Here is a 72,089-nt window from a genome sequence, read left to right on the forward strand (position 1 = left end):
CATACACACACACGACATTTCTCATCTTTGTTTTAGCCAGGAATCATCATCTGACAAAATTCTGGCCAGAGAGACCTAAGCAATTGCATGTGGGAAAGCTATGGGAAGAGTTCAGTTTCTTGAAATAGTACCTGCTCTGCTTGTCCAGGGGTAGGGGATTTTGTTCAATTTCCTGGGTCCACAGTACCCAGGAAATTCTATTTCCTCTTCTATTTGCTGGTTGTTGTTTTTTTTTTTTCTTCTTTCTGTCTAAGTGGATTGAAGCTTGGAGGTAGAACAGCTTACCCCCACCACCACCACCATGAGGCAAATAAGGATGGTGGCTACCAGCTAAAGATGGTAGTATGGAGAAGAAAGGAGCTTAGGATGTGGGGGACAGCATGATGTTGCTGCACCAGGCCTGGGTTGCCTGCCTCTGGTCTTTTTTTGTGAGAAAAATCAATCTTTGTTTGGTTATGCCACTAATTCAGATCACATTGACATGTAACCAAATCCAATCCTAGCAGATACAACCATAGACAATATATCATTCATCTTTTCTTGAATAAATCTTTGTTATCAAGCCTCTCTTCCTCAGTAGATTTCTCTCCTGGCCCAGAAAAATTCCTATTCATCATTTAGCATCCAACTCAAGTGGTACCACCTTAAAGATGCATTTCACAATTTCCATCCTAATTACTTAATATTCTACATCAGTCCCCCTACCTTTTGGGGGCATACCCTAAAATGAGCAGGCAATACTCAGGCATCGTTCTGTGAGACATGCCACTTCCCTTGTAGTACTGCCTGGAATATAAACCTTACTTGAAATTGTCAGTGAGTCCATCTGATTTCAGTGCTCTTCTCTCAACAAAATCTGAAAAAAACTTGTAACTGATAGCTTATAAGGTCAAAGAAAGAAAATAATTTTTTCAAAAAGTGCTTTTATACCAAGAAATTACTATAATATATACAGTTACAGGGAGCACAAACATATATATCGATTAATGCACATGAATATACACACATATGTACACATAGTATATGTGGTGTGTATGCATAAGTACATACAATATGCCACTCTGCACACAAGAAATATAAATTCTATATAAATAGAACAATAATTCTGAATTAATATAAGATATTTTAATTGAGGTATAGGTTAGTGTTTCTCAAACTTGTATATGAAAATTCCCTGGGGCTCTCCCTGAAGTATAGACTAGGAGCACCAGTGTGGGGCTTGTGAGTCTGCACTTCTAACAAATTTCCCAGATATTATAGATTGCTGCAGGTTCAGGTACCACCCCTTTAAGTAGCAAGGACAGAGGGAAGACTTAAGCTACTTGTATCTTAGGAGAAAGCCTCTATCTTAAAACAGGTATGGCCCTCTTTTGTTTCCTTTTTTTTTTTTTTTAGGATTATGCAATTTATGCACAGTCACAAATATTTGGTGAGGCCAGTTGGCTATGTGCTCTTTAAGCCCCTTTTTTCTTATACTGGAACATACAGCTGGGCTATTATTCCCAGCTTTCATTTGAGTTAGATATGGCTATATCACGAAGTCTAGTCAATGCGATGTGCTATATCCTACTTCCAGTTCTGGCTCTGACACACTTTCATATGTGATTCTACATGCTCTTTACCTTTCCACTGGCTTGATTCAGACAAACATGGTGACCTTGGAAGCCAGCTGGTGAAAATAGCAAAGACTAAAGATTGAAGGAGCTTGTGATCCTGTAATGCTTTTTGGAAGAGCCACCTGCTTGTCCTAGGATCACTCATTTTTGACCTTACATAATTGAGAAATAAAGTTGTAAGATTTTTGAGCAAAAAATTTTTGAGCAATCTTTTTGGGGGGTCTGTTTTTACAGTAAACTTCCTACCCTACTTAAAGCAGTAGTAACTTTGTAATCTGGTGGAAACATACCATGATATTAGTGCAAATTGATATTGTTTGGGACTGGCTAAGGTTTATAAATATAAATTACTGTTAAACTTGGCTTCTTTTTATTTATATACCTGTGGTCACAGGTGGACGATGAAGCTAATTGAATGTCATAAACACCATGCTTTTTTTTTTAATACATGTTTAAGTTTTCTCAGCTTCATCTCCTCACTTAAAACATTTTCTTTCTTTCTTTCTTTCTTTCTTTCTTTCTTTCTTTCTTTCTTTTTGAGAGAGAGGCAGAGACACAGGCAGAGGGAGAAGCAAACTCTATGCAGGGAGCCTGACATGGGATTCGATCCCGGGTCTCCAGGATCATATACTAGGCTGGAGGTGATGCTAAACCGCTGAGCCACCCGGGCTGTCCTAAAAACCATGTTCTAATTTGAATAGTAGCTGTTTCATTTAGAATTAAAAAAAAAAGACACATTATTTAGGATGTGTCCAGTTTCACCAGTGAAAGCACAGAAATTACATGAACAATTTTTTTTATAATAGTAACAAAATTATAAGCAAGTTCAATATATTAGGAAAATAATTAAAAATATATATGCCCTTAAAGCCATGAATAAACAGAACTGCTTTTTGAAACTCTGTTTCTAATGAGTAGTATTCAAAAGCACCATAGAAAAGGACCTAAAAATTCAAAATTCCCTTCATAGTAAGTAGTTCCTACAAAATCATTCCTAAATTTGAAGGTAGGAGAGATAAGGAATTTAGCAGAATATTTGGCAAGAAAGCATCAGAGATATAAAAAATGTGTGAGAAATATAAGGAAAATCAATAGGGTTCTATTAGAAGTCATTACTAATCCTTTGCATTTTTACTTGTATAATCAGTTGTTCATAATAAAAGCTGTTTATATTTCATAGGATTATAGCTATTGGCTATAACATATATTGTCCATCGCCTAAAATAAATGAAACTAAAGAGATTTCTGAGCCTTTTCATTCCAGAAATGAGACAGCAAATTGATTTCTATATAGCAGATTATTGTGTAAATAAATTACTAAATGGTCAGATGGGCTTTGCTTTCCATCTCTGAGCATGATTTGTGGACAAGCTGTTATTTGTAGGAAACTGTGATTAGTCTTCAAATGTGGAGAATGTAAATAAATGTATTTTCTTATACACATGTTTATGAAAGAAAGCAAGCAAATCTCCTTTAATGTGTTAAGCCAGAGTAGTAGCCTTCCAGATGACAGTTTATCAGCTGCTGTCAATTCACAGAATTAACAAGCAGGAATGTTTGCATAATGGCAATCAGAATGGAGTCTTCCCTTCACTTTTAAGTCAACTGTTCCAGCTTTGGCCTGCCCACAGGTTTCCCTACAGTCTCAAACAATGGGTAATAAATCAAGGGGGAATAAATCAAATACTGCTTAATTTGAGTTTTGGTTCTTTCTGGAAGATTTGAGCAAAATGTTACAAGGTCTAAGCAAAGTTTGCAAGGCAAAGAGTGCAGGCTGAATCTGGCCTGCAGATGTGCTCTGTAGTAGGCCTCAACAATGTCATCATTTTTCTCAGGAGATTAGAAAAAATGTCTGAACCAGGGCTTTTCTCAAAACATATGAAATTCTATCACCAATGGGCTGGGATCTTGTTTGGAGGGATCAAGTGAAGCTGAGGGGCGTTTGATAAGGACAGACTTTCTGTGTTCTTTTTCTGTTTTGCTCTCCCAAAGCCTGGATCATGTAAATGCCTGTCTGGCCCCTGTTGGCGTTTCTATTTGTAACTTCTATGTAGAGGAATGGGGGTGGGGTGATAGTGATACGTAGAAACAATAACAAAGAGCAAGTTTTCAAAACTCCATACTTAGATCTTTATTCAAAAAAAAAAAAAAAAGGAATTGATGGTGCTAGAACCACTTCAAAACAAATGCATTAGAATGGACTGGATCATTAGAGCAGCTGAACAAAAATACTTAAAAAAGAAACTTTTTAGTTTGCCGAGATTCCTTGACATACCTGTATTTTTTGGGTTTTCTTTTAAAACGAGCTAGATAAAATACTGAAACAAAGAAATAACAACTGTTAATTTATTATAAATGTACTTGCTTTTCTTTCTATACACACTATGTGTGGAGGTCTTCCTGTCTTGTTCAATCAATAATATACAAATTGAAAAAAGTATACCTCCATCTTTAATGAATTTGAAGTTTTCATGATGAATCTCTAAATTCTTTTTGTATGTGTGTGGTGGGGGCGGGGGGCACAGCAGCAGAGACACAGAGAGAGAATCTTAAACAGGCTCTACAGCCAGCACAGAGCCTGACACAGAGCTCATTCTCACAATCCTGAGATCATGATCTGAGCTGAAATCAGAAGTCAGACACTTAACCCACTGAGACAGCCAGGTGCCCCCTGTGATGAATCTTTAAATATTTATTAAAATATAGAAATCTTAAGAAGTGAATAACAGATTTATGATCTCTCTAAACTCTTTGTAATATCTTACAGTCAAAATAGCTCTGCCTTTAGATTTACATTTCACATATTTTGAATCATTTAAGCTGTCTTCTTCTATCTTTCTGTTTTTGTTAATGGCACTATGCCTAGTGCTTCTTAAAATGATAGTGTAGCAGCCCCAAGTGGAATAAAAATAAAGTCTTTCAAATGAAAGCTAAGGTGTGGATACAGAATACGTAGGTATTGCATATTTCATGTTCTTTTCTTAACTATGATAATCTAAGAACAACTGGGAATTCTTAAAGGAAATTTTCAACTACTAATGTTTGTCGGCTCTGCTCCTAGGCTCCCAGGGAAGCTGTGCTCTAACACTTACCAAGGTCAAAATTACTGCAAAATCTCAAAGCAAGGGGCTCTATTTCTGCCCCAAGCACACATTGTACATCTGCTTCATTAAAAAAATAAATTACCAAAAAGGACCATTCTGAAGATAGAGGATGAGAAAAAGTAAGAAACTTCTCTGGTTCCCATAAGATTAAAATCATACAGCCCTGCATGTAATAGAAACTTAAGGTTTGCTACTTTCTGAAATGTTCTTTGTCTAATAATTTGTAATTTTTTAATGTAAAAAATGTACAATACCTTACACCAAATGTTCCCTTTCTGGAGCACTTTCTTTCTTATGAAGATTGTGTATCCCAGGCTGTCCTAATCTGGGCTCAAATAAAACTCTCTTCCTTTTTTTTTTTTTTTTTTTGAAATTCTGAAAGGTTTGTTCATTTTTTGTCAACAGAATCATGGCACCTTAAAAAAGCAACAATGGTTTTTTGTATGGCAGGACAAAAGAGATTAGCCTTTAAGTCACACTGTTAAATACAAAAAAGCAGGACAATATCATCTTTTATAAATTTCTTTGCTTTTTCTACTTAGTTTTTCCTTCTCTTTCGTCTTACCATTAGTGGATTTCAAAAGAAAAAACAGAACCCAAAACAGTGCAAAACAGCAACAACAACAACTTTCTCCAGTGTGGCTTATCCAGCCATAGACTCTTTGGGGTTCTAGTCAGGGCCTGCTTATGGCTGGTTTTCAGAGAAGATTTGATTTGATTAGAGGAAATTTCAGACTACTGTAGCCTTAAAAACGCCGCATCCGGAGAACAGCTGTTGCCAATAGAAGTAATGATTCTCTCCCATTTTTGAAGAAAGAGCTCTTAAATGAGCCACCCTCTTGACCCTTCAAAGTGTTTGCTCCTGTTGTTTGCTGTTTTGTTTCGAAATTGCCAATGTATGGATTATTTGTGTATTTATTTATAAACACTCTGCCATATTCCAAAAGATTTCAAGTGGTTAGACATGTAACTTTTAGCAAAACAAATCTTAAAGGAGGTGAAAAATTAGGCACCAAAAGTAGGAATATAAGAACAGAGAGCATATACAATATGCATATCAAAAGCTTTGATGGGCAGGCAAGAGGTGGGCTGCTCACTCTTCTCTACTACCCATGGGGATGTAGATAGCTGTGGAACTCACCACCCCTGTTCATTGCTACAGACAGAGGTACTACCAAGAGGGGCAGGAAATGGAACAAAACCTTAATGATTTAAATATTGCTACCTTTAAGGCGGAGGTTGAAAGGAAGGATTAAAAAGAGGCCCTGGTTTATTGCCACCTTTCAATTATTCTCCTTAACTCTGCAGCAACCCCCTGAAGTTTAAAAGGTGAATCAATACTGCTCAACACAGCTGCTCTAGAGTCCAGGACAGAGTCCTTTTCAGCCTGAATAAAGCCTAGCTTTGTGTTTCCTGCATCAAGTTTCTAGAGGATCCAAAATGAGGCCTTTTCCCTCTCTAGGGTGAGCTGCATTGCCGTGTGGGGTCTTCCCCCAAGGAGAAATGTGACACGAAATCTCACCCTATTAACATTAATACATTAATGACGTTAACTCGAAATGCTCAAATGCCACTGGATTGCTTCCAAGAACTAAAATGTTTTACAGAGTTCCTTTTTTACACCCCACATTCCTAGCTATTGTAGAGCTTGAAATGTGTTATATCTTATGTTGGTGATAAGCTGTTATCAAGACAAAGCTAAGCTGGTGAGATCTGAGTTGCCAGGTGTCAGGGTCACCCATTAGGACAGTAAGCCAAAAGGAAAGTAAGCATCGAGGTTTTGATCATTGTGGTAGCATAGGTAAGAAACTAACTAGAAGAAAGCTCTGTACTTCCTTTCCTTACCCACAATGTTCCCTTTTCCCCTGTGGAATGCTGCTGGGTGGGAGTCAGGTGGAGCAGGCAGGTGAGGGGATTGCCTCGTTGCCAGGGGAGTTCCATACAAGAGGCTCCCACTGCAGGTGATATATGGAAACCAGAAAAATCATCAAACAAATGGGGTAATGAGCTGCCATGATTACAGGAAAAGCTTAGAATGTCGCTAAAATTATCTAGGTGATAAAAATGTGTATAATGATGATAAATTTCTAAGAGGAAAGAACTATTTTTGAAAACAATGTTGCAACGAAGTGATCTAATAATAGGCTGACCTGAAGATCATCCTAGATCATCATTTCTGCATCCCATTTACTAAACCAACACCCACTGATACTGTTATTCGACTTTGTAGAAACATCTCAAAAAACGGAAGCTGAGGAATTGCTAAATATCACATCAAAAAGAGGAGTTTCACACAAAAGTGTGAATACTTGGAAGAACTAAGTGCTCTTCCTTCTGGCAAAAGCAAAGAGGAGTGCAAGGAGCTACAGTGTTGGGGCTTGCAGGGCACGTAGAGGTTGTTACCCCCAGGCAGCCTTTCACTTTGTGGATGAGTCCATTCAGGCCTGGAGGCGGTGACCTGCCCGAAGTGAAACAAGAAGGCAGAGACAACTCAGGGCCAGGCTGAGCTGTGTGGGGACTCCCAGCAGAGAGCTGTCCATCAACAAGCAAAATCCCTGGGAAAACAACTCAGGGTTTTAGAACTGCAGAATGTTGCACTTGGAAAGAACCAACTTAATTTTGTTATAGACCGCTGAGGTAATTAGAGGAAACTTAGGATATAGACCAAAAAATCCTTATTAAAAAGCACAAGGGTCGCCAAATAGACTCTTCATTGGCCTGTCCTGCTGTTTGTCCTGGCTCTCTCCTTCATGTTTATGCCTCTCCCACCTACAGGTTTTTCAGTAGGAGCCCTGAAACTTGCCCATTCAGGGCCTATGCAAGTTTTGGTCCTTTATCCTGAAATACACTCTCCTCCCTTTCTGGCTGATTCCAACTATAGCTTCATTCTAAGTGTTACTCTTCCAAAGAAACCTTTCCCAAATGACCTGTTTAGGTGGCCCTCCCTAGAAAGCCTGCTGCTTTGTTGTTGTTGTTGTTGTTTTTTAATTAATTAATTGCACGAGTGGAGGGAGGCGGGGAGAGGCAGATAGAGAAGGATAGAGAGACTCTCAGACTGCGCTGAGCATCCATGCTGATGCAGACTCGATCTCAAAATGCTGAGATCATGACCTGAGCCAAAATCAAGAGTCAGACACTTAATCTGCTAAGCTACCCAGGTGCCTCTAGAAAGCCTGTTTAAAGTTAGTATTGATATAAACAATTTAATATGTGTTGCAGTAGAGGCCAGTATATTCTTTGGGCTCACTTTGTATTAATCATTGTATTTTTTACTTAACTTTTACTTTTATCCAAGGACATAGTAAGAAAAGTCAGAAGGTTCCTCACAGTTTGATATGAAAAGTGGTACCTGCTACCCCTGTTCTCTGCCCCACCAACTGATTTCTGCTTCCTGGAGGAAACACTTTCAATTCTTTTAGTGTGTGTGTGTGTGTATGCACATGTGTGTGTGTTTGTGTGTTGGTGAGTGCATGTGTGTGCATGTGTATGTATTAGTATTAACTCCATATTGTTTGATAACATACTCATCCTGCTCTTTTTTTTTTATTTTGAAAAGTTAGTTATTGATTTCCTGCTATGGAAAATGAGGTCTATCTCTCTTCCATCTGTTTTTTCTCACATACTTCCTAGTGCATTTATATCATAATTTCTGGTTAGGTAAATATATGGTGTTTATATTATTTTGATTCCATTTAAGCTATTTATAGTTCAGCCGCAAGCTATATTATAACATTTCCTTTCTTAGACACTACATATTCCTTTATTCAATTTTATCTTTCTTACTGTTAGTAACTGTCTTGTTATCTCTTTGGCTTAATTTTTAATGTATCTATTGCTAATTTACCCCGAAATTCTCTTGTATATGTGTAAACTTCATTTCAGTATTTGTGAGCACATCAGGTGTTAATTTCATCTTCTTAAGACAGTTGTCCTTCCGCTCTAGCCTAAAACATTCATTTTCCAAGCTTGTCTGTCACTGTTGCCTGGACCTTTCTTGCACTGGAGCCCTGGAATGTCCTCTTGCTCTGCCCCACTGTGGGATCTCCTGTTTTGAGGTCCCTCTCTCAGAGGTCACAGATTGATCATTTTTGAAACATCAAGATGAAGTAATACCAGTGACAATAGCCACAGGACCTCAAAGGACTAAAGGCTCTTTCTTATGTTATATTAGACATTTAATCACATTTTGTGTTTTTAAGTTTGGTTTCTGATGCCATTTCATGTAAAATAAATTCTCCCTTTTAACATCTATGTGTGACTATTTTTGCTTTTAATATATTACCTTTCAAGAAGGTAGCAAGGGCAATTGAAGAAGTATTAAATATATACAACAGTTAAATCATGTAGAAAAAAGTGCTTTTTCACTTTGCATTTTTTGCTGCTTATATAAAGGCTTGAGTAAAATGGGGTGATGGGTTTGTAATGTGCTCAGGTGAAAAAAATATATTTTGTGATTTCTAAGACCAAGAAGATGAAATCCACAATGTTCAAATACAGACTTAAATGCTTGTAACCAGTAATCCCCAAAAGAATCCTAACCAAGATTTTTTGTGAAATTGACAAGCTGATTCTAAAATTTATATAAAAATGCAGAAGAAAAAAACTGGCAAAAGCAACCTTGGGTAAGAAGAACAAAAAGAGGGATGCCTGGGTGGCTCACTGGTTGAGTGCCTGCCTTCAGCTAAGGGCGTGATCCCAGAGTCTGGGATCGAGTCCCACATCGGGTTCCTTGTGGGGAGCCTGCTTTTCCCTCTGCCTGTGACTCTGCTTCTCTCTCTCTCTCTGTCTCTCATGAATAAATAAATCTTTAAAAAATAAAAAGAAGAACAAAAAGAGTGCAACTACCAGAAACCAATACCGATTATAAAAGTATAGTAATCAAAACAGTGTGGTATCTGTACCTAGATAGACAAATAGACAAATGGAACAGAATACAGACTTCAGAAACAAATCCACACATATATTGTCACCTGGTTTATGACAAGGTGATCCTACAGTAGAGTGGAAAAAGTTCTTTTCAACAAATAATGCTGGTATGGGGCACCCAGGTGGCTCAGTTAGGCATCCAAATCTTGATTTCGGCTCAGGTCATGATCTCAGGGTCATGAGATAGAACTCCGAATCAGGCTCTGTGCTCAGCAGAGAGCATGCTTGAAATTCTCCCTCTCCTTCTGCCCTCCCCCCTCTCAAATAAATAAATCTTTGAAAAAAAAATAGTTCTGGTATAACTGAATACGTACATGGGGAAAATGTATCTCTATGCTTACATCATACATCATACAAAAAAAATTTCAGTGGATTTAAAATCTATATGTGAGAATGAAACAGTAAAGCCTTAAAAAAACCCCATAGGGGAACATTTTCATGACTTTGGAGTAGGTAAAGTTTTTAAAAAATGTATGCACTGGACTGTATTAAAATTAAAGAATTTCTTTTCATCAAAATAAACCATCAAGAGAGTTTAAAGGCAAACCACACATAGAAAAGAGATATTTACAATACATATGCTTAAAAAACAAATCAATAAGAGACCCAAAAATTGGCAAAAAGATTTGAATAGGCATTTTACAAGAGAATATTCTAATCACCAATCCAACATGATAAGATTCTCAACATCATTAATCATTAGGGTAATTATTTTTTTTTAAATGAAGGTTTTATTTTGTTTTTATTTATTCATTCATGAGAGATACAGAGAGAGAGAGAGAGAGAGAGAGAGAGAGAGAGAGAGAGAGGCAGAGACACAGAGGGAGAAGCATGCTCCCTGCAAGGAGCCCGACATGGGACCCGATACCCACGGGATCATACCCTGAGCCAAAGGCGGACGCTCAACCACTGAGCCATTCCGGCATCCCTCATTAGGGTAATTAAATCATGTTTCTCTACAAACCCACCAGAATGGCTAAAAATAAAAGGCTTGCTGGTTAGTGAGAAACTATAACCTTTGTGCATTGTTGGTGGTAATGTATAATTGTGCAGTACCATAGAGAACAGGTGTTTTCTGTTGTTACTCAAAAAAATCAAACATAGGGATCCCTGGGTGGCGCAGCGGTTTGGCGCCTGCCTTTGGCCCGGGGCGTGATCCTGGAGACCCGGGATCGAATCCCATGTCGGGCTCCCGGTGCATGGAGCCTGCTTCTCCCTCTGCCTATGTCTCTGCTTCTCTCTCTCTCACTGTGTGCCTATCATAAATAAATAAAATTTAAAAAAAAAATCAAACATAGAATTACCATGTAATACAATTACATATGTGAGTATATAACCCAAAGAAGTGAAAGCAGGAGCTTAAGCAGATATTTGTATACAAATGTTCCTTGCAGCATTATTCACAAAAGCCAAAAGATGGAAACAACCCAAGTATCTATTGATGGATAAATGGAGGAACAAAGTATGATATAAACTTACAATGGACTATTATTCAGCCTTAAAAAAGAATAAGACTTATTACATGCAACAATACAGATGAAAGTTGAAGACAATATGGTGAGTGAAATAAGCCAGACACAAAAGGACAAATATATAATTACACTTCCATAAGGTACCTAGAGTTGTCAAATTCACAGAGAAGAGAAGTAGAAGGGTGGTTTCCAGGGCCTGGGGGTTACCACCATGGGAAATTACTATTTAATAGGTGCAGAGCTCTAGTTTGGCAGGATGGAAAAGTTCTGGAGATGGATGGTGATGATGGTTGCACACCAATGTGAGTGTGCTTAATGATAATGAACTGTAGACTTAAAAATGGCTCAAATGATACATGTTTTGAATATTTTACCACAATAAAAAAAGAAACTTGTTGAGGAGGATGTGAAACACCTGTCTTTTAGTTTTTGCTGATGGGTATGTAAAATGGTACAAGTGTTTTGGAAACTTTTGTTAGTGTTTACTAAAGCTAAATATATGCCTGTCCTTATTACCAAGGAATTTCACTCCTAGATGTATACATCCAATGGAAGTTAGTACATATCTCAAAAATATATGCAAGAATACTCAACAAAATTATTCTTATTAGAAAAAAACATGAAGTACCCCCAAATATCCATCAATAGTACAACAGATAGTAAATTAAGCTATCTTGATCAGGTCTGTTTACACAATTTACAGGGCAATTTTACAGTGCAAAATGAAAATGCAGGTTCCTTGTTAAGAAATTATTAAGAATTTCAAGATGTCAGCAGCAGAGCATTAAAGCAAACAGGAGCCTATGTGGCACTGCACATGTGACATTCCTATGAAGCCTGTCCTGATAATGGTACAATGGAATACTACACAGCAATAAAAGATAAACAACTTATTACTACTACATATAACAAATGGATGAATTTTGAAGACATACAATGAGCAAAACAGCCCAAGCACAAAAGAAAATATACTATATGATTTCATTTATATGAGGATTAAGAACAGAGAAAATAATATATGATGATAGAATTCAGAATTGTGGCCACTCTGGGGGCTATATTGAACGGGAAGAGGCATGAGAGAGCCTTCTAGAGTGGGGGAAATGTTCTGTATCTTGATATAGATTGTAGATACACAGATTTAAATGTGTATAAAAACATAAGTACCAATACTTGTCAGAGTGAATATAAAAGCACCACATGGTATCAGCTGCCCCTATGCTCAGCTCCCTTTCACCTAGCACAGATATGAATCTTGTGCTCTGACTCTTGTTTAGTTGAGTGGTGTTATAGGGTCATATAACTCAGATAATAATGGATAAAGATGCTTCATGCTCTTTGATTCATGGCAGACATTTCCATTGTCCACAACTAACACCTGCCATCCTGAGATGCTCCTCAGAGCCAGGAGTGCCAGTTCACACCCAACAGACACAGAAGTCTACCTGGGATACTTAGGTCATGAGCAAAAGTGCTACATATGACCAAAAAAACCCTATGTTATAGTGTACCATGATTGTACTTTGCCTTCGCTATTAAACATTATTTCAGATACTCTTTTCATTACAATGTAATTTTTAGATTTATCACATGAAAAATACATATTTAGAAGAGAAACAATTTTCATATTAAAAACAAAATAAAATTAGAACAAAATTACTCTAGTAATAGAGGTCATTAAGTAAACACGTATTCTTGACTGGTGAAAATTGGCTGAAGAAGCCCTTGAATATAAAATGGACCTATAGAGTTTGAATTCCTAGATTTCCTTTTTGAAGCAATGCATGTGCCAACTGCAAAGGGGGATAGGGGCACCAGACAAAGAATTTTCTGCCTCCCTATTCAACTTCTGAATGCCTGGAATTTTAATGAGGGATTGCTTTTTATGTGAAAAATATTTATCTGCTATGCATCAATCTCTCTGATAAATTGAAGCTATTATTTATATTTTAATTATCTTTACAAAAATTGTCTTTATTATCCTGGGATATTTTGATACTGTGTGGAAATTTAATATGAAAAGTATAAAACCTGTATTACCTGTTTTCTTGGGCAATGGGAAAATAAACTCATGAGGAGATGGATAATGGGAAAGAACAACTGGTAGGATTGATGGACTTTGATGATGAGCACCAGCAGGATTCTGCTGAGTACACAGGCCCACTGCCACAGAAATGTGAGTATGTTGGAGATTATTATCTTCAAGGAGCCCCTTCAACCAACAGAGTATGGGAGCTGGGAGAGGAATATTTCTTCCCATCCCTCCCTTCCCAGACAACTGAAAAAAATCTTCTGCACACTTCTCAGAAAGTGAGTAAGCCTCAGTTTCCCACAGAGATGACCTTTATAATACCTCCTCCTTGCATTGGTTTTACTTCCTTCCCTCTTTCACTCTCCTCAGTTCATCCCTGCTGCTCCCTGTAATTACATCCCAAATAAAGCACCTGCTTCGCTTTGGGCAGTATGGAGAGCAATGGGGCTAACACACAGGGACCCAAGCAAATTCCCTCCATCTAGGGCTCCAACTGTCCCCTAAAGAGCCCTCCGCTGGATTCTCTGTATTAAAGGGACCAGTAAGTGGAAAAGGTGAGAAGGAGCAGCCAGGAGTTCAAATGGGACAGGAGCAGAAATGGTGCCCATCATTGCAGCTACTTGCCATTGGCCCGAATTGAGTCACATGATTCCACTAACTATGGAGGAAGCTCCAAAAAGCACTCCTGTACCCAGGAAAATCAGGAGATTTGGTGAACACAGAGCATTGGCTCTGCCACAATTTTAAAATGAATTTTAAACTATTCATCTTTGGGAGTTTTAAACTATTGTTTTCAAGTTCTTTGCAGCAAAACTTATGGTTACTTATTTCAGAAAGATACATTTCATATTATTGCCACAAATAAATGTGACATGTGAAGTTCCTGTGAAAAGCCTCTGTTCAAAATTCTTTCCAACTTACTATTTAATGCTATTTCTAAAGTGCAGAGACAGATCTGCCCACTGTCCCTTCCCCAAATGGAGAACCAGAATTAAACTGGACACTAACACTGACAATTTCAAAGAATAAACTATAAGAAAAAAAGGTCCAGGACATTCTCTCACTTTAAAATCGAAGCAAGGATGCTGGATATGCTCTCTTAAGAGGAAGGTCCAAATCTTAGATGTATGAAAGAGAAATCTCACAAATATTTGTGAAGCCAAAGTTGTAATATTTTTTTAGAGGAAGTAAAATTACACATACTCCTCGGCTAGTCTCTAGGCTTCTTGAGATCATTACATATCTGCTTCATTACTTCTCTTTAAAGAAGCAAATTAGATCCAGCCTATAGAAAGACCTTACTCCTGATTCTGACAAGAACCAATTACAGGGGATGCCTTGGTGGCTCAGCAGTTGAGCTTCTGCCTTTGGCTCAGGGTGTGATCCTGAATCCTGGGATCGAATCCCACATCGGGCTCCCTGGATGGAGCCTGCTTCTCTTCCCTCTCCCTGTGTCTCACCTCTCTCTCCCTCTCTTTTTCTCTCTGTCTCGAATAAAGAAATAAAATCTTAAAAAAAAAAAAAAAAGAACTGATTACGGGTTTGCCCCAGAGAGGTACATTGAGATAAACTGCCAGAGTTAGGAGCAGAAAAGCCCAGGTTTTCTGGGCTCAATCCTCGATCTTGAAGGTTTTTAGAAATTAAGGTTGGCTAGGCCTAACCCTTGGTTACAGGTAGAAGATGACAGCTTTAACATTTTTGTTTGGATGAGCTCAGTGCAAATTTAACCTTAGTGTGTTCTTAACCATCTATATATTCATGCCCACTCATCTTATATCCCTGTGAATATGTTTTTTTCTCAATAGAACATAACCACTAATTATTAAGTACCTTCTATGTGGTTGCTGCTTATATTACCTTACTTAATCCTCAAATGAACTATGGAAAGCAGGTTTCATCAACTCCATTTTAGGGCCAAGGAAGCAGAGTCATTGAGTGATTGGAGCTATTGTTTGCTGGCCACTGCTTAATATGCATAGCCACTACTTTCACTTCTTTCATTTCCTGACTCTCCCCTGAGGATCCTATTTCCTCTGAAGTCATATCTCAATTCTCATATTTGTAAGTCTGGAGTAGGATTACCAGATAAAATACAGGACACCCAATTAGATTGCAATTTCAGGTAAACAATGAATATTTTTTTAAAGTATGCCCATGCAATATTTGCAGTAATATTTAGTAATAATAAAAAGTAATCCAAAACTTAAGTAGACTTCCTATATTTTTACTCATGGAATCTGATAGCCCTATGTGAGTTAAGTGTCTTTCTCATCTGTTGGTGTTCCTTCTGCAACATTTCTCCTTCCCTGGAACCTGTGGCAACTTTGAAACACATGTCTACATATCTTCAGACTCCTCTCTCTATTACCTTTCATAGTAGGAAGTTGTCTGTCATGCTCAGCGTCATTGTCAATTCATTGATCATTTTAGCATCTGGTTTACTTCCTTCCTCTGAATAATTATTTCCATTATTTTTTTCAAGATTCCATTACCCACATAGATGAGAATTCAACACCTTTGCTTCTGATTTCCTTTACCTTCTATTTTCAAACATTCCCCCCCCACCCCCATCCCAATTCAACAGGGGAATAGCATAGGGAATGTGGAAGGTTTTGTAGTGTTAAGTAGGGCTGGGAAGCCTCACTGAAGAGATGACTTTGAGCAAACACCCTGAAAGAAGTGAGAGACCCACCTCTATTGACACTTGAACAAAAGTGGTCCAGGAAAAGAAAATAGAAGTGCCAAGGTCCTGAGGTAGAAGCCCCCAAAGCTTGTTTCAGAAGGTTTCTTGAGAATAGGGAATATATCTTATAGTTCTTGGTGCTGTTGATGGTGCTGAATAACATCATGCCTGTAGGAATAATTCAGTAAATATGATGACTCATAGAGCACAATAAATTCTAGTTTAATAAATGAATGAGACGGGGTACTTCGACAGGTCATTTTTATGATCAGGTATTTTGTGATCATTGCCTGTCCTGTAAGAACTTGAGATTGAATGACAGGCTTCTGAACAATGTGTAAAATAAGACCATAATGTAAATAAGGAATTAATTTCATGTACAATTAGAAAAATGCATTTGAGATGTGAAGTTTGGAGGCACAATGAGAGTTTTATATGGGTTTTATATGCAGAATATTTCCCCAAGGGTTTCACATTAGTCTCATTTTAATCAGAAGGGTGTTTAAACACTTTGGATTTAGCACAGCATACTAATCTCTTATCGTGTCTCCTACAGGCCACATTTCTGTAGTTTTTCATGACGTTTTTATTCCTTTGCTTTCAACTCAGTAAGACTCTTGAAGAATGGAAGGAAAGACAGGGAAGATTGGATTTTATTTTTAGCAATTTATTTTTTAAAAGCTTTACTGAGAGCCTGCCCAGTAAGAAATGCCCCAAGTCGTATATATCCTAGTGCCAAGAACCGAGCTCAACACAGTAGATATTTTGCAGGTTTCTGTAGAGCGAATGAGTGAGTGAATGAATGAATGAATGAATGAAATTAATCGAGGAACATGGTTTCTCTGAGGTATCTGCTTTGAAGCCGGGAGTATCAGAGCCAAATTTCCAGCTTTGTTTAGTACTTTCTGGACTACCGTAGAGGGTGAGAACAACAAAAATAATCACAGAAACAAGGAACATCAACGACTAGGCTGATGCTCACCAACACCAACACGGCGGCTAATACTGTCCCCACTCGGCTTCCGTAGTCTTTAGTCCCTAACTGGCCTGCGCGACCAGGGCCGGTAGTGACGTCACGAGATTTGGAATTCGCGAGAGAACTCCGCGTCCCGGCGGAGAGAGATCCCCGCGCGCGGGATTTTCAAGCGTCGGACCCCGGGAGTTGGAGCTGGCATGAGCCTCTGGGTGGACAAATACCGGCCCTGCTCCTTGGGGCGGCTTGACTATCACAAGGAGCAGGCTGCCCAGCTGCGCAACCTGGTGAGTCCGCGGGCCGGGCCGGGGCGGGCGGGCGGGGAGGGGCGGGTAGGCCCCAGCTCTGTGGGGCTCGGAAGGGGCTGAGGGAAGGAGGGTGGGCGGCGGTTGTGCTGGTAAACGGGGAAGGCCTGCCTGAGAACTGTGCTCTGAGCTAAGACCTCAAGGGGGAAAGCCTTCAACAGGGAAAGAACAGCAAGAGCGAGTTCCTTGGCAGGAGTGTGCCCGGCCTGTAGAGGAACCTCAAGGAGGCCGGTGTAGCTGGGTAATAGTCGGCCAGCGGGAAGAGAGGTCGGAAATGGGGCGGGGGAGGCGGGTGTGTGCAGACCCAGGAGATCCTTGTAGGGTGACACAGGGAGCCTTTGGAAGGCTTTGAGCAGAGAGGTGACATCATCTAACTACCTTTTAACGGCTTACTTAAAATTTCTTGGTGATATTGCCCTTTTTTACAAAAAGGAAGGTACTTACTAATTTCGGAGGTCATTTCCAATCCTTTTTTTAAAAAAGTATTATTTATTTATTTATTCATGAGATTCACAGAGAGAGGCAGAGAGAAGCAGGCTTCCTGCAGGGAGCCCGATGTGGGATTCGACCCCGGGTCCCCAGGATCACGCCCTGGGCAAAAGCAGATGCTCGTCCGCTGAGCCGCCCAGTGTCCCGGTCATTTCTAATTCTAAAAGAGGTGGTGCTGAGTCGTCGAGTTTAAATTCCTTATGGAGGATTTTTTTTTCCCCCCTCCAACTTTATGTGTGTATTTTCGTGTTGTAGTTGGTAGAAATGCCTAGTGGCAGTGTTTTCTGAAAAGCAAACTGAATCTTTTAGGAGCTGGAGTGGGAAGAAGGGTCTAGAGAAAAATATAGTATCTGTGGAAGCTATTTATTCACTGCTTTTAAGAATCCGATAGTACCATATGCTGATGGAAGTGTTGCTGTTGCTCAGCTCTCCCGTTCTTCAAAACTCACCTTTTTTCAGAGTTACAGGTACAACTTGTTAAGTACTTTTAAAAAGTGAGAAATAATTAAAAAAGAAAAACAACTCCATCCGTATATGAAAGTCATTAGAAAAGTTGGTAGTGCTGTGAGATTGAGGGTTTTTTCCTTCTTTTTTAGTGGTATTCCATCAATACCACTAGAATAAATCTGTTACAGCTGTATATAATTTCTAGACAAATTGTGTTTTCTCAAAATAGCTTTCACTTTGATTTTCCTAGCCATAGGATACATTTTCTTTTCTGTGGCTCTCTTTTTGTTGTGCAGAGTTTGCAATAAATATTTTGAACAAAAATTGGGTGTTGTTTGTTAATTTGTTTTTAAAAAATGTTCACTTGTTTTACTGTTGAATCTACAACTTAGTGAAACTGTGAAACCTAGCATACCCTTCGTTTTGACTAGATCAAGTCTAAAAAGCAAAGGCAACGTATTTGTGAAGCACCTGCTGTTTTCTATGCATGGGTGAATAGTTCTTCTCCTTGAAACTTTTTCAGTGCCAGTTTACAAAGTATTAAAATGCACCGCAATAATCATTTCTGTTAAGATTTATTTCATTTTTAGTATAATGCTTATGTAGAAACTTATGCTTCACAAGGTTTTATGCCCTTGAGGTTAAGGTTTGTTTTCTCATCTAGAAACTTATGCTTCACAAGGTTTTATGCCCTTGAGGTTAAGGTTTGTTTTCTCATCATTTTTATAGCCTTTATAGCACTCATTGCCAAACCTGACTGATCATCAGTCATCTGGGAAGCTTTGTAAATGGACACAGTCGTCTTGTACTCTTTTGCAGTATTGTCAGTGCCTTCCTCCATCCCTTAGCTCTTGATTTTTAGGTGCATGTAGACTGACTTCTGTGTTTCTGGATCTGCACTTTCTGAAGGTTTTCTTTTGCTGACACCTCTAAGCAGACTTAAAATGCCTGGGAATTAATGCCCTCCCTTAATCCCAGCCACTTTCCCAAGCAGGCTTCATCAAAGGACTGATGAAAAATAATAGCATATCATACTCCAGTTTCCCCACCTTCTTGGGTAGGTTTTTTTGGGGGTTGTTTGTTTGCTTATTTTAATACTGGCTTCAAGAGTATCCCCAGCAGAATTAAACTCCAGATGCCTAGAATGATAAACGGCTAATACACTCATTGGCTGCCTTCCTCTCCTTTGCTTCCTCATTGCCTTACAAAGTTTTCCTTTACCTCTCAAACCAAATACACTCAGTTCTTATCAAACGGACTATAGAAGCCCAAACTAAGAAAGGCATCAATCTCAGTTTTTGAATCATAATCTCATGGATGGAGTCTAGTAATCAGTCTTTTATTTTAAAACGTTCTCTAGAAGATTGTGACAGACTCAGTTTGAAAGTTCTTGCATTCTAATTCTAGCACAGGGTGTTGTATCCTGTGTGTATTACACTAAGTATATGATTATATAAAATTAATGCCAGGGAATAAGCAACATTTCAGAGTTAATTTTAAAAGTTCTCTGTTTATATACACATTCATTCATACATATTTCTAATGAGTCTCATAAGTGGAGATATGAAATATTTGATACCTAAAAAGTAGTTTAATTCTACCTAGAGTCGTTTGGGAAAAAAAATGCCTCCTTGTTTATTGCAGGTGCAGTGTGGTGATTTTCCTCATCTCTTAGTGTATGGACCATCAGGGGCTGGAAAAAAGACAAGAATTATGTGTATTCTACGTGAACTTTATGGTGTTGGAGTGGAAAAATTAAGAATTGAACATCAGACCATCACAGTAAGCATTTTACTTTGAGGCCTCCCAAATATTTAAAGCAGGGATTTTCTGTCCTCATCATGTATATTCCTGTGGCCTCAGCCATCAATGTGTGTTTAAGTAAGAATTTCATGTATAACTCAGGTGCACAGGATTGAGAGCTACTGATGTATAGATCTAACTATTAAAACCAGATCAAAGTCAGTTGTGTTAGGAAATAAGAGTAACAAGAGATTTTGGGTGAAATATAGGTGGTGGGATTCATTTTAGATTATCAGTGAATCAGTACTACCTTGGCTGGAACTGGAACTCAGGTCTCTGAAGTTCATTGTCCAGAGAGCAATCATGGGATTTGAAAAGAAAAGGAATGATTTTGAGAAAAAGTTTAAAGGAATCAGGCAACTTGGAAGAGATTGGGCAGCTGACTAATTAGAAAAGGAAGCATGAACTCTGGGACGTTCAGATCATTCCCATGATCTTGCCTTTGGCTGAGTTTCCAGCCTCATGACATGCAGTGCATTTCCATACTCTCCTTACAGACAGTGTTGAAGATTTAGTTGAAATACTTCCTCTTGTTGTGCCCTCCAGTCCCATTAGCATTAATTTTTCCTTTTACCTCTCATATTTTTAGAGAACTTTGCCCTTGATGATAGTTTTTCTTTTTTTTTTTTTTTTTTTAGTTTTTCATTTTTTTATCTTGACAAAATTGTATTTGTTTGAAGTTATGTAGGGAACATGTCCTGTTCATTTTTGTATCCTTCATAGGCCATGGTGTAACATCTTATATGTGTATATATATATATAATACTATATTAGGCACTGAAATATATATAATATATATATATTAGGCACTGAAAAAAATGTATGCTGAATGACTGGATGGTAAGTAGTGATATTAATAGAATCTTTAGGAAAGATAAATGGATTTTAGGCTAATGTTGACGAGCTTATGTTTAGACACATTGAGTTTGAGGTGCTGGTGGTATACCCCGGTGAGAATTCTTACAAAGTATGCGAGAACAAATTTAACAAGAAAGGTGTGAGATCCGTAGGGAGAAAACTGTAATATTTTATAAAAGGACAAAAAACAAGAGCTGATCAAATAGAAAGTTGCAACAAGTTCTTAAAGGCTTACTACTTGAAAATATGTTCTACCCAAGTTATAGCATAAATTTAAATGAAATTACAATCAAAAATCCAAGTTTTTTTTAATTGTATGAAATGCTCTTAAAGTACATATGAGGGACGCTTGGGTGGCTTGGTGGTTGAGCGTCTGCCTATAGCTCGGGTTGTGGTCCCGGGGTCCTGGGGTCAGGTCCCGCGTCGGGCTTTCTGTGTGGAGCCTGCTTCTCCCTCTGCCTGTGACTCTGCCTCTCTCTCTCTCATGAGTAAATAAATAATATATTTTTTAAAAAAAGTACATATGAAAGAATACATTTCTGAAACTAAAGTAATTTTGAAAAAGATTTGTGAGGTGGGACTGGTGTTATGAGATATTAAATCCTATTGTAAGGCTCCTGTAATCAAAACAATGTTATATTGGCATGGGAAGAGTGAATTCAATCAGTGAAACTTATTAGAGAGCCCCCAAATCTGTTGGTATCTATTTCAAATAAGTATTAAGAGCATGAGTCAGAAAGATGTGCTAGCGTAACTAGTTACTCTGAAGAAAAGAAAGTCGAATCCCTATGATTCAATAATTGATAAAATTGAATTCCATATGAATTAAAGACTTAAGTGTTAAAATGAAAATACTAAATTTCTTAGATTATATGAACAGTCTATAGTAGTCAGGAATACCTTTTTTTTTGGAATACCTTTTATAAGAACATGTAAGTGATAAATATGTACTTGTATTATATGAAACTTACAAGTTTGTATGACAGAAGATAACATAAAATCAGCAGGAAAAAATAGCCGAAAAGTATGTGAAAGGAACGGGTTAGATAAAAGATTTTACAAATTGACAGTGGAGACAACTTAGAAAACTGAATGAAAGTCTCAAGAGAAATATAAGAAGCTAATAAACATATGTAAATACGTTTGACATTTGTGATAGTTGAAGAGAAGCAGTGAGTCTGATCAAATTGGTGGAAATTGAAGGCATGACATAAAACCTGCAGAAAGGGAATGTTGGGGAAGAGTGTTTCTTGCCAGTGGATAAATGAATTGTTATATATATATATATATATATATATATATATATATATATATATATAAATTTTTATTTTTGGAAAACAGGCTGGTTATACATATACATAAAAGTTTAGAAAACATTTCCTTCAATCCAGCAAATCCTTTATTGGGAATCTGTTACATAGAAATGAAGTCAGTACATTAGACATGTGGAAGGATGTTAATTGTGGGATTGTTAGAGGTGTCAAAAAGCAAGGAACAAAATGGCCCATCAGTATGACTGACTATGGGGACATCCAAGTGACAGGTTGATATGCAACTTTCCTATATTAGTGTTTGTGGGTAATTGCCGAGATATATTGTTAACTAGGAATAGTAAAACACAGAAAAATAGATATGATTGCCACTTGTTTTATAACTCTTTTTACAAGAAACATTGACACAATAGAAATATATTTAAATATACATGTGTGTGTGATGGTAAAGTCCATGCAGACTGTTTACAGTGATGAGGTGCTCATAATGGAATGGTTTGTAGATTCTGGTGGTAGAGGTAGAAAAATAATAAAAACAGGATGTGTGATATGACCCAATTTATATGGAAACATGTTTATTTGCACATAGAAAAGACAAGGGGGTTAATGAGGTCGAAATATTAGTGGTTATTACCTAAAATGTTTTTTATTAAGCATAAATTGTTTATTTTTTTAAAAACTATGAAATACAGAAAAGAGGAGAAATGGCCAATAAATCAGTGTTTAAAACATCTATCTTCTTTGTCCACAGACTCCGTCTAAGAAGAAAATTGAAATTAGCACGATTGCAAGCAATTATCACCTTGAAGTTAATCCCAGGTAAATTTCTACTATATAGAAATAAAGCCTTTTAAAAAAATTTTTTTAAGAGTAGCGCCCATTCTTGAAATAGAATCGTATATGGAGGCACGATATATATACACATAAAAGCAAAGCTACTCAGTGTGAAATAGGGAGCCTAGAACCTTTCCACTTCCCCTTTTCTCTTTGACCCCTGGATCAAATAATTTTAGTATTTAAATTTCCTTGCTCTATAGAGCTCAGTGTTTTATACAGAGTACATTTCATAGTCATTAAATTTTTGTTCTATTGACTGATTCAGAACTGATGGCAAAGTATGTCTAAAAAGCTTGTAATGTCTGGAGTGAGCATTTCAGAACGTGAATTTGGGTTACCAGATCTTTTTTTGCTACTCCTTTGTTTCAGTTTCTTGGTTAGAATGTGTGTAACAGTCCATCAATCAATGTGTATTTTTTTAAATCACAATTTAATAAAATTAGGATCATCTTTGGGGGCACACTGAAAATTTATACCAGGACAGTTATGTACTACTTAATAGTGTAGAAGTGATTGTTTTAAGAGCAAAGTTAGGTAAAGCTTCAGGCTTGTCTGGGGCCTGATATGTTCTTGAAAGGAATACAGAATCAAGGACATCTTCAGGCAAAGGCAGCCTCTTCTGGCGGTGATGCAGAGAGGAGGAGGAACTGAATGGATCAGGACAAATATAGTTACAAGCTAGTAAGTGTTCAGTAGCAGATGCTGTATGAGAAGCTTCACGTGGATTATTTAGTCCTTAAAACAACCCTAACAGACAGGTGTTAGCACTCTCCTCAGATATGTCTAAGAGAATTAAGATTGGTGGGATAAGGGGATCCCTGGGTGGCTCAGCGGTTTGGCGCCTGCCTTCAGCCCAGGGCATGATCCTGGAGTCCCAGGATCGAGTCCCGCATCGGGCTCCCTGCATGGAGCCTGCTTCTCCCTCTGCCTGTGTCTCTGCCTCCCTCTCTCTCTGTCTCTCATGAATAAATAAATAAAATCTTTAAAAAAAAAAAAAAAAAAAGATTGCTGGCAAAGGGTCTTACTAGAAAACTAGAAGAAAGTGTTAATTCCATAGATAGAAGGGAAATGTTTTGGATTCTTGACTAAGAAATGATCATAAAAGAGACTTTCCAGGTATATTGATCTAATAATAGTAAATTGAGAAAGACGTGATGGCTGTTGGGAAAATAAACTAAAAGATGATGGCTTTGCCCTGTTTCTCATTGTGAGTTCTCTGTGGCAAGAATAGTCAGAGGGTGAGCTGATTGTTTTTCAGGTGTTTGAAATTGACAGCCTAAGTTAACCGGGTGACTCATGTGATTTGTGAGGTGCATGACTTAAGTGCCACAGCAATAATGTGGGTATAAGTGACAGATGATGCTTATAATAAGTCCATAGCTTACACAGCTCTATCTTAAATTCCATTTGCTTATCCTGTCCTCTTGCTAAGACCCTGTATCAGCTCCATGCTAGTGTTGGGAACTGACTTGTTTAGGCTTGTTCTCTCAGACCTTTATGATTTGGGGGATGGAGAAGAGGAATGGAGATGAAATTTCTGTGTCAGTTATTTTTACATTTTGAGTAACTACAAATAAGAAACTTAAGGATTAGTTATTGCTCTTTTTAAGTTACAGTAAACTTAATATTAGAACAACTATTTTTAGTGATACTTATTAAATTATAATTGAACATCAGAATATTGTTTTTCTTACAGTAACAGATTAAGAATAAGGGTATAGTATCTTCTAAATATTTACATCAATATTTACCATTATTTTCATTTTATATAGTGATGCTGGAAATAGTGACCGAGTAGTAATTCAGGAGATGTTGAAAACAGTGGCACAATCACAGCAACTTGAAACAAACTCCCAAAGAGATTTTAAAGGTATGTGATAAACAGATTTCTTTTAAGTCAGACACTGAAATTGTATGCAGTGAGTATAAGAGAAAATACAGTGGAAAATGTAAATTCTATTTAGCAAGTATTTGTCAACTTCCTGTTCTATGCCAAGCACATTATGCTCCCTTATTTTTGGATATAAAAGTGAATAGGAGGCATGATCTTTGTGCTCATGGAAGTATATAGCCTAATGGAATTGAATTTTGATGGAAAGAAGACTGTACCACCTGTTTGTTATTTTAGAACTAAATGAATTCAAAACACTTTATTTAAAACAAGAAATAACATTTTAAAATAACTGTTCCTAGGACCAAAGTTCTATGTTCATTTTCAAATATTTAAATTAAAAAATCAGCTTTAATTTTGCCATCTAGACACAGTTACTGTTAACGTTTTTGTCACTACCTTCCAGTATTATTTATGTGCACATATGTGTACATTCTTGTAGAAGATTTTGTGATCAAAAAAAGCATTTAATGCTTTTGATAGATTTTGCCAAATTCTTTATCTGTAAGGTAGACTTAAGCTGCCACCAGAAGTATTTGGGAGTTCTCATTATTCCGTGACATTTATCACCACTGTAGTTACTTAATTTTAATCTTTGTCAGTTTGAGTGGAGAAAATAGTTTGTACTTTATTTAGTGTGGTAATTTTTTCTTTTTTCCTTGCTCATTTTACTGTTTTGTGAATTGCCTGTGTATATTTCATCCTATTTCTTGTCTTTCCTCCTTAGTTCACTGTATTTCAGAATATAATTTATTTATTTATTTATTTATTTGAGAGAGAGAGAGAGAGAGAGAGACAGTTTAGGGTGGGGCAGAGGGAGTGAATTTCCCAAGTCGACTCCTAGGTGAGCCTGGAGCCTCAGTGTGGAGCCTGACCTTAGGGCTCAGTCCCATGATCCTGAGATCATGACCTGAGCCGAAATCAAGAGTTGGCTGCTTAACTGATTGAGCCACTCAGGCACTGTTTTCTGTTTATTTTTTGCTACTGTAAATGGGGTTGTCTTATATTTTCTAATTTTTTTTTTTACATATGTGACATCTATTGATGTTTGTGTCTTAATTTTCTTACTATATTTTTACATTTTTCTATTGTTTGCCTTTCCATTGTTTCTTTTGAGTTTTCAGTTATACATATATATTTATGTCATCTATCAATAGAGATTTTTCCCCTTCTTTCTAATTTGTATGGCTTTAAGCACTTTCTCTAACCTAATTATATTTGCCAACACCTCTAATAATACAGTGTTTAATAGTACTAAAGATAGTGGACATCTTTGTCATGACTCAAAGGAGAGCTTTAGGGATTTCCCATTTATTTAGTTTTTGGCTTTGGCCTGAGGGTATCTATTTGATCATAAGAAGAAAGCAAACATCAATTCATACTTTTGAGTGTTTCTTTTTTTTCTTTTTTTTAAGATTTTATTTATTTATGATATACATAGAGAGAGAGGCAGAGACACAGGCAGAGGGAGAGGCAGGCTCCATGCAGGGAGCCCAACGTGGGACTCGATCCCGGGGCTCCAGGATCGCGCCCTGGGCCAAAGGCAGGCTCCAAACCCCTGAGCCACCCAGGGATCCCTGAGTGTTTCTAACATAAATGTTTGTTAAATGTTTTCAAATGCTGCTTCTGCATCCATGAGTGTGGTTTTATGATTTTTCTTAGCTGTTTTTCTTACCTAATTTTGTAGCTTATATTGGGTCTTCTAGTGAAACTGCTTTGTGTTTCTACAGCAAGCCTCACTTGGTCATGTGTTAATTTTTAAAATATGCTGCTATTTTCTGCCTACCAAAGAATTTCTTTTTTTGGGGGGTATCCATTGGTTTGTAGTACTTTGGGATCAGTCTCCTTGTTTCTATTTTTCCTGTTCCATTTGAATTTCTACTCATTGTGAAGGATTGTTTTGGAAAGGAGCTTCATTTTGTTATTTTCAGTTTACTGCTCTGTCACACATTGTTGCATCCAGGTTCCTTTGCTCTGACCTGTAAATTGAACCCCGTAGGTACCGTTATCAAATTGGCCCATTATACTTTACAGTGTGCTCCTGTGGTTAAACTTCATTTAACCTGCTGTTTCTTAGGTTTGTTTGATTGGAATTTTTAAAAATAAAAATAAATTATTCTCGCCATACCTGTGACTTTTATATGTCCTTGCTAAATGAAAGAGTAGTATTATATCAGACTTATTATTTAGGATTTCACTCTAAATAATGAAGAAGAGAAAGAGATATTCAAGTTAGTTTGTTTTGTTTCTCTTTGACTAGTGGTATTATTGACAGAGGTTGACAAACTCACCAAAGATGCTCAACATGCCTTGCGTAGAACCATGGAAAAGTATATGTCCACTTGCAGATTGATCTTGTGTTGCAATTCTACATCTAAAGTAATACCACCTATTCGTAGTAGGTGCCTGGCAGTTCGTGTGCCTGCTCCCAGCATCGAGGATGTAAGTCAAATGAAACTTTTCAGAAATATTTCAGGTTCTGTGAGCAGTGTGTGCATTTCCCTGTCCTGTTTGTTTTGTAAAAACATAGTGAAGTATTTAGTAATTTAGGAACATATATGGCCTGGGGCCCAACCAGTAGTGGGTGGATAAACCAATATATATGGTAGTAAATGCCAGTTACCACTATATAGAAGGTGTGATGGTAAGCTCTGTTAAGAATAATACTGTGTATATGCCATCAGTATTTAGCAAGTTCTTCTCTTTAAGTCATTTTTTACCTTAAATAAGTAGATAATGAATTTTACTAAACTAGGTAAGGGGTAGTTATGTAATAAGGCTTTGACCTCAAGCTGATTGAATTGGTTTTGGAAAAGACTTGAGGCTGGAGGATACAGATTTTGCAAGGAGATAATGTGGCAATTCCTAGATCCTAGTTAGGGGACCAAAATTAGTCTGAAACAACATAATACATTTTTTCCCTTTATCCTTGTTAATACTTAGAAATAAAAATGCACATTTCTCAAATAAGCAGCTTTCCTGCCATGTATAGATTTTGGGTGATTTTATGCAAAGTAGGGATAATAATGTGACCTGTTAGTTGCACAGTGGCAAAGTACCTTCATTAAAACTATCACTTGTAAAAAAAAAGAAAAGTTATAAAAGTTCTTACATAGTTAAAAATAGTTTGATATAGTTAAAATCTAATATAGTTAAAAAGGCAGGACTACCCGGTTACAGCACTCCTATGGGCACTGTTGGCGTCTTGATGCATGCAAATAATGCTGCCTGAGTCATACAGAATTCAGCCTATGCAGCTCTACTTGGCAGTCCTTTGAGTGATGTCCTTGTAAAAGACCTGAGGCCCTGTGTGTTTTTCTCAACATTCCTCTAAGGTGGCTGGCAGACTTGTAATTTAAACCAGGTCTGTCTTCAGTTGCAGGGCCAGTTGCTGCCTCTTTCTAACAGCTAGACTAGACCTCTGGCTTTCTGCTAAAGGAACATGTGACTTAGAGTAGGGAGTGACAAATAAATACAATAACAAGGGTCTATAAAGATGTTTATCAACAATTACTTTCATGTGCTATTTGACAGATTGCCTAATTTTGTTAATAATGTTTTGTTTGTAGATTTGTCATGTATTATCTACTGTGTGCAAGAAGGAAGGTCTGAATCTTCCTTCACAACTGGCTCATAGACTTGCAGAGAAGTCCTGCAGGAATCTCCGAAAAGCCCTACTTATGTGTGAAGCCTGCAGAGTACAACAGTGAGTGAAAGGGACATTTACCACAGGAAACATTTTGGGACACAAGCACACTTTGATTTAATTTATTGTGTATTCTTTTTAATCATGTAGATATCCTTTTACTGCTGATCAAGAAATCCCTGAAACAGATTGGGAGGTGTATCTGAGGGAGACTGCCAATGCTATTGTCAGTCAGCAGACTCCACAAAGGTAAATAGTATCCAAGATGACCGTAAAAATTTCATCATGGAAATAGTACAGATGATCTGAATTTTGATTTAGCTGTTTTATACTACCAACCTGCCATTTAGAATTACAATTAAATCTTGTATCTGAATACTAAACTTTTGAAGAAAAGATAATGATTTAATATTAGAAATTTAGTGGTTCAGAATAATTGGTATGTAGTATAACTTTTACTAAGCTGTCGACAGGTAAATATAAAATTTATACATAAATTAAATCTTGGAAGTTTGAGTTTTTCTCTCAGAATCTCAGATGACTTAATATTAGTATGTAGCATAATGTTCTTAGTTTTCTAATATTGAAAAGAATAATAACTTTGTAATTGATGGATCACATCCTAGAAAAACACCAGCTTATGAATCAGACTTCTACTGATTTTTAGCTAAGATTCTTGAGGTAACTTCATATTAGAGTTTCAGTTTTTTCTCTTATGTTTTTTGATCTTAAAGAAGAAAACTTGGTGGTAGTAGTAGTAGAACTTTTGTAATTTTAAGAGAGCTAGGTAGGTACAGATGTTGTCGTATTTGGTAATTGCTAGTTGTGTTTTTAAGATTTTAGTTGATTATTGCTTTGCTTAATTCTTCTAGCTGCTGCTACTTCTTCAGTTGTCCAAACAAACTTGGGAGGCCTACAAATGAGTTTAAGAAGAGGTGCTGTTATTTCCTGTGTAGACTAATAGTTGTGGGAATGGATTCCATTGTGTTACATAAAAAGAATTTCAATTCCAGAAAGCTTTCAGGAAATACTGAGAGGGCTAGTGTCATTCTGATTGTTGGCCCACATACTACCAAATGATTGTTTCTTTTTTTTTTTTTTTCAAATGATTGTTTCTTATTCTTGACCCCTTAGTCTTGATTCTTGTTTGATTTGTTTTAGAAGAATCATAGTTTTCTAATTTGGATAGCAGCTAGTATTTAGTGTGCTATTAGTATGTTGGTTCTTAAACTGTGGTATCTCATTTAAAACAGTCCAGTGAAGAAAAGTATTATTAGTCTTCATTTTGTAGATAAGAAACTGCTGTTTTCAGAGATTGTTGCTTATTCATGGATACTCATTTAGAATCAGTTCTGTAATGCCATGTTTCTCTGACAGAAGAATTTGCGCTTATCACTTGTAATCCCCGAGAAATAATGACACAAACATAAAAAATATATAGTATATTCATTTTTAAGAAACTGAGTCATATTAGAAATGAACTCAGACTAAGCCAAGATGCATGTAACATGCATGAGATGAACACACCAGAGTTATAAGCACAGTTGTTTAGGCGAATATGTCCTGAATTAACTTTTCAGAAATAAACTATATGCATAATTATGAAAATTTCATATCATTTGTCATTTAGTGTCTGTTTTTAATAATCAGGGTTGCCTTTTTTTTTTTTTTTTTTTTTTTTTTTTTTTTGAGATCTACTACCATGTCTAAGAAGGATCAAGGGCTTTGAAGTCAGACTTGAATTAAAATTCTGACTCAATTGACTCAACTACATGGGTTTTAATGGACACAAACCTCTCTGAACTTCAGTTCTTTTCAGTAAAAGGGTGGTGTTGTGAGGTATAAACAGCATACTGCAGTGAGCCTCTTATAGAGGAAAGGGTTAAATAAATGCTTTGACAGACATTGGAAGGATATAGATTTGAGAGTAAGGCAGATCTGTTCTTAAATCATGGTTCTTCTCTAGTCAGCTTTGTGAGGTTACTTAAACTATCTGAGCCTTGGTTTTTTCATCTAAAAAGAATGGAGAAAATGTCCCCACTCAGAGCTAAGGTGAGACTAAGTTAAATTATTTGTTACAGTGTCTTGCCTATAGCAGGGGCTCAAAAGATGCTAGTTTCTTTTTCATTTTATTCGCTTTTATTGTCTGCATCTTCCTACTCTTAAGAGTCCCTGGAAAAGGGTTTGACTTCCACTTTTAAGGATGAATCACTTCTCTGATTGGTCTGAATATGGAACAACCGTGATATTATTTTAGTGAAGATTCAGAAAAATATTTTCAAGATAATTGTTTTATGTGTATTTATAACTTGTCACTTTCTTCTCTTGTTTTAAAATGTCATATGTATATTTTCCTCCTTTATCCTTTACCCCTTACCCTCCTGAAACTATTATGAAAAGGGCCTAGAATTAAGAACTCAGAGGTTGGAATGTTCATATATTCACTAGGCAGCCTGATTCTGTGCTTAACCAATAATCTCTTGAACTGCCCTTTATGTGACAGCATAGCTTTGTTTACCGGCCATACTGCCTTTTTACTTAGCAGTTGAGATAATAACCTATGTTACCTATCATGCTTCTGTTCTCTTTTCTTATAGTAATTAGTGATTGTTTCTTTTCATGACCATTTTCTGGATGTCTGAGGTATCTGGATCTGAAGGAAAAAATAAACATTACTTGATGGTTATTAGAATATGTTGAAATGCATAGTGTGGGTAAGATCAACCCTCACTATTCATAAAGTCTTAATTTTTATGTTACTTTCATGGCATTTTTATGTAACTAATAACTGAATATAAATGTCTGACTTGAAAAGTTCTGAACTTTTTTTGAAAAATAAACTGAAATTAGGAAAGGCTTAAATGTATGTCTTTTTAAGATTTCATTTATTTTTGAGAAAGAACATGCATGAGAGCGAGCATGGTAGGGGCGGGAGGGGCAGAGGGAGAAGCAGACTCCCCACTGAGCAGGGATCTTGATGCCGGGCTTGATCCCAGGACCCTGGGATCATGATGTGAGCCGAAGGCAATGCTTAACTGACTGAACCACCCAGATACCCTTAAATGTGTATCTTAAGTATATTAAGCCATTTAAGAAAATGTCTTGGATTGTTTAACTCAGAAAGTTAAAACAGCACAGTAGGTACTTGAAAAAATTATGTCTTATTTTCATTACAAAATATCTTGTTTTATATAGGCTCCTTGAAGTTCGTGGAAGACTTTATGAGCTTCTAACTCATTGTATTCCTCCTGAAATAATAATGAAGGTAATCTGATTTTAGATCTTGAACCATTTATAAACCATAAAATTCGGACTTTGGTTATGTGATCACAGGGATTTTTCAGTACTAAGATACATTGACATTTCTTTCTATCCAGCTCATTAATTCAACAAATATGAGCCTCTCCTGTGTGCCAAGACACCAGTTAGGGGAGTGTTGAAAAAGACCGGGGAGGGTCTGCTTTCAGACAGTTTACCTTTTAGCAGGGTAAAATGGGATATAAGAAGCAAAAGGGTTTCGGAATGTTCTATGTGCTAAAAGGAAGTACAAGATGAAATGATAGTAATGGAAGGTGGGCTGTGGAAGGAAGGTCAGTGATGGCTTCTATGAGGAAGGCATGTTTAAACAGTCTCGGAGGGTTAAAAGAAGAGAACCATGTAAATAGTTGGGGAACAAGTACATCCTGCATAGTTGGAAATCTTCATATAACTTAACTACCCCCCAATTTAACTACTAATAGTCTACTATTGATCAGAGGCCTTACAGATAAGCAGTTGATTAACACATTGTGTATATATATTACATACTGTATTGTTACAATACAGTAAGGTAGAGAAAAGAAAATTTGTTAAGGAAATCGTAAGGAAAATACAATAGTGTACTTAGCAAAAAAAAATCCACTTATAAGTGGACCCTCACAATCGAAACTTGTGTTGTTTAAGGGTCAGCTGTATTTCAGACAGCAATGTTTAGTGCACATGGGGAATGACATTAAAGAAGTTGGCAGAGTCTGGACTATGTAAACTATTGTGAGGCATGGCTTTAGTTTGGTCTTTCAGCTACCTAGCCAGCTGTGTTGATTGACTTAGATGTTAGAGGATGCAGGGTTTTTGTTTGTATTTATTAAAATTACATGGTAATACTTACATGAAAAAATTCAAATTATACCAAATTTAGAAGAAAAAGTGAAGGTCTCCTCTTCCATTTCCACTTTTAACAGGCCTGTATTCTAGTCACACACGTACAGCTGTGTGTGTGTAGTTTCACAAAACTTCACTATGTTCTGCCATGTGTTTTTTTTCTTTATTCAGCGGTGTAGAGTGGATGATACTTTGTGAGAGTATTGATTTATCCTTTCTAGTGGATGAATGGAATGACATTGTAGGACTATATCATCATTTTTTGAATATGACTGTTGGAACTTTTAGGTTGTCTACAGATTATTGTTATAACTAATAATGCTACAATAAGCATCTTTGTAATTATATCTCTGCACCTTCAATTTGGCATTAGGAATATGATTGATAACTACCACATTTTTACATTATAGACTGGGTATGCAATTTTTTTTTGTATGAAGACTACCATTCCATATCAAAGAATTTAAGATTTTGGAAAGCTTTTTTTTTTTTTTTTTTAATGTCTACTTTTTTAATTATTATCTTTTTTCAGGGCCTTCTTTCAGAACTTTTGCATAATTGTGATGGACAGCTGAAAGGGGAAGTGGCCCAGATGGCAGCTTACTATGAACATCGTCTACAGCTGGGTAGCAAAGCCATTTATCATTTGGAAGCATTTGTGGCCAAATTTATGGCACTTTATAAGAAGTTCATGGAGGATGGATTAGAAGGCATGATGTTTTGACATCTTGATGTCCATCTACCCTTAATTCTTCCTAATATTTCTCAGTATCAGCATTTACGTTCAGTTTATATTGGAAGAGCTGCAGGTAAAATAAACTAACTTTACTTAGTAATGTCTTGTGTTTTTTTTTTTTTTTTTTGTAGTAATTCTTCTGTGAATTATTATACTCAAGTTAATAATTGCTCCCTTATACTAGTGAAGTATATGGAAAGGACACAACTTAGAAACTATAGAATCCAGGGACATGATTTTACTGTACTTTTGAAATTTGTTATCCAAGTATTGCAGTGTTGGTCCTCCCATTTTCCATTTATTTTCTCATCTGCTAGAGGAAATTTAACCACATACAATAGCAGAGGTTATTTTCTGTCCTCCAAGGGACCATTTTCAGCCATAGGCATATAAATCTTTGCTTGGTAGGTCATTACCTTTAATCATATTTTCCCTCAATCAAGAATTGTATTTTTGCAGGAAATACAATGATTAGTTTTGAAATATAATAACATGAGTATGAAGAAAATTGTTGGTACCATTTCTGTTGAAACTACAGAAATCCAACTTTTATTTCAATGATTCAGATTTGGTATATGGTTGGCTACTGAGAAATATGTGTTTTCATCAAATGTTGAGATTTCTGAAGAACACGCATCATGTGGTTAACAGCAGAGGTATATTGGTATAGAAATTACTCTGAACAAGTGCATTTTTCTGTCATTGATCCTATCCTTTGGAACATTTTTACTTTAGAAATTTGGTTCATGGAACAAAGTTTGCTTGACAGATTTGTATGACAGGCTCTGAACAGTTTTTTTTTTTAATTTGGAGTAACAGAAACATTACTCAAAAACAAGCTAAACCAACAAGATGAAATAAAAGATTTTAAGTTTAAATAAGTTAAATTACCTCTGTAAGTGTATCAAGGGGACCTGTGCTAGCAGTTAGGGTTAGACAGGAAGTGTTTAATTGATGGACACAGCTACACACATAGAATATGTGTTTTTTAGGCTTATGGGAAACTCTCAAGGTCAAGAGAGATGAAGATTGCCTTTTTGTGTTTTTTTTGTTTAGGGATTAGGCCCCAGTTGGCAGCCCTAGTCAATAGAGGTTTACATGCTAGGAAGGATTTTGACATTGTAACAAAAGAACTGGGAAAGAGGTATGAGAGAGCTAAAACTATTTTAATTTGGAAAAAAGGAAACTAAAAATAGGGTGACTTTTCTAATGTTTAGAATGATGCACTTGGAGGCATGAGTGGTCTTAGAATTTGTATTTCTTGGAACACCTGGTTGAGTGTCTGCCTTCGTCTCAGGGCGTGATCCCAGGATCCAGGATCGAGTCCCACATCGGGCTCCCAGTGAGGAGACTGCTTCTTCCTCTGCCTATGTCTCTGCCTCAGTCTCTCTGGCTCTCATGAATAAATAAATCCATAAAAAAAAAAAAAAAAAAGAATTTGTATTTCTCTAGAGCAATGCTTCTCAGAGTAGAATTCCTGGACCACCACCAGTATCACCTGGGAATTGAGAAACACTCTCCATTTTCATTCCACATCTGAATTTAGCAGCTATGGGAATGGGCTTCAGCAATCTTTGTGTTGCACCACCACTTCAGGGAATTCTGATGTATGCTTAAGTTGAAAACTACTGATCTAAAGAATGTATAATTAGGATCAGTGAACATAGATAAAAAGAAACAGTTGCAGGTGAAGAATAACTTTCTAACAGCAGCTTTGTGATTGTATGGCAAGCTTGAGAGCTCTTTATAAGCAGAAAGTGGTCAATGGACAATTGATGGAGAATTCAGTGCTTCTATATGCTAGGTATTACACTGGGAACTTTGTATTATTATAATTTTACATCTCTAGGAGGTAGATATTTTATAAAAATAAAGAGGCTGAGATTTAGAGAAATGTATAATTTGTATAATAAAATAGCCATTTTAAGTCTGTGTTTGATTTTTGGCAAACATATTCAGAGTAGCCACCATCCTAATCAGGATACAGATTTCATCACCCTAAAAGTTTCTTCTGCATTCCTTTGCAGTCTACCTCTACCCTGACCCAAGTGATCACTGATGTGCTTGCTGTCATTATAGATTAGTTTTGCCTGTTCAAAAATTTAGAATCAAATACTGTATAATCTTTTTTGTCAAATTATATTGTCTCAGAAATATAATTGAAATATTTCTCAATTTCTCATATGTTTCACTAATTCCAAATTTTATTGATCAGCATATGTTTTTATGTTTTGAACCTATTTACTTATTGATAGACCTTTGGGTGTCCAGGTTTTGATTATTATAAGCAAACTTGCTCTGAATATTTCTGTAGAAGTCTTTGTGGACACACTTTTCATTGTCTTAAGTAAATTCGTAGGAGTGAAATGACTGGACATAAGATAAACGTAAGTTTAACTTTTAAGAAGTTGCCAAACAAGCTTCCCAATGAGGTTGTACTATTTTTGCATTCCTATCAACAAAATATGAGAGTTCTAGTTGTACCTATAAAATTGGTTTCATTGATTTTATGTACTGTTTTATATTTTATTGATTACCTTTTTATTTCTTACTAAATTCAGATCTTTGATTTTAGACCGTTTTTTCTAATATTTAAAATTAAAATTTTCATCTTCCATGGTGATTTAGCTTCCTTTATAAACTTTGATATCTTGTATTTTCATTTCCATTAGTTTAAATTATTTTTTAATTTCACCTGTGATTTTTTTTTTTTTCTTAGACTGAATTACTACTTGGAAATGTGTTAGTTTCCAAATAAGATTTTCCAGATACATTTTTAGATCTTCTTTATTCTTATTAATTACCCTATTATTTGCTGAAAGGGATATTGGAAGTTCCAACCATAATTATGGATTTACCTAATTCAGTTCTTTTGGGTTTTACTTCATGCATTTTTTAAGAAGATTTTATTTTGAGAGTGAGAGAATGAACGAGGGGGAGGAACAGAGGGAGAAGGAGAAGCAGACTTCCTGCTGAGCAAGGAGCCCGATGCAGGGGTCGTTCCAGGACCCTGGGATCATGACCTGAGCCGAAGACAGAGGCTTAAATTACTGAGCCACCCAGGTGCCCAATTGGCTCCATTATCTCCCACATTTTGAAGCTCATTATTAGGTGCAGAGATGTTTAGGATTATTATGTCTTGCTGATGAATAGACACCTTTGTCTATAAAATGTGTCTATTTCTGATATTTCTTGCACTAAATCTACTTTAGTATTATGATAGCCTCTCTGGCTTTCTTTTGATGAGAGTTTGCATGGTAGACATATATTTCTTATAGTTAAGTCTGCTGACCATGAACTCTCAGTTTTGTTTATTTGGAATGTATCTTTTTAAATCTTCATTTGTAGAATTCTTGGCTGATTTTACTTTTATTTTTTCCACACAGCACTTTAAATATTTCATCCTACTGCCTTCTATTATTTCTGCTGAGAAGTTAGCCAATAACCTTATCATTGTTCCCTTTTAAATATTCATCACTTCTTGATGTTTTCAGTATTTTCATTTTTTCTTTGGCTTTTTAGCACTGTAACCAAGATGTCTCTAATTGTAGTTCTCTTTGTGTTTATCTTGGACTTTAGTTTCTTGGACCAGACTATTAACAGCAGCAGCAGCAGCAGCAGTAGTAGTAGTAGTAGTACAGTATCAGTTTGGGGAATTTTTGACCATTCAAATCTTTTCTCTGATCTTTTCTCTCATCTCCTTGGAGAGTCTCATTACTTACATGCTGGAATGCTTGCTGTCCCAAAGATTTCTGATGCTTTGTTCATTTTTCTTCAGTCTTTTGTCTCTGCTCACTGGATTAGATAATTTCATTGATCTTTAAGTTCATAGATTCCTTGTTATGCAATTTCATGTCTGATATCTTAATTTATTTTTCATCTTAATGTTTGTGCATTTTAATTCTAGAGTTTCATTTTGTTCTTTTATATAGCTTTACTTTTTCCATTGTAATTCCCTCTTACCTCCTTGTTACCATGTTTTCCTTTAGTACTTTGAATATATTTATAACAGTTACTTTGAAGTCTTTGCTAAATCCAACATCTGATCCTACTTGGTATCATACTTCTCTCCCTCCCGTACCCCATGTGTGGTAATCTGTGGCTGAATATATTTGATAATATATTTTAGCAGCTTCATGGATTGTTTTTTTTTTTTTTTTTCCCGATTTTTTGTTTCTTTGTTTCATGGCTTACCTAGACTTATACTGTGTGGTCTATCTTCCTCATTGTGCAGCCTCATGTTTCTGCTCAGTTATTTTCATTTTAGCCTTGCATCATCTTTCTGTCTCCATAGTTTAGTGGCCAGTCATTTGGGCAGTTTGAACGCAGACATCTTAAAGTTGAGACTTGAAGTCAGTTGAGCTACATGTGGTTTGAGGAACACATTCAACATTGCAATCAGTTCTCAGTATCCTTTGTTTTCACTTCCCCAGTTGAGCAATCAGTTGGATATGTGTCAGTCAAGATTGTATCTTAGCTGCTATATGGCTCTTTCATTTCCAGGATCTCTCAATTTAATAACTTGATTGGTCTCTCAATGGTCATGAACTGGAATTGTAACCTTGGGCGAGCAAATTTACTGATTTTCTCCATCCTTTACCGAACTTGCAAACTTGGGCTAGCAAAGCTATAGATTTTCCCCATCCTTTTTGAACTATGTCTGCCACTTTAATCCAGCAAAGCCTTAGGATTTCCTCAGTTTACATCCAAAATTGAGTCCACTAACTCTGGCTGTAATCACCCTTGAACTTAAAAGGCCACAATTTTTTTTTTAAGGCCACAATTTTTACCAAGTGACAGGTGTGTTGTAGCAACACCAGATAGAGAAGGCCATAGAGTTGTTACCATTTTTATGTGAAGTTAAATATTATATATTTATTTTTTTTAAAAAATATTATATATATTTTTTCATGGTAAAGATTGCTTTACTAGTGGCAGTATTAAGTCAATAAATATTGAATTTATCGATTACTGGTCCATCGAGAGCTGAATGAAACAGAACCAACTGCCTGCTGAGATGAACTGAAGTTAATCCTGCTTCTTGGGAAAAGAAGCCACAGCTAGCTGATACGTGGCATATGCTGTTCCACCAACTGTAAGAATCATAGTGGTTCTATACAGGAGGGCATCAGCTACTCCACCCTTTAGATGCACTGGAATTCCATTATCCTCAGATAATTAATTTTATTTAATATTTAACTTTATATAAAATAAAGCAGTAAACATTTTTTCAGCAGTAAACATTTTTTAATTTGTCTAGTTCAGATCAGTTTTCAGCATCCAGATTGGTTGTTTCTGACAATTTTATCCACTTACTTTCAATACTTCTCTGCAGAGGGAGGTTTCCCAATTTCCCCTGTTTAACTTAGTATAAATGGCCTTTCACTGATAAATTTCTCCATTGCTTTTTGTAGATCTAAATTTCAATCTGATATAATTTTCTTTTAGTCTAAAATCTTTTTATTTTATTTTATTTTTTTTTTTTATCTTTTCTTGTAGGGTCGGTCTGCTGATGAGTTCTCTCAGGGTTTTGGTGGGTTTTTTTGGAGGGGAGGGGTTGATGGGGCCTAAAATGTCTTTATAATGCAGTTTTTCTTGAAAAGCATTTGTAATGGATATAGAATTATGGTTTAACAGGTGTTTTTCTGTCTGGGCTGTAAAGATACTGTTCTGTCTTTTGGTTTGTGGTGTTTCTGAACAGAGATCTACATCTGCTAATTTACATCTACTAATCTTTTTCCCTATGTGTTGTTTCTTTTATTTTACTTCCTATGGCTACTTGTGAGATTTACAACTTCATTTTATAACTTTTCCAGCAGTTTGATTAAGATGTGTCAGGGTCATCTGGGTGGCCCAGTTAATTAAACATATGACTCTTGACTTTGGCTCAGGTCATGATTTCAGGGCCATGGAATAGAGCCCTGTGTCGGACTCTGTGCTCATTACAGAGTCTGCTTGTCCCTCTCCCTCTGCTCTTCCTCTGCTTGCTCTCTCTCAAATAAATAAAATCTTTAAAATGTGTCTTGACAATATTTTTCTTAGTATTTTCCTGTTTATATTGCTTCACATTTGTTACGATTCTTGGATTTGTGGGTTTATGTATTTTATCAAGTTTGGAAGAATTTAGCTCTTTTCTTTAAATATTTTTCTTCCTAATCTTGAGACTCTAGTTTTCTATCTCTGACTTCCTGTTAGTATCCTATAGAATTTCTTTTTTTTCAGGCCTTTTCTCACTGTCCTTTCAGTTTGAATAGGTTCTGTTGCCTTCAAGTTCACTAATGTTTTGCACAGTTTAATCTGCTTTTAAGACCATGTAGTGAAGTTGTCATTTTAAATAATGAATTTCTCCACTCTGGAAGTTAAATTTCATTTGGTTTCTTTTTATATTTTACATTTCCATTGTGTTCATGATTTTTAAAAAAATTTCTTAAATATATATATATATATATTTTTTTACATAATTTATTAATTTTTTTTAATTTCTTATTTATTTATGATAGTCACAGAGAGAGAGAGAGAGAGGCAGAGACACAGGCGGAGGGAGAAGCAGGCTCCATGCACCGGGAGGCTGATGTGGGATTCGATCCCGGGTCTCCAGGATCGCGCCCTGGGCCAAAGGCATTCGCCAAACCGCTGCGCCACCCAGGGATCCCAATTTCTTAAATATATTAATAACCCTTTTGAAGTCTTTGATGATTTCATCATATCAGTCATTTCTAGATCTCTTTCTATTGACTGATACTTTTCCTGGTCATAGGTCATGTATCCTGCCTTTTTCTGCGTGTTAATTTTTATTGGACGCTGGCTATTTTGAATTTTACATTGTAATGTTACATTTTTGAATGTCTAAATTCTGTTGTCCTTAAAGGATTTTTTTTTTAAGATTTTATTTATTCATTTGAGAGAGTGAGAGCTCTAGTGGGCAGTGAGGCAGAGGCAGAGGGAGAGGGAGAAGCTGACTCCTCGCTGAGCAGGGAGCCTGATGCAGGACTCAATCCCAGGACCTGGAGATCATGACCTCAGCCTAAGACAGAAGTTTTAACTGACTGAGCCACCCAGGCACCTCTAAAGAGTTGTTTTTTTTTTTTTTTTTAAGATTTTATTTATTAGAGTATATAACATGAATGAATGTGGGGGAAGGGGAAGAGTGAGAGTGGAGGGAGAGAGAGAGAATCCCAAGTAGAGCACAGAGCCACAGGTGGACCTTGGTCTCATGACCTTGAGGTCATGACCTGATCCAAAACCAGGAGCCTGACACTGAACCAACTGAACCACCCAGGCGCCCCTAAACAGTTCTGAACTTTGTTTTAGCAGTGGTTACTTGAATAGCAGCTTGATCCCTTTTCCTCCTTGTTTTTCACCTTTTTTTAGAGTATTTTTTTTCCCTAGTTGAGCTTTACAACTGAGGCATGATTTTTGAAGTGTTCTGCTAAAAGTCCTGGAGATCATTAAGGTGTCTGTATCTTGGGTCACCCGAAATCAAATGTCTTCCAGCTCTGGATGAGCTCTGGTAATTTTTCAGCTTACAGTTTCCAGCAGATCTTTTCCCAGCAGTTTTTTGCTTGTGTGTTTTACTGTTGGTCTGGGTTTGTGGAGTCATACTCAATGCATATGTGGCTTAGTAATCAGCCAAAGATGCAAGGAAACCATTCTGCAGGATTTTGCATGCTTTTCTGTGTGACTCTTCTTCCGGATTGCTGCTGTGCATATGCAGCCACCTCAGCTTCTGAATTCTGCTCTTTCCTCTAGCTTATCATTATTACAGTTGTCTGCCTGGATTTGCTTTTCCTACCTGCAGGAAAGTGCTCAAACTCAGGGGTGATTTTAGTTTCCCTCATTGGTTTTTCTCTTATGCATCTCAGTCTTGCACTGCCTACTGTCCAGTGTCCATTATAGAGATGCTGTATATATTTTGTCTAGTTTTCTAGTTGTTTTCAATGGGAGGGCAAGTATAGGATCAGTTACTCCTTTATAATTGGTAGTGAAAGTCTTGAATTAAGGATTTTACTGAAAGTCCTGACGTCTGCATATGGATCTTATACAGTTCTTTAAAAATCTATAATTTATGTATTTTTCCCCAGGGTATTGAGATACAACACTGTATCAGTTGTATGTTGTGCATGTTGTTATGATACACATAATTGCCAAAGGATTATCACCAGAGCCTTAGCTAACACCTCTATCACATCATAAAATTACCATTTCATTTTTATGGTGAGAACATAAGATCTCAGCAACTTTCAAGTATATAATACAGTATTATTAATTATCATCACCATGCTGTACATTAGATCCCCAGAAGTTACTCATCTTAAAACCTGAAGTTGTACTCTGACCAATATCTTCTCATTTCCCCACTTGATAACCATAATTTTGCTATCTGGTTCTATGAGCTTGGATTTTTAAAATTCCCCATAAGTTATGTCATAAATTATGTATCTTTGTCTTTTTCACTAGCATAATGCCCTCAAGGCCCATCCATGTTGTCACGAATGGCAGTATTTCCTTCTCATGGCTGAATAATAATTCCAGTGAAAACAGTATATGTATATATATTTATACCACATTTTTATGCATTCATCTGTTGAGAGACACTTAGGTTACTTCCATGTCTTGGCTGTTCTGAATAATGCCACAGTGAACACGGGAGTGCATTTCCCATTTCCTTTCCTTTGAATATATACCCAAGTGAGATTGCTGGATCATATGGGTAGTTATCTTAATTTTTTGAGGAACCTTCATACTGTTTTCCATGGTGGCTGTACCAATTTACATTCCCACAAATAGTATGCAAAGGTTCTCCATATCCTTACCAGAATTATTTCTTGTCTTTTTGATAATAGCCATTCTAATAGGTATGAGATGATAGTTCATTATGGTTTGATTGGCATTTTCCTGATGAGTGGTGATACTGAGCATCTTTTCTTGTACCGGTTAGCTATCTGTATGTCTTCTCTAGAAAAATGTCTATTCAGATCTGCTTATTTTTTATTTGGATTGTGTTTTGCTTTTGAAATTATGTATTTTGGGTATTTGGATATATATTTTGGATATTGGATATTATCAGATTTATGGTCTGCAAATATTTTCTCTCATCCAGTAGATTGCCTTTTCATTGTATTGTTGATTTCCATGGCTGTGGAGAAGCTGTTTAGTTTGATATAGATCCACTTACTTGCTTTTGTTGCTTTTGCTTTTGTTATCAGACTCAAGATCTGTGTCAAGGAGCTTACTACCTATATTTTCTTCTAGGAGCTTTATGGTTTCTGGTCTTATGTTCAGATACTTAATCCATTTTGAGTTAATTTTTGTGTGTGGTATAAGATAGTGGTTGAATATGATTAGTTTTTCATGTGGCTGTCCAGTTTTCCCAACATCGTTTATTGAAGAGACTGTCCTTTGTCTTCACTCTTTTGTCATAAATTAATCGACCATATACACATGGGTTTATTTCTGAGCTCTTTATTCTGTTCCATAGACCTATGTGTTTGTTTTTATGCCGATACCATATTGTTTTATTTACTATAACTTTGTGGGGTTTTAAAATTTTTTTTTTATTTTTTTAAAGATTTTATTTATTCATGAGAATACACAGATAGGAGAGAGAGAGAGAGAGAGAGAGAGAGAGGGGCAGAGACACAAGCAGGCTCCATGCAGGGAGCCCGACGTGGGACTCTATCCAGGGTCTCCAGGATCAGGCCCTGGGCCAAAGGCGGCAATAAACTGCTGAGCCACTCGGGCTGCCCTATTTACTATAACTTTGTAATATGGTTTGAAACCAGGGAGCACAATGCTTCTGGCTTTCTTAAGATTTCCTTAGCTATTTGTGGTTATTTTGTGGTTCCATAAAAATTTTAGTACTTTATTTCTGTGAAAAATGCCACTGGAATTTTGATACCAATTGCATTGAATCTGTATATTTCTTTGGGTAATATGGATGTTTTAACAGTATTCTTCAAATTCATAAGCACAAATTATCTTTTGTATTTATCTTCTTCAATTTCTTTCATTAATGTAGTTTTCTATATACAGGTCTTTAACCTCTTGGTTAAATTTATTCCTGCTTGTTCTTTTTGATATAAAGGGATTGTTTTCTTTATTTCTCTTTCTGGTAGTTTGTTATTAATGTATAGAAATGCAACATTTTTGTGTATTGATTTTTGTATCCTGAAACTTCCCTGAGTTAGTTTTAATACTTTTTTGATGGAGTCCCTAGGGTTTTCTTTTTTTTTTTTTTTTTTTTAAATTTTTTATTTATTTATGATAGTCACAGAGAGAGAGAGAGAGAGGGAGAGACACAGGCAGAGGGAGAAGCAGGCTCCATGCACCGGGAGCCTGATGTGGGATTCGATCCCGGGTCTCCAGGATCGCGCCCTGGGCTAAAGGCAGGCGCCAAACCGCTGCGCCACCCAGGGATCCCCTTAGGGTTTTCTATATATAATATCAGCTAATCTGTAAACAGTGACAGTTTTGTTTTTTCCAGTTTGGATGCTTTTTATGTCTTTTTCTTGCCTGATCGCTCTGGCTAGGATTTCTAATACTATGTTGAATAGAAATGGTAAAAGTGGATATGCTTCTCTTGTTTCTGGTCTTAGAGGAAAGGTTTTCAGCTTTTTACTATTGATTATGACATTAGCCCTGGGCTTGTCATATATGGCCCTTATGTTGAGATACTTTCTCTCTCTACCCACTTTGTTGAGAGTTTTTATCCTAAGTCAGTGTGGAATTTTTTCAGATGTTTTTTTCTGAATCTGTTGAGATGATCATATGATTTTTATCCTTTATTTTAGTAAATGTGATGTATCACATTGACTGGTGTGCAGATTTTGTACCATCCCTTCATCCCTAGAATAAATCGTACTTGATTATGATGTATGATCCTTTTAATGCACTTTAAATTTGTTTTGTTAATAATTTATTGAGGATTTTTACATCTATGCTCATTAGGGATATTGGCCTGTAATTTTCTCTTCTTGTGGTATCCTTGTCTGGTTTTGAAATCAGAGTAATGCTGGCCTCATAGAATGAATTTGGAAGAGTTTCCTCATCTTCATTTTTTTGGAAGAATTTGAGAATTATTGGTATTCATTCTTTGAATGTTTGATATAATTCAGTGAAGCCTTCTGGTCCTGAATTTTATTTGTTTGTTAAGAGTTTTTAATTACCAATTAAATCTCCTTACTACTAATTGGTCTGTTCAGAGTCTTCATTTCATCGTGATTCAATCTTGGTAGATTGTATGATTCTAGGAATTTGTCCATTTTTTATAGGTTGCCTAAATTCTTCATTGGGTTAATCACAGATCTGTTTGTCTTTAGGTTTTGTTACTAGAAGATGATTGTGATCCTTTGGTGGAATCATGTTACCTTGATTTTCTAAGTACTTTGAAGTTTTGCATTACCTTTCTCCCTTCTGAAGTAGCAGTCACCTCCTCTGGGCTACACTAACTGCTTTTGGGGGAGAGATACATCCATCAGCCATGATATAGATTCTAAAGGTATCTCAGATCTCTTTTAGGTCCAACTGTTGCTTCTTGTCCCCCCGAATGGCGGAGTTCTTAAGCTTTAAGCTTTCTCTGCATCTTATAATGGAGTAGGCCAAATGCTGACAGTTTCTCTTTTGTTCCCCAAAGGTGGTGCTAAAGTTCACCTGCAGATTTGGCCAGCTTACTTGCATGTTCACTACTACTCTCTTCAAAGCTCACTCTAGCTGCTGCCCTTCGGAGCACAAACAGGTAGCTACAGTATATGGAGGTTTATACGTGAGATACAGAGTGCTAGGGGTTTCTGTGGACCATTTGGGGTGATCCACAGGTAAAATGTGCCCATAAGCTCACAGGCAGATGTTTGATGGAATCTGTGATGCAGTTAGGATCTGAGTCCCTTACTATCCTCCTGTAGTTATAGTTGCACCTCTCCTTGTCTCTTCCTGCCCCTCCACTCCAGTCATAAAGCTCCTGATTCTGTACTCTGATGAGGTAATAGAGAAAGGAGCTTTTTTGGCAGTATCAGGTACAGCTGGTGAAGTCACATGCTCACTCACACTCCTTTCCCACTGGGATAGATATCCTGAAGGAAGTCAAACTGTTACTGTTACCACTACAATGGCATTGAAACTCCTGTTTTTTTTTTTTTTTTTCCTCTAGTGGAGTGCTGGAACTTCTTGGAAACTTGGATTTCCACAAAGATTCTCTACTCTTTAAGTGATTCTGCTAAGTTAGTATTTTCCAGGGGACTGTTTGATTGGGGAGACCTTGGAGCCAGTTTGCAGGTCACTGCAGGTTCAACAACTGGGACCAAGGACTGTCTGTCAATCCATGCACAGGTGTGTGAGGCTCCTCTGCATCCCTTGACATATGCAGCTGAACCCCACAGCTTTCTCAAAGGCAGTTTTGCCATGGCTGCTGAAGTTTTGTTGTGGGTGAGTGACAACAGCAGAGGGATCTTATGCTGCAATGATGCTAGTATCACTCCTTTCATTTTATGTTTTTATAATATAAATTAAAATTTTGTTCCTAAGATTTGAAGTTGTACAACATACATCACAACAACAAAAAAGTCCTGCTGTGGTTTAAGTTCTGTTTTATATCAAGATATATTGAGCTGAGTAATAGGAATTTAAGTATTATTTCCAAATTATAGCACTCCAAATTGTAAAACACAGCTCTTAAAAATTAAAAAAAAGTCAACTCTTTGGCAGCAATTTTCCTTGTACCTAGTTTCAAGAAAAACATAATCGTTTCATATTTTTCAAATTGAACTAGATTTCACTAGCTATTTGCCCCAGTTTCTTTCCTGTTTATAATTCCTATGGAAATTTGGAACATTATCACAAGATGCTCTTTATCAGTTTGATTGTGATGTATAAGACTTAAAATAAATTACTTGCCACTCAGTAGCTTTGCAAAAATAGTGGTCCCTATAACCCTTAGCTAAAGTCTAAATTGCAGCCTAACACTAGGTATAAACACTGTATAGTACCTTTGTGGCTTGGTACCTTCTGTGCCTGTTGCAGCTCTTTTGATTAGCTGATTGCCTACTGAAGTTACCATTTCTTTAATATAGCAGCATAAGAAACCTGAGCAACTTCCTGAAAGAGCAGCTGTACAAAATAATCGCTAGTAGTAGGCATATAAAGAACTTCACATAGCCTTTCCAGAATAACACAAAGTACCATTGTGTGAGGCACTGTGCTAGGTTATTCATAGGGATCCTCTCATTTAGGTCTCCTAACAGTCTCAGTGCTAGGTATTGTTATCCTGTTTTGCAAGTGAGGAAATGACTTAGGCAGCTGAGCACAGGTTCCAGTCTAATAAATTCAAAGCCACCAAGAAACATTCAATATTGCCTAATGAATTTACATTTCTCTAATCAAGTTTCCACAGTGCCTCTTTCAAAACTTACCCCCTTATCAGCCAGCTAACAAAACCAAATATGTATTCATCCTATACTAATATACGTTCATTTGTATGCATTGTATATATTCTATACACATTCAAATTTTTGGATATAAAATGAAGTTGCTTATCTCCTTTAAGCCTAATCTTCGTCAATTTTAGCCTGTCTTTAAAAAACCTGACAATGTCCTCTGTCCTTTCACTCTCTTGTATTTTCAGTCCTCTCAAAAGAAGATACTAGCTTTGGTTTTGATTTTCCTAATATTGTAGTAAAATTTCCAATATACAGAAAACTGGAAAAAATTGACAGTAGTCATACCAATATTTTACAATGAAATTTAACTATATTTGCTTTATCATATATCTATCCCTCCACCCCTCTTATGGTTTTGCTGCATTTCAAAGCAAGTTATAGACATCAGTACATTTTCTCCCAAGCCTGTTAGCATGTGTGTGTGTGTGTGTGTGTGTGTGTGTGTGTATATATATATATATATATATATATATATATATATAATTAATAAGCTAGTTTAATAAAGGAAGAAAAATATATAACAGGCAAAAGCAAATAAAAGGATGGAAGAAAATTATTTGTATTATACAAAATGATTGTTTTCCTAGGAAAACTCTAAATAACAATTTCTTTAACAAATAAGTGAATTTAGGGATCCCTGGGTGGTGCAGCGGTTTGGCGCCTGCCTTTGGCCCAGGGCGCGATCCTGGAGACCCGGGATCGAATCCCACGTCGGGCTCCCAGTGCATGGAGCCTGCTTCTCCCTCTGCCTGTGTCTCTGCCTCTCTCTCTCACTGTGTGCCTATCATAAATAAATAAATAAATAAATTAAAAAAAAAAAAAAACCTTAAAAAAAAAAACAAATAAGTGAATTTAGTAAGATGACAAGACATAAAATTAATGTATAGAAATCAATTCATTTTTATTTAGTAGGAGTAAACTATTGGAAAATAAAGTTTAAATAATTGATTCAATTTATAATATATCAGAAAACCCCCAAATAATATGTAATAAGTTTAATAAACCATATTCAAGACCTATATATTGAAAATAAATTGTTAAGAGAAATTAAAGAACACCATATAAATGGAGGATTTTGTCTTGGATTTGAAGACCCCAATATCAAGATGTCAATTATTTCTAAAGTGATCTATGGTTTATGTTCATATGTTATACTACAACCTTGTGAAACTTATAGTACAATATTATTTTTGCTTTAAAAACACTTCCAAGTACATTCAAAAAATTAAAAATGGGCTGCCTGGGCGGCTCAATCAGTTAAGCATCTGATTCTTGATTTCAGGTCATGATCTCAGGGTTGTGAGACCAAGTTCCACATTGGACATGGTGCTGGGCATGTTTCATGCTTAAGATTCTCTTTCTCTCTTTCTGCCTCTCCCCAACCCCCTCCCTTTCTAAAAAAAAAAAATAATAATAATAGGAAAAATAGATTAAACATTTACTATTTACCTTTTCTGAAACTTTATTTTTTTTCTTGTTATCCAGGATTCAGTCCATTTTGCTTTTCATTGAGCCTGAATAATTTTATGTAGCATTTACTGTAGGCAGATTCTCTTAGCATTTATTTTGTCTTAATCTTTTGAATGACATTTTCACTAGATGTGAAATTCTAGATTGACAGATTTTTCTATCACTATAAAGTTGTTGCTCTGCTATTTGATGATGATGATGATGATGATGATGATGATGATGCTTCTTTTACTAGCTTATCATTCAGTTCGGGAGGTCAGAAGTCCAAAATAGGTTTCACTGGGATAAAATCAAGGTGTTTGCAGGGCTGTGTTCCTTCTGGAGGTTCTAGGAGAGAAACAATTCCTTGCTTTTTTGAATTGTTTGGCTCATGCCTTTTTCCTTCATCTTCAAAGCCAACAATTGTAGCTTTTCATCTTCAAATTTTTCTTTGCTTCCATCCTTACATTTTTTTCTCTCTGATCCTTACATTTTTTTTCTGATTATCTCTCTGGGGTTATTGAGATATAACTGACATATAACATTGTTAGTGTAGAAAATGATGACTAGATACACATATATATTGCTAATTGATTACCACAATAAAATTTGTTAATACATCTATCACCTACTTTTTCTTTTTTTTTTTTTGGTAGTAAGAACATTTAAGATCTACTCTCTTGGCAACTTCCAAGTGTATGATACATTGTTAACCATAATCACCATACTGTATATTAGATCCCTAGCGCTTACTAGGAGGTTTGTAACTGGAGGTTTGTAACTTTTGATCTTCATTATTTTTGTTAAGTCCTCAGTCATACATGTCCTTGTCCTCATATGTGGAATTTCAGTTTTCTTTGCCTGCTTTCAAGACTTTTCCTTTTAAAAATTTTTTATTATTTTTTAATTGTGGTAAAATATACATAAAATTTTCCATCTTAACCATTTTTAACTATACAGTTTAGTGGTGGTAAGTACATTCCACATTGTTGCAACCATCACCACCATCCATCTCCGGAACTCTTTTCATGCAGGAAAACAGGAACTCTGTACCCACAACAACTCCCCATTCCCCGTTCTTAGCCTCTCGCATCTACCATTCTACTTCCTGTGTTTATGAATTTGACTACTTTAGGTGCTTGATGTAAGTAGAGTCAGACAGTATTTGTCTTTTTGTGACTGACTGCTGGGCGTAATGTACTCAAATATTTTCTTAACTTTGGATTTCAGCATTTAACTATGATATGCTTGATGTTGTTTTCTTTGCAATCATCTTGCTTACTTTTCATTGTATTTCTTAAATCTGTAAATTTATGTTTTGTACCAAATTTTGGATAATTTTCAGCCATTATTTTATGAAAAAGTTTTTTCCCACTCATTTTCTTAAACCTCTCCTATCAGGAATCCAATTACACATATGTTTGACTTGTTGCTGTTGTCTTACAGATCCCTGTGTCTTCATTTTTAAAAACATTTTCATCTCTTTGTTTTTCAGATTGGATGATTTCTATAAAATCTTTCTTCAAGTTCTCCAGCTCCTTTGTCATTCATCTTCATTCTCCCATCAAGACCATCCAGTACATTTTAAGACACTGTGTATTTTATTTTTTAAAATTAATTAATTAATTAATTATTTTTATGATAATCACACAGAGAGTGAGAGAGAGGCAGAGACATAGGCAGAGGGAGAAGCAGGCTCCATGCACTAGGAGCCTGACGTGGGACTCGATCCCGGGTCTCCAGGATCGCGCCCTGGGCCAAAGGCAGGTGCCAAACCACTGTGCCACCCAGGGATCTTGGCACTGTATATTTTAGTTCTAGAATTTCTGTTTGTTCTTATTAACAATGTGTATTTCACTACTGGTATTTTCTCTTTTTACTCATTATAAGCGTATTTTCCTTTATATTCTAGAGCTGGGTATATATGCACTCCATAGAGTTCCTTTTCTGTGAATTATGTGTATTTCACTACTAGTATTTTCTCTTTTTACTCATAAGCGTATTTTCCTTTATATCCTAGAGCTGGATATATTCGTTCCATTGAGTTCCTATTCTGTGAATTTTGCAGTTTGGATCCTTAAGAGGCTGTTCTGTGTGGGCCTTCTTTTCTCTTGATAATAAGTTCTGTTTTCCTACTTCTTTGTATATTTAGTAATTCTGAATTGTACCAGAGGTTCTGAATGATTCAAGCATTAGTGAGAGTGTATAAACAGAATTGGAGCACAGGCTCTCTTGTTCTTTCTTTTCTGAGATTGTCTTTATACCCTAGTCTTCTAGTTCTTCAATCCAGTTAAACTAGGGTTTCTATTACATATTAGATCCCCACCTTAATGCAGACCAGGGCCTACTCTTAGTAAAAGCCCTAAAAAATGGGAAACTGCCAGTGCTTTACCCATATCCCAATTGTTGACTCCCTTCCAGTTTCTGCTTATTTTTCTTTGCCAGGCAACTGCTTTTTATATTTTGTTCAACATTTATCATTGTTATCTACTGAAAGGTTGATCTGATAGGAATAATCAGCCAATGAAAAGCAGAAATTCCTTCCCATTGTTTGTAAATATATTCTAGTGTCTCCTATTAAAAAAAAAAAAAAAGGTACTTAATATACCCCATCTTTCAGACATTTTTACTACTCTTTACCAAAACAATGTTTTCTGTTCTCATTGCCACAATTTTCTCACTTGTCAAACCATTTCAACCTATTTTTCCTCTCATAACTTCAAAAACCCATTTAGTCTAAAAACAGGTATGTGTATGTATCTCCATCCAGCGAATTTCTGCTCTATATCCCATGAACTCTTTTTATTTTACGTCAGCAATATTGTTACTCTTTTTTGAACTCCTCTTTTTTTATGGCTTCCCTGAGACAAATGCTCCCTTGTATTTTTTGCCTATTTCTTGGCTGCAGTTTACAGGCTATTCTTACTGAACTATCAAATGTAGAATATGGCTTTATCTTTCACTCTTTTGCTCATAAAACTTCCGTGAGTGACCTTATCCAAGCTTAGGGCTTGAAACACCACTTCTTAGCCAATGATTTCATCTATACAAGCTCAGACTTTTTCTGAATTTCAGACTTCTACATCCAAACTTCTGCATCTACTTATTCACAAATACTTGGGAAACATCTCAACTTTAACACGTCCCAGACGAGGATGCCTGGATGGCTCAGCAGTTAAGCTCTGCTTTCAGCTCAGGGCGTGATACTGGAGTTCAGGAATCAAGTCCCACATCAGGCTCCCTGAGAAGAGTCTGCTTCTCTCTGTGGGTCTTTTATGAGTAAATAAATGAAGTCTTAAAAAAATAATAATAATAACATGGTCCCAAATGAAGCTTTTGATCTTCCCAGCTCCCAACTCGATCTTTTCCAGTATTCCTTTGCTCAGAGTCATGTTTTCTGATTGTTTTCCTTGTTCGGCAAGTGTTGGAATTTCCTTTAGTTCCATCCAATTTTCTTTATTCAATAACCAGTTTAGTATCTGTGTCTGTGTTCCCTGAGACAACTCAGTTTGGGGTTTATAAATAATGCATCTGCTAATACTTCCCATGTTTAGGCATTTAATGTATTTCCTGATATAATCTTCACTAACTTTAGCTTATCAAAACAAACAAACAATTCTTCAGCTTTTCTGTTAAACCAACTACTCCTTTTAGCTTCTTGTTTGTATCAGGATACCACTTTTTTCCCAGGTACCTCATATAAAACTGTGGAATAAATTGACCTTTCCCTTTATTTTAAAACAGCCAGTTGTCAAGTTCCGGTCATTTTCTCTGATATGTGAGTGTTATTTTCATCCTTCTACACTTGCACCATTTGGTGTATGCAGTTGTACCTGCCACTAAGTTGAGGGTAACAGACCGTGTGGACTCATGGTTAGGCTAGTTGTGATGGCACAACAGATTTCTAGAAAGCATAGATATAATGTAAAACATAGTTATATGTTAAAAAATTATAATTCTTCATATTCAGCAATGTAAGTGACCTAACAATTAATTTCTATGCAAGAAAGAGATACATGTAAGTATAAATATTTAGATCCAGACCACTAAGTGGCAACTTCTATTCATTCATTAGTTCAGGAAAATATTTATTGAGCACCTTCTGTGTGCCATGGTATTTTCTTTAAGACAATGGGGATAAAGTAGGACAAATTAGATATGTCCCCTTGTGAAGTTTATATTATACTACAAAGAGATGAATAATAGATGATGGATAATATACTGTGTATCAGGTGTTCTGTGGATATGGGGGAGTGATTCGTTGTTTTACATAGGATGATCATGGACAAGCCTCTTTAATAAGGAAACTGAGCAAGGATAGGAGAATTCCAAGCAGAATAAACAGTGTATGCAAGATCCGATGCAGGAATGAATGTGCCGCTGGAGTGGGTAAGACATGTCAGAGACGTCTCTCTCTCTATGTGTCTCCCATGAATAAATAAAATCTTTAAAACAAAACAAAACAAAAAAACAGCTGGATCCTTGGAAAAATTAATAAAAATCCCTGATTTGCACTGTTTGCCAATTTCTCTGGTATAAATATTCCTGCCATGGCCAGTTTCATGCTACCAGTAGGAGATCAACTAGCTCTCTCTTTTTTTTTAAGATTTTATTTATTTATGCATGAGAGACACACACACACACACACACACACACACACACACACACACACAGGGAGAGAGAGTGAGAGAGAGGCAGAGACACAGGCAGAGAGAGAAGCAGACTCCATGCAGGAAGCCTGATGTGGGACTCGATCCCTGGTCTCCAGGATCAGGCCCTGGACTGAAGTCAGCGCTAAACCGCTGAGCCACCCGGGCTGCCCAGCTCTCAAAAATTCCTTAAAAATTAATAGATCTTGTGAGCTGGTATGTCTTCTCTGGTATACCAGTGGTGTAGTCTTATAAACCATAATGAAGTTTTCTCTATTTTTTCCTTCCTTCTTTCTCTTCCTTCCTTTTTTCTTCCCTCCCTCCCTCCGCCCTCCCTCTCTTCCTTCCTTTCCTCCTTTCCCTTCATTTCCCTTCCCTCCTCTCCCTCTTCCTCCTATCCCTTCCCTTCCCCTCTCCTTCCTTTCTTTCCTTTCTTTCAAGAAAGGAAGCCAGTGAAAGGTTTAAGAGGGATGACATGATAAGGTTTATGTTTTAACAATCAATTTAAGCTACTGGGGTGTTTATATGTTTTCATATAAACATTTGGCTGCAAATTTGGTTTACACAGTTTGGCTTACACATTGCTTTAAAATATTTTATTATCAATTTTTAATTTTTTTATTCTTTAAACTTTTTAAAAAAGATTTTATTTATTTATTCATGAGAGACACAGAGTGACAGAGACACAGGCAGAGCAAGAAGCAGGCTTTATGCAGGGAGCCCAACGTGGGACTCGATCCTGGGACTCTGGGATCACACCCCGAGCCGAAGGCAGACGCTCAACTGCTGAGCCACCCAGGCATCCCTTATTATCCATTTTTAAAATCTAAAAGTGTCCTATAAAGAATGAATTTCTCAGTTTTTTTTAAAGAAAATCAGAAGATTGGCATTCCTTCCTAGAATTTAGTTCATTGGAGCTGAGATATGCTAGTTTTGAGTCTCTTTAGAGTATTCGTTCTCCATTTTGGCACAGTTCTTATGTCTCTGAAGTTGAATTTTATGTCTCTGAAGTTGAATTTTAGTTGTCAGCCTTTGCTGGGTTGTTGTTGTTTTTAATTGCTGAGATGAGGAAAATGAACTATTTCTTGTCAAATAAAAGTGTCAAAATGAGAAGTAAAAGAGCTATATAATTTGAGAAAATTGAGCAAGCATATTTATTTGCAGATGTAAAGATTATTTCTGTGTATAATAAAGCAGGTCTTTTTTGAAGTACCATACTTATATCCTTACGAAATGAACCATGGTAGGAACTATGGCTAGGTACGGGCTAAGATAAATATTACTTCTGCAGTAGTTGATATTAATTTTGAAAAATTTCCTCCATGAAATAAATTCATGGATATAGAACTAATGTTTATTCTTTGCCTAATTTTCTTTGTGAAGACAAACCAAACCCTTCATGGAATGAGAAATTAACACCATGTACTAGACACACTCTTAACACTTGAACCATAGATAGTATAATGCTTTGTTGATAAGTTGAGTACATAATATAGGTGTATCTGTTTTTACACAGACATTAGGTGAAAATTATTTTCAATTGTTAAAAGAATCAACTATGTATATATAATCTAAGGGAAAATTTACTTCTGATTTTTCCACACCTCCTACCTCCTGCTTTGCAAAGATTGGATTCTTTAGTTGGTAACACATTATGTACACAGTGAATATTTTTGTGATAAATTATTCTTAGACCATTGCACACATTTATGTTCTGATGCACTTATTTCTACTACAGTTGGACTCTGGGAAATTATTTGGCAGGGAATAATCTGGCTTAATGATTGTATGGGAAATCCATTTCCAGACATCTAAATGACAGACTAACTATGAATACATTCCTAAATTGTCGAGCTGAAGACTAAATTCTAAAAAGTACTTTCTGATATCAAATTTTATGAAAGTGAATTAATGTTGATATTGTGAAACATTGATATTCCATGAGTAGGATATATTAAATCGCAGTTCAGTATAGTACTGAAAACTAAATATGAGAATATTACACCATCAAAATTGTACAAACATCTTGAGAAAAGTTACTGTTAGTATAAAAGCCAATAAGCAAGGATTGTAACTGTGTATGCAAATATTGTTAGCTGGGAATAATTCTTCCCCATTCTTGATGTTTGCTTCCTGGGAAGTGGGCTCTATTAATCTAACTCCAGGCCTCTCTTCATCCTTTATTTAATCTGTTCCTCGAGAGATGAAGTGTTTTGAGTGTTAGCATTGAGAAGAGTACATGAACCTACTTGACTTTGCTCCAACATTTTTCCTGTGGGGAATGAGCCTCTGTGTTCTAAGTTGTAAATCTTAACTAGTCAGGCTGCCTACATATGAAGAGGCCTACCCGAGTCCGGCACTGCCCCACCGAACAAACCATGTCCTGAAGTCTGCTCTCTGTCAGTACCATGTGATATTTTGACCTCTCCTACTTTTCTGTTTGGTTGTATTTCTCAACTTGTTCTAAACTGGGTATGATAAAAGTGCTATTTACTGGGGAGGGGCTCTCAGAGATTTGGTTTATTCACAAGGAACATTGAGAAATAAAAGAAATTTTCTCCCCTTGAGTGAGAAAATTTAGGGAAAAAATATTTGTGCTTGCTTGGTTTCAGAGTCTTATTTTAGGCTAAACATGTTTTTATACTTTTGCTCATGGCTTTGAACTTCTATAGTCTGGGAAAGAAGCTCTACTTGTCATGAGGTATTTTGAACTTGGCAGGTGACTGCAACTTATGACTTATGCAACTTACATGAGAAAATAAAACACAATGCGTTATCTGTGTGGGGGCTTCAGGTGGAGGCTGCTTTAGCTACTGCTCAGGCTAGCTTTTCTTCAGCTAAGGTGAAGATGCCAATGGAGAGAAGAGTTCTATAAGCATTTTAGACATTAGCTGACACAAGAATATTTGCTACTTTTAAACTGAAGCTGAATTCTGCATGTATCATAGAACACTACAGATGCCCTAGCTTTATGCAGTTAGTACCAAACCTAGTTAGGTAACCAAATAGGTATTCCAGGTTCTCTCCTCATTTAGGACTAAGGAGGGCACCGTGGAGAGACTGACCTTGACTTCATGCAGTATTCCTTCCTATTTTTATGACTCACTGTCCCATCATAGAACCTCACATTGGCTCTGATTATGCTGATATAAGTTGTAACTCTGGCTTCACCATAAACTTGTGTTAGATTTAATGAACAGGTAAGAGATGTGAGCCCTTATTAGAAAATGCCATCCTCTTAAGATAGAAAATCAACTAAATGACACTGTTATAAATGCAGAGTCTTAGAAGGAAACAAAAATGTTCTATGCTTGGAACTGTTTGCCTCTAATAGTCCCATTTGCTTAGGAAAACAAGGAGAAACTAGCTTGGTTTGAAAAGGGTACTTCAGTTTTACTATCAAACCCAGGAGCACATAAAGATTAAGAAAATAAAGGAACATAGGCTAATTAAACTGCAGGAAGAGATTTTTTATTTATTCATTCATTCAAGAGTAAAAGAGAAAAAGGGCACCCTGAATGACAAATACACAATTGAGGGGGAAAGGTACCCAGATTCTAATTGCCCTTAAGAAGGAAAGATCTTTTTGTTGTTAACAGATCAGAAATGGTGACTGGGTGGGGCTGGGTGGCTCAGTCAGTTAAGTGTCTGCCTTTGGCTCAAGTCATGATCCCAGATCCTGGGGGCCAGCCCCACATAGGGCTTCTTGCTCAGCTGGGAGTCTACCTCTCTCTTCCTCTTCTCCTCCCCCTTGCTCATGCTCTCACTCTCTGTTTCTCAAATAAATAAAATCTTTAAAAAACATGTGACTGGGATCCAAACAAATCTAACAGAGAGCAAGCTTGAGTGATTCCCCCTTAAGAAAGGCCACATCACTGAGAGATTATTTCTGAAAGCTACAGGCCCTCGTCAGAGCAATTGGAGAACCACTTCTTAAAGATTAGGACAGCTACTGGGGTAGCTTTTTGGTGACAAAGAAATCAGGGCAGAATTGAGAAAGGAAATGCATGTGAAATAGGCAGTGTTTTTTTTAATTCAAGTATAATAATCATAGAGTGTTATGTTAGTTTCAGGTGAACAATATAATGATTCAATAATTTTACACATTAATCACTACAATGGCAATGCCTTTTTCTCCATTTGGTATAGTTCACACAGAAGCTCACCTAAAAAATACTTTTGGGAGGGAACTTAATGACTTTAGCCAATAAATTAATGAAGTGAGGACCCTAAAGGAAAGTAGAGGAAAGATGTAAAGAAATCTAGATGTGGTAATCAGAGAACAAATCTAGGCTTTGGCTAAATGTCTGATGGAAGAACATCTCCAGGAAGGTGGGGATTATCCATATCATTGAGAGTAAAGTACACAAAATTTGAACAGTAAATCTAGAACTTGTTGATTTCTTCTCTATTATTATTATTATTAATGCAGAATAGTTATAAAAATAACCATCTGAGCTAGAAAGTAAAGATAAACAAAAAGAGACACTCAATTCCAGCAAGCAGTATTAGCTCTTAATGTAGATTAGGGAAGGAAAGGGGCCATTTTAAGAATTGGATTAAATTGTTAAGAAACTCAGCTTCCTGAAAGCTGTCAAGTAATAGCAGAGGGAAATTAAATACCAGTGGTATGTCCTAGTATTTCAGAAAAAGGCATAGCAGGAAAAAAAAAATAGCTTCTCAGACCCTGGGACATTTAACACTGCTTTTCCTCAGGGCACAAGCTTCAGAAGCTTCAAAGTCTCTTAGTGCAGGAATCTGTTGAGGATGATTCTTCAGCTAAAACAAATTGGGAATGAAGAACACTTCTATAGGGGGTGGGTCTTGCAGCCTGAGCAATCCCAAAGGTAGAGGCAGTGAAAGCCTCCATGACACAGTACAGAAAATACATGCTCCCAGGAGATGGTTCAGTTGTTACCAGACAGAGCCTGTCTTCAGGGTAGTGTTAGGGGCCCAAGGCTCCATGGGAAAGGAATTAAGAAACACTGGATATGCTGGGATAACACTGGGTGGGAAGAAAGCGCCTGAAGTGAGCCCCACTGGGGGGCCGCCTCCATTGCAGCTGTTTGCAAGAAGACAGAAATGGATCACATGATACTTTATGTGAGGATGCAGGAATCAGAGACGGATTTATTTTCTTCATGAAAATGTAAGTGTAAAGAAATGTAAATGAAAATGCTAAATGTGTAGCCTCAACTTCTTGTTGGAAGAATTTTCCTGGTTTGGCTTAAGTAAACAGGTCATGGAATCCAGACAGTTGGTCTGGAATGACACACTTCCTGCTGCGATTGAGGCCAAGAATATTTTCCTTTCCTCTCAGTTATCATTGAATTACTCTTGGGGTCGTGGCAGCCCTGGTTCTGGGAATGTAATTTTGCCTGTACTAACTGATTTAATGGCAGGAGAATAGCTTTCTATATTAGGTAGCTCTGGAAAAGGCCTGTGATAATTCTATGTGGACTGTTAACTCTTTGGAGTTTTGGAAGTGAGGCTTCTGAGAAACCAGGTCTTGAATTACTATAACTTCTGAGGCTTTTAAAGCTCTATAACCAGGGAGAGATTGCTGCAGTTGCTGAAGAGACCCTCTAAATGAGCCTGTGTAGAATAAGGAATTGAGGGATGAGTTTTGTTTTGCAGCTCAACTTTGTACTTTGAACTTTAACACACAGAACAAGAGAATTTGATTTTAGACTTTAGTTCTTTTGGATTTTAATGTCTTTAGCTTAAACTTGTAAAGGAATGTAATCTTGGGACTTTAATTCCTTTCTTGGAATTTAATAAAAGAAGGGAAATTGTGTTCAAATATGAAGCAACCCTTTAAAGATATTTTATTATTGAAGTATCTTTAAGATAGCATTCAATCTCAGCAGAACCTTTGTCATGCTACACTGGACAGCATGCCAGTGTATGTCGGACATAATTTTGGACAGAAAAGAGACTAGGAAATACATTTTCAGCTTTTGGCATGGAGAGGACTCAAAGTTTATATATATATATTTAAGGACTTTATTTATTTGAGAGAGAATGAGTACAAGTGGGTGGGCGTGAGAGGGAGAGGGAGAAGTAGTCCCATTAAGCTGGGATCCTGATGCAGAGCTCCATCCCAGGACCTGGAATCATGATCTGAACTGAAGGCAGACGCTTAACTGTGCCACCCAGGTGCCCCTCAAAGTTAATAAATTGAATGTTTTGTTCTGACCCATTGCAGATTATTCTGGGGTTATTTATTTATTTATTTATTTATTTATTTATTTATTTATTTATTTTCTAAGATCTTACTTATTCATGAGAGACATACAGAGAGAGGCAGAGACATAGGCAGAGGGAGAAGTAGGCTTCATGCAGGGAGCCTGATGTGGGACTCTCGATCCCAGGACTTTGGGATCATGCCTTGAGGCGAAGGCAGATGCTCAACCGCTGAGCCACCCAGGCATACCAAAATATTTAAACATTTAAAAGCTTCAGCTTTGCCACTGGACCCAGGAGGAAACCGGCCCCCCCAAAACAGAGATTGGTGTAGAATGTGGTCTCGTGAAGTTTGGGGGGGCAAAGTTCTCCTGAGGGAGAGAGCCACAACTCTTGCTAACCAAAGCTTTCACGCTTAAGTCCAGAGAGTGAAAAGCTGGGAGATGTGGGCAGGGTTCACCTCTTGCCCACTCCTGATGCTGTGTTCTTATGAAAGAAGCTCAATTTGTTACAACTCTGGGCTACCCTCTACCCTGATAATCACTCTGCCTCTGAGGAGATTCTTAGCCTCTGAGTCCAGTTAGTAGGGCTTGCTCAGCTCAGGTCCCAATTTCCTCTTTTCAGAAGTAAATATCCATTTCCCTCTGTTTGCACACATGGGACCCTTACCCTGTTCCAGTGCTACCTTGCTGGTCCAGTAAGTCTGCCCGATTCTGGAGTTCAGTGTTAGTGGATGTCAACATATAAGCCAAAACCCCCAACTTGACCTCTACTTGATATAAAAATGGTATTTTGGCTTATCTTTTCCCTTCTGTTTTGATATAAACCTTGGGCCTCTGCTGTTACAACCTAGTTTGATTAGTTTTTCAGTTCTTAATTTTCTAATTTGAAATGCCAGTCAATTCAACAAGTAGTTATTCAGCACCTACTATATGTCATTGTGCTGGGCCCTCCCTGGGAATACAGAATAAACAATATCTCATTAGATGGTAACTATTTACATGCTTATGTATAACATTAGAAAAATATGTACATTATAAAGATAACAAAAGGGAGGAAGTGATCAGCCTGCCTGATAATTTGAAGGTAGGCAGATTTCATGAAGAAGGAAATTTTTGAGCAAAATGGCAAAGCGGGGAAGCATTTTTTTAATGGAGAAAATAGTACATAATAAACACATGTGGTTATGACATTCATATCAGGATACTAAAAATAGTTGACAATTCCTGAGCATAATTTCTTTTTATTTGTTCCTTTTTTTAAAGCATAATTTTTATATTAGGAAGCAAGTAGAAAGGATCAGATCATACCATTCAGGAAACTTTTTTTTTTTAATTTTTTTTTTAAACTTTTATTTATGATAGTCACAGAGAGAGAGAGAGAGGCAGAGACATAGGCAGAGGGAGAAGCAGGCTCCATGCACCAGGAGCCTGATGTGGGATTCGATCCTGGGCCAAAGGCAGGCGCCAAACTGCTGCGCCACTCAGGGATCCCACCATTCAGGAAACTTAAGCATTATCTTACCAATGTAGAAAATGAACAGTCTCAACCTAAAGAGGCGTATGGTCAGGTTAACAAAATTAAGCAGTTGGACAAAATGACTTCTGCATTTCTTTTTTTTTTTTTTTTAAGATTTACTTATTTAATTATTTATTCATGATAGATGTAGAGGAAGAGAGAGAAGAAGCAGGCTCCATGCTGGGAGCCTGACGCGGTATTTGATCCCGGGACTCCAGGATCCATGCCCTGGGCCAAAGGCAGGCTCTAAACCGCTGAGCCACCCAGGCATCCCCTGAGCCACCCAGGGATCCCCGACTTCTGCATTTCTTTTGAGCTTTGCAGTTTTCTGATTATTGTTTTGGGCCTTTGACATATATTTAGAATATTTCTCAGTTATGCTAAATCAGCTCCTTACCACACTGTATTAGATAGGATTAGGCTTGGCTACATATAGGATATCCCTGATAAATAATAACATGACTAAAACATGAGATAAGTTTATTCCTTTCATATAAAATCAATTTGGTAAACTAGTCTGGTAATTTTTACAAAACCATTGGTAACCAAATCCTTCTTACTCTTCACTCTATAAACCTGAGAGTATGAATTTGTCTTCATGTTTCAGGAAGGCAGCTGGAGATCCAGGCATCATGCTTGCATTCTAGGATGGCAGCAGAAAGAAGGAAATTTAAAATTTCCTGCAGGTACCTCCTATACTTTACCTATATCTGGATGGCCCAGAATTTATTTTCCTGGTCACATCTGAAACTGGAGAAAAGCTGAGCATATCACTATATTGAATAAAATCCTTTTTTAAAAATCAGAGGAAAAATAGAAAATTAATATTGAGGTAGGAAGTTATCTATCTCTGTTCTAGTCATGGAAAAATGAAGTATGTATTTACTGACTCAAGTGAAAATAAAAGTTATAGGCTCTCGAATACAGAGGATGTATTTTTCACAGAATTTATTTTTCTAATTCTAGCTCTTAGTCCTGCCATTTCTCCCAAACTATAGCATTATGGTCCTTGAAACTCCATTTATAACACACATAACACACATCCTCAAATGCTAAGTGCATACTTGGTAATGTATGGCCCTATCATTCTTCTCTTTCTGACTCCTGACATTTTGGATAAGTTGTTTTCTTCCAAAGGATACTAGGATACTCTTTTTTTTTTTTTTTTAGGATACTCTTCTCGATTTTATGTATACTAATTATTTGGGGTTCTGTGTCACTGATGTTTTGCCTAGAAGGCTAGGTTGGGACCCCTCCCTTGTCAAAATGGCCACATTACTTTGTTATAATAACTTCTCTATTGTCAGTCTTCCGAACTAGAAGTCAGTGAAAACAGAGAGGATCTACATCTGTTTGTTCCATGCGCTAACCTTAATGTCTAGTATAGTGCCTAGGAAATAGGTGCTCAAAAAGTTGGTTGAAGGAGTAAATGAGTATAAAGGTGAATGACTACACCCAGATGAAAAGGCATTCAAGTTCTGATTGCTGCCAAGCAATGAGTGGTTAAGTATGGTGCTCAGTAGCAGAGGTGTCAGATTTGGGGTGTGCAAAAATGTAGTAATTTTTATCCAACTGAAATTAACATTGATGTTGAGTCCCTTGTTCTACTTGGATATTTAATCTTAGGCAATTCAAGATAGACTTCATCAAGTTACGGTTTTCTCAGTAATTCCAGGATTCACCCTTCTGATTTTGCATCTCAATTGTGAGGAAGTTAAAATACATCAAGGCAGGAGGAAGAGACTGCACCTGGGCTGCTCTCTGCCCCAGCTGGCATCTGCTGAGATGCACTATTCTAACTGATCCTTTGGTTCTGTGACTTTTCCAGTGTGGCATCTACTGAGGCATCTGGGTGGCCATTGGTGTTTAGTTGCTGTAGTCCCCTAGTACACCCATCAGCCATTGAGGAGTTCCAACCTAGGAGATGTGATTGAACGTGTGAGCTCTTACTTTTAACAACCCTGTGCCTCTCAAGGAGTCACAGGCAAAATTAAGCTATTTTTCTATTCCACATTGAGGCCAAAGGAAACTCTGTGGAGCTTTCCCAGACACCTGCATATAGACATTCCCAAAGCATTGTCTCTACCCACTGTTACCTTGCTGAGGTAGAGCCCTATGTAAGGTTTGCCTCTTGGCTATTCTCCAGTCAGGAAGTGGGGCACTGGTCTTCTCTTCACTCAGAGCCCAAACCTATCTAGGATCCTTTGCCCCTCACCCTCTCCCAAGAGTTTTGGCCCTGGTGATGATGGTCAGAGGGCAGGATCTCCTTTCAGAGACTTACACCATCTAACTTCACCGTTCTCCTCTCATATCTCAGACTTCTCTCTTGAAGTTTTTCTCTTCAAAATTGCTTTGGCCAATCTCACATGCTTTCAGGTTTATTGTATATGGTATAAATGTCACCAATAACATGATTTTATTTGATACTTGAAAGGCTTTTGAGGCTCAAAAATAATCTTTTGCTTCATCTTTGTTGCAAGTTTCGGAAGTCTACTTTAAAATTCAGAAGCTAAGTGTGAACTCTTTTCACTTACCCTTTGGTCCCTTCCCTGAGCAAAGCCTAAATGCCCAAAAGAGAGGTCATGGAGCAAAATGAGAATTTTGAGGGAAAAAACCCCCAGATGGCTTATTAACAGATTAACCCAACATATTTATAATAGGGATAGTCGAGAATCACTCTAAATGCCCCCAACTGGTAAAATAAATAATGTTATAATGGAGACGTATAAAATCATTGAATATTTTAAAGCTTTTTTAATAATATAAAAATCTTTGTTTTAATAAGTGTAAAGAATGGTTTATAAAAGTGACTATGTACAAAGATCAGAGCTTTATACAAATACTCAGAAAAGTAATGAGGAAAAATATCATAATTTTAGCAGTGATTGGTTAGCAGGACAATGGGTAATTTCTATTTTCTACATATCGTAATTTTTCCTTCTAGGGAACATGAATAAATTTATGTTTATATATATTATAGGTGATATATGTATTATATATATGTATGTATATAGTTCCAGTTTGAAATAAATAATAAAATTTCCTATAGACCAGCCAGGCAAATAGCATCCTTTATACAATGATGGATGAATAAGACTTCTATCTGAGGGTGTTATATGTATTTCTTAAAAAGGGAAGCAATCTAGGGGATAAGCCTGAAGTAGTGAAGCCCCCACAAGGATATCAAGGGAATAATATGCAGGTGGAGGCAGAAGTTCATGGCTTGCAGTTAGGGCGGGTTGCTGCCTTCAAATGCTTGCTCAGATGTGGGTAGATTTTGCTCTCTGTCACTGCACAAACATATTTAAAGACATATTCTACATTATAGAGCAAGAAATTGTGGTATATAGATACAATAGAATATTTTAAAAATTGTGATTATTAATTGTAAGAAGAGATCAGATCAAAAAACTCAGAAAAAAAATTGAAATTCTGCCATTTGTGACAACATGGATGGACCTCAAGGGCATTATGCTAAGAGAAATAAGTCAAACAGAGTGATTTCTCTTATATGTGCAATCTTTAAAAAAATTTTTTTCACCAAACCAAGCTCATAGATTCAAAGAACAGATTAGTAGTTGTCAGAAACAGGGGCTGGGAGGGGTGGGGCGAGAAATGAGTTAACTGTTTTTGTTTTTAGTTTAAATAATTTGAATTAAAAAAAAAAAAGGAACTCCAAATATTTGAATTAGTTATTGTATTTCTCCCTAATTGTCCCCACTCCAAACTAGACATTCTCAGTTGCTGCAAACATTCATCCTGTGACTTCCAGACTCCCTGTCCTTCTGGTTGCTGGTCTCTGCATGTGTTTCTGCTTATCCCTCAGTTTCTTAAAGTGACACCAGATTCCATATGTGTTCCAGGCGGCTCTGAGGAGAGAGAAACTCCTTGTTCTTTCCCTCTAGGCTAAAACAAGGAGAGAAGAAAGAAAAATGAGATGTGTTTTGTTTCCATCTGCAGCATGATTCCCTTATCATGATTAGAGGAAAATCATGGGGAGATTCCTTTGGCAATAACTATTTTATGTCCCTTTAAATAACTTCCTCCTGGTTAGTGATATTTCATTTTCATAAATCAGTCCTACCATGACTTCTTAAGGTAGCCAAATCTTTCTTTCCTCTCTAATTATATAGAAACATATTTGACTAGACCATGTAGTATTTTAAAATGTATTAATAGACCAACAAAACAGACCAGTTAAATTTAGGCTGCATGTTAATTTCAAGATTTGTTAGAGCAGTGATAATAAACTCGATTCTAATGTGGTATGGAATTGTTAATAAGAGTAAAGTCATATCTTTTTTTTAATGATTTTTTTTCTTAAGATTTTATTTATTTATTCATGAGAGACACACACACAGAGAGAGGCAGAGACAGGCAGAGGAAGAAGCAGGCCCCATGCAGGGAGCCCAATGCGGGATGCGATCCCCGGACTCCAGGATCATGCCCTGGGTCCAAGGCAGGCGCTAATCCTCTGAGCCACCCAGGGATCCCATCATCTCTTTTTTAACAAGCATACTAATTGTTGCTGATTGCAGGACAACTTTGCAAGGGGAAGAATTATGACATTTTCATGTTTGAAATAACATGTAGAATCATTGCAGTTCATTGCTATAGAGGCAGTTCATCTTGTAAAGAGACACAAAACTACCTAGGAGCTCCAAAAATGATTTTTCACTTAATAATCTCTTGCCAACTCCAACTGTGCCCTACAAAAGTACTGTGACCAATTACAATTGGTGACCTTTGCAGTAAAACTAACCCTGAAAATGTAAGAAATTGTTTTTATAAGTAGTAGAAATGCCTATTCTAGAGACTCTAAAAAACATTAAATTTTACTTTGAGTGTAGAAAGGTGCCTGATAAAATATGTTTCTTGCTATTTCATATATTATCATATGAAAAGGTACTCCACGGGGTTATTGGGAAAGTGCTATTAAACAGTGTTGTAGATTTATTTAGTTCTACAAGTCTCACCTCTAGATATTTTAAGATGAAATATTTGTCCTTTCAATTAATCAAAAATGTTGTTCCCTTCCAGTTAGGTAGGTCACTTGGATCTCTATTCAGTCAGCATTTTCTACAGTTGTTTGGCTGAATTTCCATTACTGAAGAATTAGGTCTGGTAATTAAATCCAATCTCAGCAAAATTTTCTCAGGCAGTTTATTTAGGTTCTATGCAAAATGGATTCCCTTAGGGAAAGAGAATTAACATGTTGTGAAGTATAATTTCAATGAAATCTATTTAACAGTTATTCTTGAAAGAAGAGCTTAGAGACTTCCCTTGACTTGACTTAGCTTTAATGTCTTTTTGCAATTTTTTCCATTTATAGTTCCCATCTTTTATAATTAGATGTGCTCCTGTATTTTCTGGTTTTCCACATCAATAAGCTACTTTTGTCAATGATTTTATTTAAATTAGTATGTCTCCCACTGATTCATATGTATACTCATGCACACATAGCAAAAACGCTTAAAAAATGAGACCAAACTATAAAAGGTTAAAAACGTACTTATGTATTGTATATTCATGTATTTTTACCACTCTGTATATATATATATATATATATATATATATACATATATATTTCAATGTGTGTGTATGTATATATCAATGCACTTATTTTGATATGCGTTTTCTATAGTTGTGTCTTAAATTTCTGAGTTTTTTAATCTGATCTCTTCTTACCAATAGCAGTTTAAATGTCCTGAAATTATTTGGGAAGTAGGAAAATTAGGATCCAGAAATATAATGAGGGTTGCTGTTTTGAAGTCACCTCTAAGATCATTTTATTTAGCCCATTCCTCAAATTTCTAGCTGCATGATTTCATCATAGAATGGAATTTATAAATTGCCTCCCAGTGCTGTCAGGTTCTATTATTTATAATAAAATCTTACTTGAGTTTTCAAGAAAGTTTAGAAAATGACTTCCTGGGGGTCCTTAAGGATAGTGTTTCCCACAGAGAACTTTGGTTTGTTTTTTTCAGTTAATTGATTTTGATTTTGTGTCTAGAAGTGTTTAGAATGATGTTCTATAGTCACAAACTCCTTTTACTGACAGATTATTTTTTTGTCACAGTATTTATAACTACACTGTTATGGACTGAATATTTGTGTCTTCCCAAAATTCATATGTTAAAACCTAACTCTTAGTGTGATAGTATTTGGAGGTGGGGTGGTGATTAGGTCATGAGGACAGATCCCTCAGGAATGAATTTATTACCTTTTAGAAGAGACCTCAGAGAGCTCCCTTGCCTATTTTGCATGTGAAGACACAGCAAGAAAACTGCCATCTATGAACCAGGAAGTAAGTCCACTAGACACCACATCTACTGGAAACTTCATCTTGGACTTCCCAGCCTTTAGAACTGTGGGAAATAAATTTCTCTTGTGTATAAGCCACCTAGTCTGTGAATTTCATTTTAGCAGCCCAAACGGATGGACTAAGACACACATTGATGATTTATGAATGAAAGGATAAATGTATATACACATGTGTATATATGTAATACACAAATGCAGATATGGATCTCGAACACAAAATCAGGTGGTTCAATGATCATTTTTATTGTTTTGTGAGTTTAATTTCTGTTCAGAGTCCTTACTCTGCTAAGTAGCAGATGTTACCTCTTCATCCATTTAGCACCCCTCCACCCACAGCCCAAGTCTGTGTTCATGGAAAGAGAGGGGGCTGAGAGAAGACAGAGTGGCTTTATGATATTCAGGCATTGAAAAGGACCATATGCTGTGTGGGTCTTTGTTCCTGACCCCTCTGACATCAGTTGAGATATGCTTATTCTTGTTGGTCTTAGGTTATTTTATCCAGGTAATTCCTGTGTCTTCCATTCCAAACATAGGAATGCTCTCAGTGCTGAGTCACTCTTCCGTGCTGTTTGCTGCTATGAAATGCTGTTAGGTGTAAAGAAATCATTCATTCTCTTGTTTGACAATATGCACCCAGGCAGGCCCTCTATGAGACCACATAAGGTTCTTGTTCTGGATTTCCCACTCTACTGCTATGTCTACTCTATTCTCCCATGTATGCTGAGGTTAGGGACACTGGGATCTTGCCAATTTTCAGGGTTCTCCTAGCATAAGGCACAGATTCCCTTTGCTCTGTTGTCTCTCAAACATGTATCCAGAGGTTTTTGTAATTTTCACCTCTCATTCCTGTTATTTCCCTGGGAAAGGAGATGGCTCAGCACAGGATACCTTCTCAAGGAAATCATTGTCACATTTTTTCCCTCTGGTTCTGTTGTATCTATCTTCCAGTTCTTGGTTTCTCTACCTAATCCAGCTGAGAAGGGATGGTTAGGAGTGGCAAGGTGAAGGGAATAGCATGACCAGAGATGATGAAGTGAATTCAAGAAGGTCGAGTATGAGAAATAATAGACACTTGAGATTACCTTGGGGAGTATGGTTGGAGGTCAAGGGGTAAACTGGAGATCTGCCTAGACAATGATGGTGCTGGAAAAAGAGTAAGTAGATTCTTAATAGCCTGACCTGTTTTGTACTACAGTTTTTTTCCTCAAGGCAATGGAACCCTTTTGAAGACTTTTTAGTAGAAAATGATATAATCAAAGAAATGATATAATTTAGCAGGAAATGATATAATCAAAGCAATGATATAATCAAAGATTCTAGAGACTATTAAGATATTTGAAAGGAACTGGCATAGATGACATGTGTGAATGAGGGAGAACAACTCAAATATGATTCCAAGACCCTAACTCAGGTGATGGTGAACTTGTTTGTAGGAAGAAGGGGAGTTCAGTCTTAAAGGTGTTATGTTGCAATGGCGATTTGAGGGTATCTGTCATGCAGCTGACAATGTGGGAATGGAGTTCAGAAGAGAGATAAAGGCATGTGGCTATGGATGAAAAAAAAATGGAATAATTGATTATGGTTGGAACTGTGACAAAAGAAGAGAGAATATAAAAGATAATCTTAGAGAAGTGAAGAATGGTCAGAAACTGAAAGAGAAAGGCAAAATTAGGAGAATGAAATGACATAGATGCATAGAAGGAGGAGAGTTTCCAAATATAAGAGTGATTACCAGCATCAAATGCTGTAGGAGAGTTTTCCAGGAATATGGTGCTTTTGCTGTCCAGAATAGTCCTCTCAATTCAGAACACCTGAAAAGCCTGTAAAAATATGCAAAAATATTTCTATAAACAGTTTAATTTCAGAGGGTTAGGCCACTCTATTTCACAGAACTTTTGCTTGAGGGAGTTGACGTGGAAGAAGTACTTACTCTTCCTGCACTCACTCATCCTAGTGATGTCTCTGGAATTGAAACCAGGGTGTGTGTTTAAAGATTTTATTTATTTATTTATTCATGGGAGACACAGGCAGAGGGAGAAGCAGGCTCCCTGCAGGGAGCCCATCCTGGGACTGGATCCCGGAACTCCAGGATCACGCCCTGGGCTGAAGTTGGTGCTAAACCGCTGAGCCACCCGGGCTGCCCAGGGTGTGTGATGTAGTGATGGAGGAGTGGATGCTTAGGAAATACAAAGGGAAATGTAGAAGGAAAAGATAACATAACAAAAGAGTTAAGTATCTTTGCTAATTCGTGTCAGCAAAATCTGCAGGGAAGTGACTTCTGAGGAAGCTGTATTAAGGAAGGAAGAACATAATTACAGATCAGATTCAATTTATCAATGCAGGCACAGACTCCAGAGATTCTGGATCCTGTGTGCTAGACCAAGCAACTGGAAGTAGTTCTCAATGTTGCCTTGGCTAGTTGAATGAAAACTGGGTTTCATGGGACACCTGAGTAGTTCAGTGGTTGAGCATCTGCCTTCAGCTTAGGTTGTGAGCCTGGTCCAGGGATTGAGTCCTGCATCAGACTCCCTGCGAAGAGCCTGCTTCTCCCTCTCTCCCTCCCTCGCTCCTTCTTCTCCCTGTCTATGTCTCTGCCTCTCTCTGTGTTTCTTCTAAATAAATAAATAAAATCTTTAAAAAAAACAACTGGGTTTCATAGAATTCTAGAGTAAAGAAACTTGATCTTTCAGAGATCAATGCATTACTCAATGCCTATGTCTACAAAAACAAGAGTCCTCGATTGCATTAATCGAGTGTGATTCCCATGGCTATGCCCTCCAAGAGGTCTCAGAATAAACTGTCTTCAACAAGGTCTCAAGTAATACAATGGTGAGCTGTGCACCTTTGAAAAGGAGTTCAGGCTGCAATAGCAGTGGGAAGTGCTGTAGGAAAATAGACTCGAACTCAGTGGGGACCTGGATGCCTAGTGCAAGTAATAGATAATGGCTGACTAGAAGACTGTGACCCATATGGATTTTGGAGGTAGATAATTGGTCATGGGATATCTAATTGGAAACTCTGTGGTTCTTTTTTTTTTTTTTTCCATTTTATCATTTTATTTTAATTTTATTTAAATTCAATTTGCCAATATATAGTATAACACCCAGTGCTTATCTCATCACATGCCCTCCTTAATGCCTGTCACCCAGTTACTCTATCCCCCCACCTACCTCCCCTTCTGCAACCCTTTGTTTGTTTCCCAGAGTAAGGAGTCTCTCATGGTTTGTCTTCCTCTAATATTTCCTCACTCAGTTTCCTCCTTTCCCTTAAGGTCTCTTTCACTATTTCTTATATTTCACATATAAGTGAAACCATATAATTGTCTTTCTCTGATTGACTTATTTCACTCAGCATTGTACCTTCTCTGTGGTACTTCTTGATGTATTTAAATAAAAAACAAAAACATCTCTGTGATGGAAAGAGGCCTGATGAAGTTTTATGATAGAGTAGTAGCTCCTTACCCAATTCCCAGCCCTGAGCCACATCACAGACCTGGAGCGCCTTGAATGAAGGTGGGTCTGGGGCCCCTCAGAAAGGAAATGCTAGAAAGTCATGAATGTGTACTTTATATATGCTTTAGGCACTAGTTGTTCCTTAAGGGCCCTAGAACTATTTACCTGGAGAAAGAGAAATACCCAGTTATTCCAGGGAAGATTTCACAATAGTTCCAGCTCAGGAACTAATTTCTGGTAACCCCAAATTCCACTGAAGTCTATCAGGAAGAATGAAGGTTTTAAAAATCCAGATAATAATCAGAATTTTGACCCAGATCTACCTGACCATGGGTCCAGTGGAGTTTTATAGAGGTTTATTTACCTAGTTCCTGTAAGTTTAGATGGATATATGTGTGTATATTAACATATGTAAATATAAATATACATATTACTTATAGTCAGAATAGGTATCCTGACCTATATTCTTCATTGGTTTTTCTGATTTGTAAAGAAAGGACTATATGCTAGGAAGGGCCAAGTGGAAGTTAAGCTACAGAAAACAAGGCAATGGTTGATGTTCATGGAATTCACTAAATTTCAGTCTTTATTACTAGAAACAGTTAGCTTTATGAAATGGTGCAATGGGCTATGCAATACTTATTTTAGTGCCAATGCCTAGTGAAGTTAGATACTGTCTTACAAAATTCAGAAAGTACTCTGAACCAACAATGAAATATGGTGCTCTTTCTCCTATAGCCAGAATGTGCATGTCCAAGAATAATGAACTGGAAATGGGGTGGATCCTCTACTTCACATGGCTAATGACCCACTTAAAAAACTTGTTTTCTGTCCTTGTCATTCTGGATTAGTGTAATAATTAGTTAATAATTAGTTATAATTATTATATATATTATATATAATTATAGTTATAATATTATAATAATAATTAGTTAATAATTAGTGTAATAATTAGTGTAATAATTTTAGTACCCCAAGAGACATACTTCTTCCTGAAGATAAAACAATAATTTTCAACTGGACCAGAAGCTAACATTGACCATTTCAGACCATTCATGCTTGTAGGAAAACAGAGGAAGAGAAGGATCATGGTGGTAACTGGGGTGATGGATTCTGACTATCAAGAAGAAACACAGCTTCATTTATTCAAAAGATACAGAAATGAGTACAGGTAATTCCCTGGGCAGCAACCTATTATTACTCTATCAAGCAAAATAAGTTACTGAAACACTACAGTAGCCCCTTTTAGGCTAACCCACAGGACTGAGAGCCCCTAAGTGGAAAAGAAGATTTGTCTTATTTGTATGGCTAACAGCCCCATACCAGTTATAATGTGGGCTGAAGATGGAGGGCAAACAAAATGTGCAAGAGAGGGAAAAATTATAACTTATCAACTACATCCCATAACCACCGTTTCCTTCTGTGCCATGTCATGTATAGATGTGTGTATTATCACTAATTTTCTTTTTCTTTCCTATACCATTTGTAAATAAGTTTTGCTGATTACATTTCAGGTCATATGCTGCAGAATATTAAGTAAGCATTTAACAGAAATGGAGGAAAGAATATTACTCAGAAATCTTAGATTTCAATCTAGAGACAGTAACTAGCAGGGCTGAGGGTTGCCTTCCTTTGTTGAGAGGGGATGAAAATGTCTTGATTGTTTGAGGAACATTATGAAGCAGTAGTATTTTTGAATGAGGACAATACAAAGAAATCAGGTAAGAAGAGTACTATACTGTGGTGGATATCTGCTTTGCTTGGCTACCCAGCATCCCAACACCCTTCTATTAGTGGGAAATCCTCCAAGATGTGAACCTTGGTGGAAGGGAAGCCTCACTTCCTATTATAG

At 36.8% G+C, this 72,089-nt stretch overlaps 1 protein-coding gene across 2 annotated transcripts; it reads left to right on the plus strand.

Annotated features, from left to right (window-relative positions):
• Positions 1 to 16,911: 16,911 nt before the first annotated feature.
• RFC3 (replication factor C subunit 3) lies at positions 16,912 to 33,326 on the plus strand. Of its 2 annotated transcripts, XM_041766973.1 has the most exons (9): positions 16,912 to 17,093; positions 19,692 to 19,829; positions 22,731 to 22,798; positions 24,589 to 24,686; positions 26,968 to 27,149; positions 28,277 to 28,413; positions 28,504 to 28,602; positions 31,549 to 31,618; positions 33,026 to 33,326. In XM_041766973.1, the coding sequence occupies exons 1-9, from the start codon at positions 17,007 to 17,009 to the stop codon at positions 33,215 to 33,217; spliced, it is 1,071 nt and encodes a 356-aa protein (XP_041622907.1). In that variant the 5' UTR covers positions 16,912 to 17,006; the 3' UTR covers positions 33,218 to 33,326. The 2 variants fall into 2 exon arrangements, with proteins under 2 accessions (XP_041622907.1, XP_041622908.1); XM_041766974.1 differs by lacking the exon at positions 19,692 to 19,829.
• Positions 33,327 to 72,089: the final 38,763 nt, after the last annotated feature.

This window comes from Vulpes lagopus, chromosome 8, assembly GCF_018345385.1.
Source record: "Vulpes lagopus strain Blue_001 chromosome 8, ASM1834538v1, whole genome shotgun sequence".
Classification (NCBI taxonomy): Eukaryota; Metazoa; Chordata; class Mammalia; order Carnivora; family Canidae; genus Vulpes; species Vulpes lagopus.

Coding starts and splice junctions, on each gene's coding strand:
- RFC3 (XM_041766973.1), top strand. CDS start 17,007: ATGAGCCTCTGGGTGGACAAATACCGGCCCTGCTCCTTGGGGCGGCTT. Junction 19,830..22,730: donor TTGAACATCAGACCATCACA/GTAAGCATTTTA, acceptor CTTTGTCCACAG/ACTCCGTCTAAGAAGAAAAT. Junction 28,603..31,548: donor AGTCAGCAGACTCCACAAAG/GTAAATAGTATC, acceptor TGTTTTATATAG/GCTCCTTGAAGTTCGTGGAA.